Here is a 71,641-nt window from a genome sequence, read left to right as displayed (position 1 = left end):
CGAGAAGGCCCTCTGCCTGATTCCCTGTTGCTCACTTCTCACAGTGAGGGAACCACCAGAAGGCCCTCAGAGCTGGACCTCAGTCGGGGTGGAGACGCTCCTTCAGGTACACTGGGCTGAGGCTGTTTAGGGCAGGGGTCAGCAAACTTTTTCAGCAGGGAGCTGGTCCACTGTCCCTCAGAACTTGTGGGGGGCTGGACTATATTTTGAAGAAAAGAAATGAACAAATTCCTATGCCCCACAAATAACCCAGAGATGCATTTTAAATAAAAGCACACATTCTACTCATGTAAAAACATGGTGATTCCTGGACTGTCCACGGGCCAGACTTAGAAATTGATTGGGCTGGATCCGGCCCCCGGACCTTAGTTTGCCTACCCATGGATTAGGGCTTTAAAGGTCAGCACCAACACTTTGAATTGTGCTCAGAAACATACTGGGAGCCAATGCAGATCTCTCAGGACTGGTGTTAAATGGTCTCGACGGCCACTCCCAGTCACCAGTCTAGCTGCCGTATTCAGGATTAGTTGTAGTTTCAGGTCACCTCCAAAGGTAGCCCTACGTAGAGCTTGTTGTAGTAGTCCAAGCGGGAGATAACCAGAGCATGCACCACTCTGGTGAGACAGTCCACGGGCAGGTAGGGTGGATCTGGTAGACAGCTGCCCTGGATACAGAATTGACCTGCGCCTCCATGGACAGCTATGAGTCCAAATGACTCCCAGGCTACGCACTTCAGGGGCACAGTTACCCCATTCAGCGGCGGAGCAAGCCGATTGGGTGCCTGGGGCAGCACGCGCGCCCTGTGCCCAGGGACAAGGCCAGCTACCCGTGGGGCAGGGCAAGCCAGGGCAAGGCGGGGTAGGACACTCTGTGGGGCCTCCAAGGAGTGTTCCTGTCTCCTCCCACTCAGCCGCCCTACAGCTGAGGGGGAGGTGGCGGGTGGACCGTTTGGGGCAGTGCGGAGCCTGCGCGCATCCAAGCCACCGTGTCTCTCCCAGGAGACATGTGTGGCTTGGGTGCATTGCAGGCCCCACAGTGAGTGCCGCCCTCAGTGGTGACATCCAGCCTCTACTTAGAAACCTCCAAGAAAGGAGAGTCCACAACCTCCCAAGGGAGACCATTCCACTGTCAAACAGCTCTTACTGTCAGAAAGTTTTTCTGTTTGTTTAGTCGGAATCTCCTCTCTTGTCACTTGAAGCCACTGGTTTGAGTCCTACTCTCCATAGTAGGAGAAAACAAGCTTGCTCCCTCTTCCATGTGACAGCCCTTGAGATATGTGAAGATGGCTATCATATCTCTGCTCACTCTCCCCTTTCCCAGGCTACACAGACCCAGCTCCTTCAAGTGTTCCTTATAAGGCTAGGTTTCCAGACCCTTGATCATCCTGGTTGCCCTCCTCTATACACCTTCCAGCTTATCAACATCCTTCTTAAACTGTGGTGCCCATAATTGGACACAGTATTCCAGATGTGTGGGATGTGAAACACAAGAGCAGTCAAGTACAACATTCCTAGAGTGAACATGTTTACACATGGGGAGGAATGTTTGTCCAGCCAGCAGGTAAACTTCCTGTTTCCTTCTGGGCTGGGACAGACTTCCTTTGCATGTGACTAGAGGTGGGTGTGGCCTCACCTGTGCAGGTAATGACAAAAGCACAGGGCAGGGCAGCCATCTCTCTCTTTTTGACTATATGCATCGAAGAAGCAACATCTGCTTATGAGATAGTGTCCAGGTGTATGTTACTTTTCTAAGATAAGTCTGCTTTCTGGGATCTGATTGTGAACAGAATGTGAGTAAACTCTTTTTATTCTTTTATAGAAGACTGTGTCGTGTCTTATATTTTATGAGTGAATAAGGGGAAAATACCAGAACAGTTATTATAGAGGCTTTAGCGAGCCTGACCAAATGCATCCGCTGTCAAGCTTGCAAAAATCTATTATTTGCCGGATAATAAATGCTGGAAATGTAAAGAAACTGAAGGTACATTCTTTCACCTTTGGTGGACGTGCCCAAGGATTAAGGCTTTCTGGGAAATGATATATAATGAACTGAAAAAGGTATTTAATATACTTCTTGAAGAAACCAGAGGCCTTTCTTCTGGGCATTGTCGGCCAATTGGTGCTAAAGAAGGACAGAACTTTTTTTATGTATGCTACAACAGCAGCAAGAATACTCATTGCAAAGTATTGGAAGACACTGTTGGGATACTGCCAGGGAGATAAAGTCCATCATGGCCCCCAAGCCGTCTGCCGGACGATCCATCGATCTCCCGTAGGCACGCAGTATCAGCAATTAGCGACATGAGTTTCTAGAAAATATCTTGCCACATTCCAGAGCTCATGCACACTCTATCAGCAGATAATGCACAGCAAAAGTCGCACTAAGGAGAGCATTATTTACAAGTTTTATTCAGCGTTGATCAGAACACAGAAAAACATGACTGCCTGCTTTAGTGTCTATGACACACAGAGAGAAACGAAAGCAACAGAAAACATAAACATCCTGTGAACAGGAAATACGCAGACTCTGTGACTCACAGCCTGCTCCCTTTTAAGGTGGAACGGAAATATCCTAACATCCTCCCCCTTTCCGTGTAACTTGTAGTACCTGTGGTTCAACCCAATTGCAACCTTTGTACGTAAACCTTAAGTTGTTCTCTGTTAACAACCTTAGACAACAGATCAGCAGGAATTTCATTTCCTGGCATGTAGGACACCTGAATGAGTCCTTTCTGAATACACTCCCTTGCACGATGTAGCTTAATCTGCAAGTACTTGGTTCTTTGCTTGCAACTCTCTGAGTTCAGCAAAGCCAAACACGATCTATTGTCTTGATACACTTGTACAGGACATTTCACAGAAACTCTGATGTCCTTAAACAGTTGCATCAACCATTCACAATCCATGAGTGAAAATGACAGAGCATTGAGTTCTGCTTCACAGGAACTTAGGCTCACTGTCGTCTGCTTTTTGCACAACCAGTCAAACAGGCAGTGGTTGTACATGTAGCATACTCCAGAAGTGCTTGTACCATCCGTGGTGTCACTTCCAAAACTTGCATCTGCAAAGATTTCAAGACCTCCAGTCTTCTGACTGGTGAACCTCAGCCTGTAGTGCAAAGTCCCTTTCAAATAGCGGGCTATGCGCTTCAGAGCTTTCCAATCCTGAACAGTAGGATTGTTGGCATGTCTGCTAAGCAGGTTACAGCTTACAGCTATGTCAGGTCTTGAGCATCTAGCAATGAAATTCAACTTGCCTAGAATGCATCTGTACAGCGTTGTGTCAGAAAACGCTTCAGCAGTACTATCTACCTGGTAACCTGTCACCATCGGTGTGTCTGCTTGGTTTGCATCAACCAAATTCAACCTGGTTAATACATCAGCAATTTTCTGTGTTTGGTGTACCAGAAAATTACCTGCTTGGTCCCTCTCCACCTGCAGAGAAAGATAGTTGGATACCTCACCAAGATCCTTCATGTCAAAGTGCTCCTTCAGCTGAGCTAGGGTGCTTTGGTACAAAGCCTGATTCTTCCAAAACATCAGAAGATCATCAACAAAACATAAACAATACAGTTTGTTTTGCCCCTCCTCCTTGGCAAACACACATGGATCAGCTTTACCCTGGTGAAAACCTAGAGAAAGCAATGTCTCAGTGAGCTTTGTGTTCCAACACCTGGCACTCTGCTTGAGACCATATAAGGATTTCCGCAGTTTACAGAGCATTCCCTTCTGTATCTGCATTCTATCAGGTGGAAGCATAAATAGCTCCTCCCCCAAAATCCCGTACAAAAAAGCTGTATTAATGTCATGAAGGGAAACATGCAGTTTCTCCTCCGCAGCGATCTTGAGCATCAGCCGAATGCTCTCATACTTGACTGTGGGAGAGTAGGTCTCGTGGTAATCCTGTCCTGGTACCTGTGAAAAACCTCTGGCAACCAATCTGGCTTTGTGTCTGACAACCTTGCCATTCTGGTCTGTCTTGGCCTTGAAGACCCATTTGCTGCCAACCAGTCTCATTCCTGGGACAACCGGTACCAACTCCCAAGTTTGGTTCCTATTCAAGGAATCAACTTCAGCCTTCATGGCATTAAGCCAAGGCTCAGCATCTTTAGAGGTTAACTCCTGAACCTCTTTGAAGCTTGAAGGTTCCCATACCTTCTCTGAGCTACTAAGAACAGCAGTTGCTGTCTTAGCAAACTCATCAGCAAATCTCTTTGGAGGTCTGCCCTTCGTCGCCCTTTCAGATCTGCGTACTAGACGCAAATCTTCTGGACTCATCTCCTCCTTCTTAGGAGAGAAGTGACCAATGGTGAACAGTGGTTCTTCCAGTTCATTGTCAGACGCATCAGATGGTCTGACTGAGGCCTTTGCGCTCTTGTAGTCTGCTGTGTCATCACTGTCACTGACATCAGCAGCAGCGCCGCCCACTGAACTGGAATCCGAACTCTGATCATCATCGTCATCATCATCCTCAGCAGCTTCCTCAGCTTTAGCTGCTTCTTTGACATCACCTTCATCCTCCTCTGGGTAACTCTGGAAAATTCCCACATTTCCCCCCCACTTAGGATTGTACTCAACACTCTTTGTGAACTTAATGGACTTAGAGTCAGTCATCCACACCCTGTATGCACCTTTTTCGTACCCCATGAACAAACCATGTGCCCCACGCTTCCCAAGCTTGTTGCTCTGTGGGGTGTGTACCCACATGTCAGAACCAAAGATTCTCATGTGCTTGATGTTGGGTTTCTTACCAAACATCTTCTCATAGGGGGTACAACCAATAGGTGATGACAATCTGCGATTATAAGTGTAAACAAACGAGTTCAAAGACTCCCCCCAAAACTTCTCAGGGAGATTGGCATCATGCAACAAGGTTTTCAGTCCTTGCAGCAACGTTTGATTTGCTCGCTCCGCAAGTCCATTCATCCATGGCGATCTAGGTGTTGACAAGTCATGCTGAATTCCCTTCTCAGTCAGGAAAGCTTCAAACTGCTGAGAAGTGAACTCCCCGCCTCGATCAGTAAAGAGACAGCCAATACGTTTACCGTGAACATTCTCCAACCAAGCACAGAATGCCTTGAACCTAGGAAACGCTTGCGATTTCTGCTCGAGCATAAACACATGAATGTACCTGGAAAAAGAGTCAATTAGAACCATGAAGTACCTTGCTCCACCCAAAGAGGCCGCAAGTGGACCAACCAGGTCTGTGTGCACTAGCTGGTAGGGTTTGGAAGCCTGCCTGCTAGACTCCTTGCCTTTTGGAGCAACCTTCATCTTGTTCTCTGCACAACATACACATTTCATGTGAAACTTACAGGGTTTGATGTTCAAACCCTCAACCATCTCTGGCATCTTGGCCAGTGCCTTCCAAGAGAGGTGACAAAACCTTCTGTGTCCATCGTGAATGCATCCTGCATGAAGAACTTTGTTAGTTTGTGCAACACAACAAGAATCGACATTAGACACAACAGCACCAATGTCATCATAAGTTATACAGAACAAGCCATCCATAAACTTTGCATGCAAAATGTCCTCTTTGCCTTTTCTGATGACACAGACGCTCCTCTTGAAGGAAATCTCAAAGCCACGCCCAGTCAGCTGTGGGACACTGAGCAAATTGTCTGCAGCACCTGGAACAAACAGTACATCTTTGATGGTCGTGTGCAGACTTGCCAGTTTCACAGTCCCTTCTCCTGCAATTCGCAACGTCTTTACGTCAGCCAGGTGGATCTCACCTTCTTGAGGTTTGAAGGAGATAAATAGGTGGCGGTCCTTTGAGACATGGCGGGTACAGCCTGAATCAATAACAAACCTGGCTTTGGCCTTTGGAGCAGCCTTTCTGGCAAGCAAAACCTTGTTTTCCACCGGCGTGGGCTTTTGCAGCTTGCCCCCCTGCTCCTGGCCATCAGACTTGCCTTTAGCCTTTGGTGAAGCTGTGCCAGCAAACAAAACCTTGTTTTCCACTGGCGTGGACTTTTGCAGCTTGCCCCCCTGCTCCTTGCCATCAGACTTGCCTTTAGCCTTTGGTGAAGCTGTGCCAGCAAACAAAGCCTTGTTTTCCACTGGCATGGGCTCTTCACCCTCCCTCTGCTTCTGGCCATCTGCAGGCGTCTGCCTCTGTTTACCTTTGCCCTTCCGGCCTCTGCAAAGGCGATGACCTTGGCTCCCATGAGAAACAGAGCTCTCAGCTGCCGACTCCTTGGCTCCCCCTGGAGGCTGGAATGCTGCCTGGGATGACGTGACAGTCAGCTCCCCCTGCAGCGCACAAGCCGACTCAGCTGCATTCCTTCTATCGTATTCGTTTTGCAAAGTCGCCAAGACCTTTGTAGCAGTGAGGTCTTGCGCAGGGAGGGTCGCCAGCTGACTTGCCACGGCATGGTAGCTTTCATCCAGGGAGTCCAGGATGAGAACTGCAAACAGTGACTCAGGCATATTGAAACCTCTCTGAGTCAATTCCTGTCTGAGATGCTGCAAATGTAAAACGTGGGCTCTAAGGTCTTCCCCTGGCTCCAAACGCTTCCTGTGCAGCTTTCTGAAATAAAGCAACACAGACCCAGCCTCTTGTCGGAGATGACAGGCTCTAAGCCCATCCCACATCTCACGGGCACTGGCCTTGCCAGCCAGGGTGATTAACTCTTCAGGAGCTACTGAGAGCAAAATTATCCCCATGGCTCTTGAGTCCTGTGCCGTCCATTCATCTGTCACAGGTGCTGGGGGGTCCTCAGAAACGGTATTCCTCACTCCAAGCTTTCTCATCTGGCCCTCACAGTACCTTGCCCAGGTCTGATAGTTGTGGCCATTTAGCTTTGGTGGAGACGGAGCAGCTTCTGAGGATTGTAAAAGATCCATCTCAGCCTTTTACTTGAGCCGTGAGTCTTATTCACTTCAGAAACGTCTTATCTCGGCAGCTCATAAATCTTGAGGCCTGCTTGGCTTGACTTCCAGACCAATTAGGCCAGCCGGACATCTGAAGCCCTTGCCGCGGCAAACAGAAAAGCCTCACTTTCGCTTTTCCCACATACCTCAATGCAGTCTGTCACAGTCTTACTCTCCTGTAAGTGCCGTGAATCTGGGCCCATAACCTGTTGTTGGGATACTGCCAGGGAGATAAAGTCCATCATGGCCCCCAAGCCGTCTGCCGGACGATCCATCGATCTCCCGTAGGCACGCAGTATCAGCAATTAGCGACATGAGTTTCTAGAAAATATCTTGCCACATTCCAGAGCTCATGCACACTCTATCAGCAGATAATGCACAGCAAAAGTCGCACTAATGGGAGAGCATTATTTACAAGTTTTATTCAGCGTTGATCAGAACACAGAAAAACATGACTGCCTGCTTTAGTGTCTACGACACACAGAGAGAAACGAAAGCAACAGAAAACATAAACATCCTGTGAACAGGAAATACGGAGACTCTGTGACTCACAGCCTGCTCCCTTTTAAGGTGGAACGGAAATATCCTAACAGACACAAGATCTACCCACTTTGGAAGAATGGCAGATGAAGGTGATGGACTATATGGAATTGGCAGAAATGACTGGCAGAACCCGAGACCAGGGAGAAGAGTCGGTGGAAGAAGATTGGAAGAAATTTAAAGACTACTTACAGAAATATTGTAAAATTAATGAATAATAGAATGATGTTGGATAATAACTAAGTGGTTTCTAGCTGTAATGCTTTAAGAGAATATGAAAAATGGTTATAAATGGGTTAAAATCTAATGGTAAGGATTTGCTGAACCAATAAATTGAAATGGAATACAAAAAAGGGAGCTACGAAGAGGTCCGGGAAACAAGCTAAAGGAAAATAAGTAACTGGAAATATGTGTGTTTTTAATTGTTTTTATTTTGTATTTTTCTCTTTTTTTATTTTTACTGTAATATTTCAAAAAACCTAATAAATATCTTATTAAAAAAAACAAATGCATCCGCTGTGTGTTTAAAAAGGGGAATGTTACTCTGCTAAACTGTGAACTTGTTAACACAAGTTGGAAAGGCTATAACCAAACAATATATCCTCTCCTGCATCCCTGAACATTCCCACAAGATGTGGTCTGACCAAAGCAGAATAGAGTGGGACTATGACTTCCCTTGATCTGGACACTTGACTTCTGTTGATGCAGCCTAGAATAGCATTAGCTTTTTTATTTCTGCTGCTGCATCACACTGTTCACTCATGTTCAGCTTGTGGTTCACCAAGACCCCTAGATCCTTTTCACATGTATTGCTAGTAAGCCAGGTGTCCCCCTATCTTATATTTGTGAAGCTGGTCCTTCCTGCCTAACTGAAGAACCTGACATTTGTCCATATTGAAATTTGTTTTGTTAGTTTGGGCCCAGTTCTCCCATCTGTTATAAGGTCATTTTGAATTCTGGTTCTGCCTTCTGAAGCATTAGCTACCTTTCCCGTTTTGGTGTCATCTGCAAATTTACTTCCTTCACCTAAGTTGTTTATAAAGACATTGAATGACAACAGGCCCAGGACAGAACCTTGCGACACCCCACTTGTCACTTATCTCCAGGATTACAAGGAACCATTAGTTAGCACTCTTTGTGTTCAGTCAGTTAACCAGCTACAAATCCACCAAACAGTTTCTTTGTTCAACCCACATTTTACCAACTTCCTTGCAAGAATATCATGGAGGACTTTGTCAAAATCAAGATACACTTTGCCTAGAGTGTAAGGTCCAACAAATTCACCCATTGCCTTGCTGACAATTTCATTTCCCAGAAGGTGGAAGAAGCAACAAGGGGATCACCCATCTTGGACCTGGTCCTCACCAACAGGCCCATCTATTCCAACATCCATTTCTCACAGTGAATAAACAGTTACCTCTGAGAAACCAGGAAGCAGGACTCAAGCACAAGAGCCCTCTCCGCTCCTGTTGTTTCCAGCAACTGGCATTTGGAAGCATAACAACTTCAAACTATGAAAGCAGAGCACAGCCATCAGGATTGGTAGCTATTGATAGCCCTCTCCTCTTCCATTAATTTCTCTGATCCTCATTTAAAACAATTCCAAGTTAGTGTCTCCTGTGGGAGCGAGTTCCACAGTTTAACAATTTGTTAAAGTGGAAGGGTGCAGCATTCCCTAAAATGGGCCAATCACCAACCAGGGCAGGCAGTGGGAAAGGGGGTTGGTTTTTGGGTGCAGCAACCTGGACACTGAGGAGGCACTTGGGGTGAGGGTGGGGCACACAATTTTTTAATTTTTTTTATTTTCAATGCAGAATCATAACAAACATTACAAACATTGAATCCAAAATAATACTATACAAACAAAAAAAATGGAACATACAAAAAAAAGAAAAAGAAAAAAAGCAGAGGAAACAAAACAAAACAAAAACAAAAAGGCACACATCTACAGAAAAAACCATATCATCATTATAATCTAGTCATTATATACATATACACATATTGACTTCCTTCCTTTGTTCTAAGACCTCAAAAAATTTACTCTTACCGTATTGTTGTGTCTAATTAGATTACTTCCATCTTTGTACTTTTTTTTTTACACCATTTTTCTTTTTCTTTAACCCTGTAAAGCATCATTCATTACATACCGATATACTTACTCCAGAACAATGTTGTTTTATATACTCTTTAGCACATCCCCAGTCTTTTAATAATTTCTGGTCCGATTGTCCCCTTATGAATGCTGTGAGTCTTGCCAGATTTATGTATTCACAAAATTTAATTTGCCATTCTTTCACTGATGGAATTTTTCTCCCTTTCCAGTTTTTTGCTATAAGCATCCTGGCAGCTGTTGTTGCATAAAGGAATACTTTCCTTTGATTGTCAGGAATATCGTTTGTGATTAAACCTAAAAGGAATGCCTCCGGTTTTTTACTGAAAGATATTTTAAACATCTTTTTGAGTTCTTCATAAATTTCATTCCAGAATTGTTTAATAGGTCGGCATTCCCACCACATGTGAAACATTGTTCCTATTTCTTTTTTGCATCTCCAACAGGTATTTGATTTTAATTTGTAAATTTTAGCCAATTTTACCAGAGTTAAGTACGGTGGGGCACACAATTTGTGGGGCACACCAAAGGTTCACCTTCTTCCAACTTGCCTAAGCCTTGGGGGATGGCCTTCTGTGACACCATTTCCTCTCTTTCCTCTGATTTTTCTCCTGCCGTAGAGGTTATTCAGGGGTCAGCAAACTTTTTCAGCAGGGGGCCGGTCCACTGTCCCCCAGACCTTATGGGGGGCCGGACTATATTTTTTTGGGGGGATGAATGAATGCCTGTGCCCCACAAATAACCCAGAGATGCACTTTAAATAAAAGCACACATTCAACTCATGTAAAAACACACTGGTTCCCATACTGTCCACGGGCTGGATTTAGAAGGTGATTGGGCCGGATCCGGCCCCTGGGCCTTAGTTTGCCTACCCATGGGTTATAATCATTTGTAGGAGGAGCACTGCATTCAGCTCCCTCAGGGCCCGTTTTTGTTTTTCAATTGTGTACAAAGGTATTTCAGGAAGAACTCTTGCTTTGCTTGGTCTTTAGCTTTTTCTGCCTTTTGGTTGTGGTGCTGAGGTCCATCTGGTTGTTTTCTATCAGCTGTAACTCACTAAAAAGATGAATACATTTTCTATAGAAGATTAAGCTGTAGCTGTAAAATTTAAAATGAAGTGTATTTTCACTTCGTGTGTGTGTGTGTGTGTGTGTGTTACATAACTACCAAGCAACTCCACGGTCTATCTATTTCATTTATACATAAAAAAGAATTCCAATGTATGTACTACTTGAAAACTGATTGCCTTCTTCAAAATATAAAATAAAAGTAAACTATGACTAGGAATGTATAAGATACAACAAAAACTAATCTGAATAAAACTGCGCCTCTCAGAGTTCTCTACGGGGCCCCCTGACGTCTGCGCCCTAGGCGGCTTTCTAGATGTCCTGATGAGAGCCCCAGCCCTGTGTGCGTGGGGGCGGGGGCTGGGGGAGGCTGCACCGAGCGCCTTCAGGGGGTCCTTCCCGGCCTCTGACAAGGATCTCTTGGCCCTTTCGGCCTGGTGGGACTCTGACTCCCATCAGCCCGAGGAAGCACGGTCAATGCGAGGAAACCTACTGTTTTGTTCGCTTTCGATTCCTTTTGCAAGTGCATTACATTTTGCCTTTTCAACTGTCTGAAGCAAGTTGAACTCGTGTATAAAAAAGTGTTTCAGCTCAGCCTCTCTGAGACAACCCACGAAATAATCCCGTAGTCTATTGAAGCATTCGTCGAGATTTGCTGCAATCCATTCATCATCATCACGGGACCACTTGGTACATGCATGAAAAAGGGCAGTTTTGGCAAGGTAAGAATGGACGCGCAGCAACATCGCGCTCGCTGGCCCTGCCGGAGAGTGGCGCGCACGTTGAGGAAGAGCGCAGGGGAAGAGCGAAGCCAGGCTGGAGCGCTTCTGTCTGTTGGTAGATGTTTCCGGGGATGCTGAAGGCCTGCAGAACCCGAACCAAACCCCTGGGTCCGCCTTGCTCAGGGCCTCAGAGGCTCTCCAAGGATTTCAGGCCAGGAGAGTCTCTCTCAGCCCTGCTTGGAGATGGTGAGCGGGATACACTCGAGGACGTCCTGAGCGCGAGGCGGATGCTCTGCCACTGAACCATGTCGGTCCTTCGCCTCTGCGCCCTGTAGCGCATCAGCAGCACCCAGAGGAGACCTGGTTGGGGGAAATACTCTTGTGCGAAAGGGAGAACCGCTGCAGAAAGAGGGGCTGCGTTGGCCACTCTCTTTTGTCATGTGGATTTCCCCATCACCGCGTTAAAAAAAGACAAAATACTAGGAGCACGTTCTTTTAAATTGCTCATCCCTTCGTTTGAAGGTGGTTCGAAATCCTTTTTCAGGCTTGCTATGGGACATTGGTTTGGCGCGTTCCTCCGTCTTCCGACGCTTCTTTATGTTATGATGATCATGTTTAATGTATCTATTAGCGATATGTGTGTGCTGCGGCTGCTGCCCGAGAGCATAACGCGCTGGTGGCTTACAATATTATTATTACACAATAAAAAAATTAATACATTACAATATTTTATCATAATTACCGTTTATAATATGTTACAAAGTATAAATTTTAATATTATATAAAATGTATAGTGTACAATCATAGTATAACAAAAATAATATTAATGTACCCCCTGAATTAATAATAATATAAATATTTTATAATATTTTATCGTATTAACATTACTATATCTTACAGAGTGTGCTATAAATTATATAACACAATATTGTATAACAACTCTAATATTTATATGTCTTCTGCCCTCAATATATTATTACATAATTATCATACATTCTAATTTATATTAACATGCTATGAATTGTAATATATTATATTTAAAGTATATAAGGTTATGGTATAACAGTAAGATTGATATTTCTCCCCGCCTTCCGAATTACCCAAATCTCTAGTAATTTGGAGCGTGATTTGCTGAGTGGGTGGAAGAAAATAAAAACGGCACATGAGGCTGGGCGCGGGGAAAACAAATAAAAACCGCCACCCCCGTTTTCTTTTCACCGGCGGTAGCGGCATGAAGTTCTCCGGCTGACGCGTGTTCTCTTTCGACACAGGCAAAGAAAAGATGCTTCCGAGTCTTGTTTGGTTTTTTCCTGAAAACAATCCGAAACACATTTTGGAAGGGGGGGGGGTAATTTTCCCTCCTCCCTCCCCCACTCTTTTGCTCGGTCCCGGACTCCCCTGAAATCCAGGAAGTCTCCTGGCCGAGGCGAACCGGCCCGGCTGAATCTCCGCGGCGCCTCAGTCTGCGCGCTTTGGGCTGCTGGCCAGTTCCCCGGGCTGACCGTGAGGAGCGCAGCGCGCCACTGGGGAGGCCCGGTCGACGTCACACACGCGTGCACCCACCCAACCATCCAGGGTGAGAAAAAACAAACCCGGAGGGAGACTTTCCCCCCCAAGAGAAGAAGGCCGCTGAATACCCCCCCATGCCCCCGCCCCATGTTTTCCCGAGGAGCACAGAGTTTCGGTCGCTCCAATCTGGAGTGGGGGTGGGGGGGGTGGGAAACCAGGGAGGGAACCAACAGAAGACCCTCGACGCTGGACCTCAGTGTCCAGGCAGAACGATGGGGGTTGAGACACTCCTTCAGATATACTGGACGGAGGCCGTTTAGGGCTTTAAGGGTCAGCACCAGCACTTTGAATTGTGCTTGGAAAGGTACTGGGAGCCAATGTAGCCCTTTCGCCTCCACTGTTGCTCCTGAGTAGCCAGTGCGCCCCGTCGGGGCCTCAAGTGCATGGAAGCTAGTCTCCAGCTGGGCTGATGAGGATGGGACGTTTCGTCTTCGGGCTGCGCCAGGAGGTGGGGCAAGCGGAGATCTGCTCAAAGGGCCGCGGTGGGGGGGGGGAGCACTGCCCCCATCGGGTGGGTGGGGGTTCTGACTCCCGACGCCCCACCCCATGGGTATAATGGAGCCCTAACTCTCCACTCCCCAGCGCCCTCCTTCCTCGGCTGGGCGCTTCTTACTCCCGCCCACCCCCACCCCCACCCCACCTCAAGAGGCGGTGGAAGAGACTGGGCTAGCGCAGCCTCCCCGCCCAGTTATAAAGGCGGCTGCCCTCCCCTGCCCATCGGTCGGTCGGTGCCGCTGCCAGTCCGCCCTTAGGTCCCGGACCCGCCGCCACCATCACCGCCGATTAAGGCTCAGACGCTGCCCGGCTCTCCTACTTTCAGAGGAGATGATGGATTGCTCCTACGACGATGATCTGGACGAGCTTTGCCCAGTCTGCGAGGACAAGGTATCCGGTTACCATTACGGACTGCTCACCTGCGAGAGTTGCAAGGTAAGGGCCGGCCGTCGAGGGACAGCGACCCGCTCGGGACTGCCTTCCGCAGTCGAGAAAGGGGCTTAGTGGTCTTCTTCTTAGGAAGGAGAGAGGGAAGAGGTTTGAGATCAGGGATCCCCAAATTTGGACCCCCCAAAATGTTTCAGGGCAGCAGCGTGGGCTTGTGGGGTCGGATGCCCTTCTTTAAAAAAAATGCAGGCTCCCCCTTCCCCAATGAACTCCGCTCCACCCGCCGACTGAATAATGACCCCCGGATGGGATTATCATAATAAATGCCGCATTGAAAATTGGCTATCGCCCTGGGCTTCTTAACTGCAGCGCCCTAAAACACCCCAGAGCAAAACCGTCAGTGCAGAAAATTATGGTGGCGTATTTTAATACATGACGCTGGACGTGCGTATTTAAAAGAGGTTCATCTCTCGGCTAGGGATGGGGTTTACAAATATTTGCAGGGCAAAACGGTGAGTACAGGATTGAAAAGGAAATAATTAGGATGCAAACAAAATTTGAATTATTATCGCTATCACTGCTTCATGGTTATATGAAATAGTGATAACTGCTTCAGTATTATTAAAAATAATCATTAAAATTAAGTCATGCTACTAATATTAGCAACATAAATGCAAATCATTATATTGATTAAAATAGCTCCAAAATTATTGTTAAATATATTTTTCTTAAGCACCAAGCCATCCACATCGAACTCTGGATTACCCAGCGTTTCAGAACAGTATTTCATTAACCCCAGAACCTTTCCCATATTCTGTTGAAAATCCCGGTACATATTTCGACCTGTAGAAGCCGTCACTCATCTTAATTTTCTCGGGCCCATCTCTGTAGCGCAGCCCCACAACGCTCGCCCTGTAGAACCCACAATACGGCCTCAGTTCCTTTGGGGTTTTTGTTTTCGATCATTTGTGATATTTTAGAGGCCACAGGAGGACTGCGAATGTTTATCACTTCTCTTCGAACCCCGATTTTACGGATGGCGAGTTTTAAGGAGTCCGTGATCCGGCGCCCAAAATCGCATGTAACGCCGATTTGATGTCACTCCCATTCAGGAGCGATAGGTTCCCTAAGTCTGTTCCGGGGAGGGGGTGGGGGCCGGGGGGCAAATGCTTCCCCTGCGCGGCCTTTTCGTCCCTAAAACTCTTTTCGAAAAATGCACGGTAGGAATTCTTTGGAAATCTTATCTGAGAATGAATAAAATGCTTCCGGAATAAACGAAATCGACTGGTTTGCAGGCGACTCGATCAGGAAATGTGTCCGGGAAAATGCATCCCGGTCTGGAGTTCTCTAAAGGTGATTCAATGAAGGAGATTCGTCTTTTGGGGAACCGCAAGTCTTAGCAGTTAATATTATTAAAAAACTGAACCTAGGGGAGCGTTTGGCGGTTGGGGATCTGGGGACGCTTTCCGGTGAGCAGCATGTGCACGTCGGGGTGTGGATGCGATGGCAATTATTTTCCAAGAAAGTGCCTTGTATATTTTTAGGCGCGGGAAAATATATGGCTGCGCGAAAAACGCCCGAGGACCCTGCGCGCCTCTTTCCCTGGAGTCGAGGGGGTGAACCAAATGGAGCCCCGGAGCGCTGCACTCGGCCCTTCTGTGCAAAAGGCCTAGTGGTGCTCAGGACCAGACCCGGCCGGCCCGCTCCGTCCTTCTCTCCAGGAACGGGTTTGCGCCAAACAGGGTCTCCGGAGGCCGCCAGAGGACGGTGCTCGGCGGGGGCCCCTGCTGGGAAGGGCCGCTTTGCAAGCGGTGGGTGCGAGAAGGGTTAGGGAGAAATTGGGGGGGGGGGGGATGAGGCGAATATTGCCCTCCACCACCCCCCAAATGATGACACCCAGCAAGGGCATCCCTTTAAAGTGAGGTTACAGGGAACCAGGCAGAGGGCCTTCTCGGTAGTGGCGCGCGCCCTGTGGAACGCCCTCCCATCAGATGTCAAGGAAATAAGCAGCTACTGTATCTTATTTTTAAAAGACATCTGAAGGCAGCCCTGTTTAGGGAAGTTTTTAATATTTAATGCTGTATTGTTTTTAACACTCCATTGGGAGCCGCCCAGAGTGGCTGGGGAAACTCAGCCAGATGGGCGGGGTATTATTATTATTAATAATAATAATAAAATAAAAATGTCTGTTCTTGGTCATTTTTCTGCTTTGTGGATTTATTTATTTGCCGGGTGAGGGAAGACATTATTCTGTTTTTCTTCGTTCAGTTCGGTTTAGTTTCTTTCCAGTTCCCCGTCCTCCCTTGCTGTCTCTAAAGGTGTTTTTGCTTGCTTGCTTGTTTTGAGACGGTGCTTTTGAGATTCCCACCTTAATGGTAGGATCAAGGAAGGTGGGGGAGGGAGAGGCCCAAAGACGGAAGCCTCAGTTTACCAGGATGTGTCTCGGGGTATGTCTGTCACATTTGTCGTGAGGCTCCCACAAAGGAAGGGCAAGGTCCATGGAGTCTCTTCAAACTTCCGGAGGTGCCCCCCATCATGTGTGTGTGTGTGGGGGGGGGGGAATTGGCAGCTCCAGCTTGAAGGCCCGGCCGCCACCACCCTCACCACCAGCGAAAGGGAGATGCGCTTTCCCTGGGGGACTGATAATGCCCTAAGCGCCTTGCGGGGGTGGGTGGGTTGCCAGTTAGGTCCTGTGAGAAACTCTAGTCTTAAGAAACATCTGCCACCCTGTCTCAGTCTCTCGCTGGAAAAAGTGTATTCCTTCACTTACACTTCAGAATTAGAATTAGAATTATTAAATGTATTGCTCACTCTTCACCAGTAGGTCCCAGGGCGGCTTACAACAATCTGAAATTCAGAATTAACAATTGTGTGGTAAGCCGGCACTGCCCCCCCCCCCCCGTGGTTCTTGCAGTTTAACATCCTGGCTGAAGGTTAGATTCCAGGAGGCAGAATATGACAGGGCATGGGGTATCTGCAGACAGGTGCCGGGGCTGAAGCGAGGGGGCCTGGGCAGTGGAGCCAACTGAGGAACCGTGCCCATCTTGCATTCTGAGAAGAGGCGTGCTCTTGAGGCTCCCATTCCCCAGGGTGAGGCCACCTCTTCTAGGGATTCATTCCTGGAGCTGAGCCGCCCACCCTGTTCTGAGTTGAAGATCTTTTTATTTAATTGCCTGGGGTTGTGACGTCATCGGAGGCGTGCAGAAGTTCACAAGACAAAATGACTTGCGGAAATGTGCTTTATTTAAAATAATCACAATATAAGGTGGCACTGTGGGTAAAACCTCAGTGCCTAGGGCTTGCCGATCGCATGGTCGGCGGTTCGAATCCCCGCGGCGGGGTGAGCTCCCGTCTTTCGGTCCCAGCTCCTGCCCACCTAGCAGTTCGAAAGCACTACTAAGGGCAAGTAGATAAATAGGTACCGCTTTATAGTGGGAAGGTAAACGGCGTTTCCGTGTGCTGCGCTGGTGCTGGCTTGCCAGAGCAGCTTTGTCACGCTGGCCACGTGACCCGGAAGTGTCTCCGGACAGCGCTGGCCCCCGACCTCTTAAATTTCCCCCTGGATGAATTAAGCCAACGGTTGCATGAAATCAGGCCAAGGGCTGGCAATTGCCCATCTCTTTGCGAAAGGGGCAGTTCTGCCCCTTGGTTGGGAGACAGACATCATTTGGCTTTGGTTGGGAGAGAGCCAGTGTGGTGTAGTGGTTAAGAGCGGTAGATTCGTAATCTGGGGAACCGGGTTCGCGTCTCCGCTCCTCCACATGCAGCTGCTGGGTGACCTTGGGCTAGTCACACTTCTCTGAAGTCTCTCAGCCCCACTCACCTCACAGAGTGTTTGTTGTGGGGGAGGATGGGAAAAGGAGATTGTGATAAAGCGGGATATCAAATCCAAACTCTTCTTCTTCTTCTTCTTCTTCTTCTTCTTCTTCTTCTTCTTCTTCTTCTTCTCCTCCTCCTCCTCCTCCTCAGGGCTTCTTCAAGAGAACGGTGCAGAATAACAAGCACTACACGTGTATGGAGAGCCAGAATTGCAAGATCGACAAGACACAACGCAAGAGCTGTCCCTATTGCCGGTTCCAGAAGTGCCTTGTGGTGGGCATGAAACTCGAAGGTGACTCCAGTTGGCATAGTCTTGGGCGGGCGGGAGGGGGTGAGTCTTTGCAACACAGAAGGTAGGTGCTGACGGGAAAGTGCCTTCTGCCAAGTGGGTGGGGGAGGGATCCTGACATCCAGCCTATGTCCTGGATGCTGCTGCCTCTGAGCTAACCGCGGCCAGGAGGGCTTCTGCTCCAGCCCAAACAAGATGTGGGGACGTGAGACTTGACGTGGGCAGGAGTGGGTGGAAGGACTGGTGACTTGACTCCTACCAGCCATTTTCTTCCTCGTTCCCCCTCTTAACCCCCGTTGCTTTTCTACCTCTGAGGGGGCGGGGAAGCAAAATATATAGGTATACATGCATTTCTTGCCTAGAATGCAAAACCTTCCCTGGCCAGGACATGCGTTTTTGAAAAGAGCGCGCCTCCACACACAGCGTCCACCCAAACAACAGTGCCAGGTGGTTTAAAAGAGACTTTTTGAGATGTTCTAGATCTGCTTCCTTTATATCTTTAGCCTCTTTCCCCTCTACCCACCCCGTCCCCTAGTAATCCCCCCCTTCTCCTTCTGCTGGGTTTCCATGTGTCCCTTGTGGGTCTCTAGAAGAAGGGCAGGGACCTTACCCTGCAAGGACTCTTGGAAGTGAGACCATGTAAAATGTAAAGGAGCTGAGTGCTTTTTCTGTGTATGCTGTCAAGCTTAGTTGCAAGCCACAATATCCTTATTACTATTAATTCAGTGTTCCATTTGAGTGGAGGCCCCCTAAGGCCGTTATCATTGGGAAAGTCAGATAATGATGACAGTATTCTTGTGGTTCCTCAGGAGCCAGTGATGGTAACCAACCTGGTGTTAGGATATTTCCGTTCCACCTTAAAAGGGAGCAGGCTGTGAGTCACAGAGTCTGCGTATTTCCTGTTCACAGGATGTTTATGTTTTCTGTTGCTTTCGTTTCTCTCTCTGTGTCGTAGACACTAAAGCAGGCAGTCATGTTTTTCTGTGTTCTGATCAACGCTGAATAAACTTGTAAATAATGCTCTCCTGAGTGCGACTTTGGCTGTGCATTATCTGCTGATAGAGTGTGCATGAGCTCTGGAATGTGGCAAGATATTTTCTAGAAACTCATGTCGCTAATTGCTGATACTGCGTGCCTACGGGAGGTCGATGGATCGTCCGGCAGACGGCTTGGGGGCCATGATGGACTTTATCTCCCTGGCAGTATCCCAGTACCTGGAAGGCTTTAAAAGAGGATTGGACGAATTCATGCAGGATGATAAGGCTATCAATGGCAGCAATGCTTTCAGACGTGCTCAGATCCTGCTTGCATGTTTCCCATGGGGGTATCTGGGTGGCCACTGTGAGAACAGGATGCGGGGCTGGATGCCCCCCCTCCCCGCTTGGGCTCCTCTTATGTTCTTGAGGCAAAATGCCTGTGCAGCCTCTTCTGACGCTCTTATGTCCAAAGAGCGTTTCGTGCCCGCCGCCCCACCTGCGTCATAATGCTGACTCTTTGAGAAAGGGCTAGCAATAGGGCGATAATTAAATCTGACAGGAGTCCCTCCCCTCGTCTCATTGCCCAGGCCCAATTCCTGATGCTCGGTGCGCTTTGCTGGAGAAGTCCTGAAAAAACCCGCATTTATTTTTATATTGCTTTTAAAACCCGACTTTCCAGCTCTGTTTCCACTGAGTGAGCTGAAGATTGGTATATTTCCCATTTAGAGTCTAGCAATTAAAAAGCCGCAGTACCGATTCAATGCACACTATTTGCTGGTACTCCCAGTTTAAAACCCGACTTTCCAGCTCTGTTTCCGCTGCCGCTGCCGCTGCGGGTTGCTGTCTTGTTCGTGGGGACCTTCCTGCCTTGGAGAGCTGAGGGCTGCCTGTAGCTTGCAGCGGCGTGGCAGCCTGGAGAGCAGGATGGGGCGGCGGCTTTGAACGACATAAAGTGAAAGCAAATTCCTCCATGGGGTGGAAAGGAGGAGGCGAGGCTGGGCGCTGGTCCCGCAGGAGGCTGCTCCACAGCATAGTAGTCTAGGTCTGGAAGGACACGTGTCTCCGGGAACCAATTGGGGTTTCAAATAATAAAAACAAGATAAAAATAAACACACAGAGAGATCATATGAGAGCCATCTTCAAATACATAAAGGGCTGTCGCATGGAAAATGGACCATGCTTGTTTTCTCCTGCTCCGGAGGGTAGGACCCGAACCCATGGTTTCAAGCGACAAGAAAGGAGATTCATTCAGACTCAGCATCAGAAAGAAATTTCTGACAGCCAAAGCTGTTCGACAGTGGAAGGGTCTCCCGCGGGAGGTGATGGTCTCTCCTTCCTCGGAGGCTTTGAAGCAGAGGTTGGAGAGCCACCTGTCAGGGGTTCCGTAGTTGTGATTCCTGCACTGCGGGGGTAGGGCTAGACGACCCTTTGGCTTCCTCCCAACAAAGCCCAAGTAAAGACTACCAATTTTATCAGATCATTAAGGCTAGTTCCATAGTTGCCAGGCTTGCGATGAGGGTTGTCTTGAAAATGATGGTTCTGTTGCCTATGTCATAAAGGAATGCCAAATCATATAAAGTGTCCGGAGGTTCTACTCGTCTTCAAAATCTCAGATATGTGTGCTTCTCTCCATTAAAGCTGTATTCCAGAGTGTGTGGCACAAAGTGTCCAGTGTAAGATTTTGGGCTGTGTTCCACTGAGTTGCAATTATTATTATTTATATTAATTAATTAATTAATTAATTAATTAATTACATTTCTAGACTGCCCTTCATCCGAGGATCACAGGGCAGTGTACAATATAAAATCACAAAAAATACATCCCTTAGTAACAATTAAAAAACAATGTCCCCCCACAGTTTAAAAGGCCACAGATGATGATGATGATAATTATACCCCACCCATCTGGTTTGGTTTCCCCAGCCACTTTGGGTGGCTTAAGGCATATCTAAAAACATAATAAAATTAGCCAAAGGCCTGGCTGAAGAGGAATGTTTTTGCCTGGCACTTAAAGATATGTAGAGATGGCACCAGGCTAGCCCCCCATGGGGAGAGTATCCCACAAGTGGGGAGCCACCACAGGAAAGGCCGCTTCTCATCTTGCCGCCCTCTGGATCTCTCGTGGAGGGGCCACATGAAAAAGGGCCTCAGAGCTTATGGATAGAAGCGGTCCTTGAGGAGTGGTGCTCCTGAGCCACTTAAGGCTTTATAGGTCAAAACCAGCACTGAATTGGGCCTGAAAACTAAGTGGCAGCCAGTTGAGCCACAGTTGGCATTATATGCTCAAACTGTCTTATTCATGCTGCCAAGGTCATATATAAGACCAATTCTTTTGACAATATATTTACATTTGTATCATCAAAAATATTCAGTAACAGTAATTTTGGGCAACGAACAATAGTTTCTTTAGCAATATTTATCATTCATGTCAAGAATAAATTCCAAAAATCTTGCACCAAATTACAGTAAATGATAATATGTACGAAGTTTATTGCAGTCCCTCCAACTAGTAGCTGATAAAGAAGGAAATACTTTTGACATTTGCAAAGGAGTGCAATACCATCTGTGAAATAATTTCAAGGAGTTTTCCCAAAGAAATCTGGAAGCAGATTTTAAGAACTGTGATTCCCAAATTTTATTCCCGTCCTTCCCAAAAAATATCCCCATATTTGTGTGCAAATATATAGTTCCCATATCTTTTTGCGGGGTTCCATAGATCCATTGATAACCTACATTAAGCAATATAGAGTATAATTAAAATCTAATCCTTTCCCTGCTCTACCCATTGTAATTTTCAAATTTTGTTAAGGGTGATTGTCCCTTCACCATCTCCAGTTGCACATACAGACTCAGACATGCTTATGGGTGAGCTGTGTGATAAGCCAGTGGAGATAGGGTTTTCGTGTATGTGTGCGGGAGATACTTTGTACATGCTCAGAAGCACCCTCTACACATATCCCACGGCATGTGGATGAAAGCAGGCAGTGCCAAGAAGGCGTGTCTGTGTGTTTGTTTGGGCACTAGGGGTATACCAATTTCCTGTATCATAATGGGATGCACTTTTGCTTAAAAACACTAAAAAAGGGACTAATTATTCTCAGTTATGGAAAAAGGTTGCCCTGAAATGAAAAGTTGGAAACGCTGTATATGTAAAGTTACTACTCATAACTATCAGCACTTTTAAAAACTTCATGGAACTGTTTATAACTTTTACAGCTGCCTGGAACTTCCTAAAACTGTGGCGAATGTTCAAGAAGAATCCAAATATTGGTCTATAGGGAAAGATTTTTGGGCAAACAACTAAACTTCTTAATTTTTAATATTTCTTTCTGTGGCAATATGCAATTGTGGTTGGAGAAACCCAGCTGGATGGGCAGGGTATAAATATAATCATAATCATAATCATTACAATGTCGCACAAGATCCTCAATTTATTCTCAGCAATAGAAGTGATGAACCATGTATAAAACATTGTACATGTATTAGAAAATTTGCAAGCTCTATTTTTCCTGTATACATGCTATGCATAATACATTATACAGTTACATATACAAAAATTGATGTATTGATTTCAGGGTGACCTTTTTTCAAAAGGTTTGGAAATGACAGTTCATTCCTTTGTTTTTAGGCAAAAGTTCATAGAATCATAGAATCATAGAATCATAGAGTTGGAAGAGACCACAAGGGCCATCGAGTCCAACCCCCTGCCAAGCAGGAAACACCATCAGAGCACTCCTGACATATCAGAGCACTCCTGACATATGTACTAACTAAGCTACAGGAACATGAGGTTGTAAAAAAGTTCTAACCCTAGCGGACACTTCCCTTTCCAAAGATCCCAGGGGAAAGGAATAAAAATAATATTAAGATTTGTTTTTTGTTTAAATCCCAGCAGTCCGGACATTTATTCCGGCAGGTGCTCAGTTTTTTCTACCATTGCAAGGAAATAGCCTCCTATCCTGAGCAGTACCGAGTGTCTCGGCCACGGTCCCGACTCACTGGAGTCCCTTGGGCACGCCCATTGTGCAGAACCTGGCTGGCTGGAACCCCTCTGATAGCAGGCGCCATGGGGGGGGGGGGGAGAGATCTGCTCGGTGGTGAAGTGCCCCCACTTTGCATGCCAAAGGCTCCAGGTTCAATCCCTGGCACCCCCCCCCCCCTTAAAAGGACCCTTGGCCGGAGAGCTGCTGCCAGCACAGCAGACAATACCGGTGGGTTAGATGGACCCTTAGCTAGAACCCCCACCAGTGTCCGCCAGATTCTTCTGTTCTGTGCCTTGGCGGAGCAGGTGTGATGAAACCTTGGGCCTCATCCTGGAGGTTTCTGAGCTACAATTCCCATCAGCCCCAGCTGATGGTGGTTGATGGGAGTTGTAGTCCAAAATATTTATTTGTTTGCATTTATATCCCACCTCGTTCTCCAAGGAGCTTAAGGTGGCAGAGGTACAGGGTTCTCCCTTCCCGATTGAATCCCATCGCAACACTCTCTAGCAATGCCATTGCAGTGCCTTTGAGTGCATGCAGAGTGCCCATACCCTTTGATGCCTTGCGACTGGCCTTCACGTGGCTTTATCCACCAGGGGTCGCCGTGAAGGGGGGAGAAGGGCTATAGTTCAGAAGGTCCCAGGCTTAGTCCCCAGGGACATCTCCAGGAAGCAGGGCTGGGAGAAGACTCGTGAGGAGATGCTGCCAGTCAGTGTAGACAATTCCGAGCTCTATAGACCAGGAGTCTCTGACTTGGCAAAAGGCAACTGCCCCACGTTCTTATGTTCTTCTATTATTCTGCGTGGAGCAAATGGGTGCATGAAAAAGGGAACGAAAGAGAAGGAGGGGCACACATTCCAACACAACTCCCTGGTTGGATGCTATTTTTTCATTCATTACTTGCATTTATATCTCCTCTTTTCCTTGGAGAAGCTCAATGTGACATCCATGTAGCATCCAGAGTGGTGCAATCTAATCCCAACGACAACCCTGTGAGGTAGGCTAGGGTGACAAGCAGTGACTGGTCCAGGGGGCTAACTTGTATGAAATATTGTGGGAGGGCAGGTAAGCCCCTTCCTGCACACACATCACATCACTTGAGTAGCAATGCCCATCAACCGGGGGGGGGGGGGAACTGTCCCCCTCGAAAATTTTGTTAGGGGGTGGGCAAAGGGACCTCGACCCCTAGGAGTTGGTTTCTATGGGCTGGCCTCTAATGGCACACCCAGGGAGCTTCGAGGCCGAGTGGGAGGATTTGAACCCAGGTCTCTCCCAGGTCCTAGTAAACTAATCACTATGCCACTATGACAGCAATTTTGGATGGCTTCGGGGCGTAGTGGTTTTTTAGCTTCTCTTTTATCATGTCCCATGGCGCTGCCTGGACTGCTAGTGGCACGACCAAAACTCGGGCCGTCTCAAACACCTCGGGCTCGCAGAGGCTGAGGAATAGGCCCCACTTACGCTCCTCTGACCCTTCCGTCAGCTCGTTTGCTTGGAGGCAGCAGCCGAACCGAGCAAGATAGGAGTCCCATGATTCAGAGGCTGGGGCAAATGGCAGTAGAGGCACGAGTGAAGCCATGGTTCCGATGCCGACGTGGTGGGCGATGGATGGAACACAGTGCTCTAGCCAGTATGGTCAGCTCTGAATTGGGTTCTGTTCAGTGATTTTGCTCAGTGAGTGTCCAAATGTGGCTGTGCTCTGATGTCCATCTGATCCCATCTCCGTCGCCAGTATTAAATAGTGGGTGGACATAGCAGACAACACAGAGATTTCTCCAAGTAGTTCTTTATAAGTAAGCTGGAACTGAACTGAACAGCAAACAGCTCAGCCGGCCTGCTTTTATAGGCAGCCGGCTGTCAACATTGTAACCACAACAGCCCAGGGTTTCGCGCCTAAATTAACTTACGTGGACCTGAGTGAAAACTATATACACAATACCCCTGTTGGCCAGGGTGAGAACTTCAATACATAACACTGGGCCTTCCTGCCCAGATTTTGTCTGACGCCTTTCCCCCGCTTTCTCTCCCTTTGCCCCTTCTTCTCCTCCCTCCCTCCTCCCTCCAGCCGTGCGTGCCAACCGCATGCGGGGTGGCTGGAACAGGTTCAGGCCCATGTACAAGCAGGACCGAGCCATGAAACAGCAGAAGAAGGCGCTGATCCACGCCAACAGCTTCAAACTGGAGACGGCGGCCCAGCCGCCCAGCGTATCCCCGGTGCAGGCGGTGGAGGAGTCCGGCGGGCTGTCGGCCTCGCTGCACGGCCTGAGCCAACACCACCAGCCTGAGGTGGCAAAGGGGCTACCCCCGCCCAGCAGCAGCAGCTCCAGCAGCGGCAGCGGTGGCAGCGGGATAAGCAGCTCCACCGCCATGACGCCCATCGACTATGAGTGCAGCTCCTACGGGACGCCCGCGCTGGCCATGCTGGTGCCCTCGGGTCACAGGCCGCTCTCGGGTTACCACTACCCGCCCTTCACCAGCTGGGCCATCAAGTCCGAGTTCCTGGACCCATACGTGATGCATCCAAATGAGGCAGCCCCGCCGTACCCCTACCCAGAGGTCTATGCCAGCGGCGGCTCCCCAGCCACTGGGGCCGACATGCCCGACGTGATCCTGAAGTTGCTGGAACAGGAGCCCGACGAGGCGCAAGTCAAGGCCTGCATCCTGTCCTGCCTGCAGGAGGAGCAGAGCAAGGGCCTCCACAACAAGCTCAGCGCCTTTGGCCTCATGTGTAAGATGGCAGATCAGACCCTCTTCGCCATCGTGGAGTGGGCACGCAGCTGCATCTTCTTCAAAGAGCTGGAGGTGAGGGGGGGTTGTTGCTTTTTGCGGGGTGGGGGATGAACCCTGAGAGGAAATGGCTTCCCACGACCTACATCTCCCCGACTTGGACATGTTTCCAGCGGTTGCTTTGTTTGGTCCCGGGGGTGGGGGTGGGTGGTGAGGAGGAAGGTTGAACTGTGGCTGGAGCTGGCTGAAGCGAGGCCTGCTTTGAGCACGTGCAGAGCTCAATGGTTAGAGTGTCAGACTAGGAAAAAGTTAACAGTAGATTGGGAGCAAAATTCTCTTAGCAGTCTGTCCTGAAATGATGACGAACTTAACACCAGTGTGTACCTCACAGCATACCGGTAGTTTTGAGGATAAAATAGAGGGGAGGCCAAGGTAGAATATAAATGTGATATAACAGTAAAAGGAGGGTTAGGCAAATGCGTGGGGTGTAAGGTGAACAGTGGCTACTAGTCATGATGGCACCTCCAGAGTGAATACTAGTTGCCTGGGGCTCAACAGTGGGAGAGAACTGCTAACACCCCCCCCCCCCCCGCAAATGTCCTGCTTGCGTGGCGAGTTCCTGCCCCCCCCCCAGTGGAAATAAAGACACATGACACAATTATTAAGGTTAATGGGCTAAATAAGGCCACAACTTTATTGGTTACAGGTGATGAACGGTATTGGCTTAGGCATTGGTCCTAACCGACTATATCCGGCTTCAGCCCATCCGCTTGAAGTCCGGGAAGGGTTAACCACCAGTAGGGGGAGTCCTGCTGATGCACATCAACTAGGAACTCCCCCCCCCCCCCGGGGTCACTGATAGGGGGCGTGCCTTAGGCCCTCACCTCTGGGCAGGGAGGTGGAATAGATTGCTCCTGGGGTTTTTCCTGGGTTTGGGCTCTTCTGTCCTCTTCCAGTGACAACCTATAATTTAATAAATTATATAGAGATGGATTTCTCCTGGTGATGGGAGGCTTGAGGGTGGCTCCAAGCAATGGGACTCTGACGGGATGGGTGCTGTGGCTTGATCTGGGCTGAGGTCTTGTGATTTGTATTTGAATGGCCAGCAGGGTGTGGATGGAGAAATCTGAGGCTGGCTACAAGGAAGAACCAGTGTGGTGTAGTCATTAAGAGTGTCAGACTAAGACCTGGGAGAGACCAGGGTTCAAATCCCCACCTGGCTGCCATGAAGCTCACTGGGTGTGACCTTGGTCCATTCACTGCCTCTCTCAGCCTAACCCACCTCACAGGGTTGTCATGGGAATTGAATGAGGAAGGGGAGAAAACCATGTACAGCACTTTGAGCTCCTTGGGGGGGAAAGCTGGGATATAAATGCTAATGCTAATGCTAATGATAATAATACAGTCATACCTCGGGTTGCAGACGCTTCAGGTTGCGCACCGCGCCGAACCTGGAAGTACCGGAACAGGTTATTTCTGGGTTTCAGCACTTGTGCAGAAGCCCTAAATTGCGCTTTGCGCATGTGCAGAAGTGCCGAATTGCGACCCGTGCGTGCGCAGACACGGTGCTGCGGGTTGTGGATGCTGCGGGTTGTGAACGTGCTTCCCGCACAGATCACGTTTGCAACCCGAGTGTCCACTGTAATAAAAAAAAAAAGATAAAACATTTGAAGATATTAGTACTGTGCAAGTGATCAGTGCTGTGAATTGATGAGACGACACGGGGGCGGGGAGTGGTGTTGTGTTCAAACTGTGGGAGATGGAAAATGTTTTGCAAAAGTGACTCTGAAATAATTGGAGAGGGCAGGAAAGTGCCTTGGTGGTAGAAGCAAAGACCCCCTCCACCCCACTCCCCGCCTCCTGCCGATAGATTGGACAATTGCAGTGTCTGGGCTCTCCCTCCAGACTGGTGTGTGGGTTCTATTTTGCAGCATTTCACTGACACAATAAGAGCGCGTTCGTGGTGGAGTTGCACCAGACTGTCCAAATATCATTCTGCTTTATTAGTTGTTCTGCAGTGTTATTGTGCTATTACTATCTGAAGGAGCAACTCTTGTGCAACAGATGCTGAATGAAAAGATGCCCCAGCCCACCGCTCCACACAATAGCCCTCACATTTCTGGTATGAAATGTTATAGGATTTCAGCAGGAAGTTATGGGGCCTGCACCAGTTGTGCTCCCTGAAACTTTTGCAGGGGCAAACTGTCTTGAAAGTGGGATAACCTATAACCACCCTGATACCTAGAGATGGGAAGGCCTGGAAAACACCCCAGAAAAATCGGGGGGAAAAACCCAGGTTTTTTTCTGTTTTTCCCCAAAACTCTTTCCCCCCGGAATTTTTTTTAAAAAATAGTTTGATATAGTTTGAATATTCCACACATTTTTTTTCAATTTTTCTTGAAAAAAACGGCTTTGGGAAAAAACAGAAAAAAGCCTGGTCCCGTCCCGTCCCCCCCAATTTTTCAATTCCCCCCCACTGACACCAGGAGGCAGGTGCTCTCACTGTACTCTTTCCGGCAACTGCTCAAAACATTTTCGTTAGGGCTGTTGTAAACAGCCCATCTGAACACATAGAAGCTGCATGCGATTTACTTTCTTTTAACCACTGCTAACTTTAATCATCTTTTGAATACTCTTAAATACCTGCTTTTAACTGTGTTTTATCAATCATTTTAATGTTCTGTTGTATATTTTTGTTAACTGTTTAGAAGCTGTCTTACTATCATGCAGTTTATAATATATAATAACAAATTCAATTTAACCCCCCCACACACACTCCTTTTCCTTTCAAACAGAGTTTGAGCCTTAGTGCAACACTTCTGGGCCTGGCATGCAAAAAAATTGAAAGCTGTTTTTTAGAAGTCCATGAGAAAAATGACAATGAGGAAGAAGAAATGGAAATGATAGCAGTAGTTCAGAAAATGAGACAGAAGAAACTGCATGTATATGTTGTGTCTTCTGTTTCTTTTCTTTTTTAAGCACTACTCAAAGGGTAGACCTTCTATGGAGCTTAAATATTGAGGTGGACCTTAACTTCATTTGCTGTTGGTGCTAAGGGGCAAATCTGATTATTTTTTATGTTGATGGTTTCTTGCTTTTTTTGTTGCTTTTGAGGGAAAGCGGGGTGGTTACCTGTTTCATTGCAAGCATAATACTTTTACATACATTGCATTTCATGCAATTTGTAAAACTACTCCACACTGAACATTTTTTCAATTTCCCCAAAATTTCTATTTTTTCTGGAAAAAAACAGGGGGAGGGGAACATTTTTTTCTCATGGCATCAAAATTTCTGGAATTTTTACATCTCTACTGATACCATCATGAATGTACAATGACCAGTTTTGGAACTTTGTTTGCTTCCAAGATCTGTGGCTAGTTTCCTGATGGAAGCCTTCTTCCCTGGGGCTCTCCTGTGTCTGATAAATACTTTGAAAGCTCATTGGAGAGTCTGTAGTGGGATGGTCTGCAAAGGAGGGCCATGGCTGCTCTTGGACTCAGCTGTAATTATCTTCATAGAATCATAGAATTGTAGAGTTGGAAGGGACCTCCAACCCCCTGCAAAGCAGGAATCTCAGCTAAAGCATCCAGGACAGATGGCCAACCTCTGCTTAAAAACCTTCAAAGAAGGAAAGCCCACCACCACCTTCCCAGGTAGTCTATTCCACTGTTGGACAGTTCTTACTGTTAGAAAGTTCTTCCTAGTGTTTTGTTGGAATCCCATTTTTAAAAAAGTTGAATCCATTGGTTCGGGTCCCACCCATCAGAGCAGCAGAAAAGCAGATTGCTTCATTTGCCAAGTGACAATCCTTCATATATTTGAAGACGGCTATCCCATCACCTCTTAGTCTTTTCTTCTCCAGGCTAAACATCCCCAAATCCTTCAAGCTTTCATCATAAGTCTTGATTGTGAACAGAGCTCCCCCCCCCCCGGAACTCACCAGAACTTAGTTCCTGCACCTCTCAGGTGGGCACCATTGCCATTATAAGAGAACAATAGAGGCGTTCAGGGTGAGTTGCGGCACCTCTTTTTCTGGAAAAATAGCACTGGTTTTGAGACTGTTGATCTTGGTCACCCTCCCCTGCACACATTTCAACTTGTCAACATCCTTCTTAAATTGTGGCACCCAGAACTGGACACAAGACTCCAGGTGGGATCTGTCCAAGGCAGAATAGAGCAATACTATGACTTCCAATGATCGGGACACTAGACTTCTGTTGACGCAACATAGCATTGCATTACAGTCGTACCTTGGTTGTTGAACGGAATCTGTTCCGGGAGTCCATTCAACTTCTGAAAATGTTCGACAACCAAGGTGTGACTTCTGATTGGCTACAAGAGCATCCTGCACTCAATCAGAAGCCGCAGAAGCCGCATCAGACGTTCGGCTTCCAAAGAACATTCGAAAGCCGGAACACACACTTCCGGGTTTGCAGTGTTCGGGAGCCAAAACGGATGAGTACCAAGGCATTCGACAACCAAGGTACGCCTGTCCTCCCCCCCTTTTTTTCTTTTTGCTGCTGCTGCATCACACTGTTGACTCATGACAGGTTTGTGGTCTATTTATTTATTTAATTATTGTGAATATATAGCAAAATACACCAGAAAAATTTTAAAAACCAGTAATAATAATAGCAAAATTTGTTGTTGTTTAGTTGTTTAGTCGTGTCCGACTCTTCGTGACCCCATGGACCAGAGCACGCCAGGCACTCCTGTCTTCCTCTGCCTCCCGCAGTTTGGTCAAACTCATGTTCGTAGCTTCGAGAACACTGTCCAACCATCTCGTCCTCTGTTGTCCCCTTCTCCTTGTGCCCTCCATCTTGCCCAACATCAGGGTCTTTTCCAGGGACTTTTCTCTTCTCATGAGGTGGCCAAAGTCTTGGAGCCTCAGCTTCAGGATCTGTCCTTCCAGTGAGCACTCAGGGCTGATTTCCTTAAGAATGGATAGGTTTTGATCTTCTTGCAGTCCATGGGACTCTCAAGAGTCTCCTCCAGCACCATAATTCAAAAGCATCAATTCTTCGGTGGTCAGTCTTCTTTATGGTCCAGCTCTCACTTCCATACGTCACTACTGGGAAAACCATAGCTTTCCCAGCAAAATAGCAAAATACACCAGAACAATGAAAAAACAGTAATAATAATATACCCCCGCTTCTTATAGCAATGTGTATACAGGAACAACAATGCGATGTTTCAGCAGCAATATTATCTGATAATAAAACTGAAAGTTATGATACATTTACAGCTCCATCTGGATGGGCTCATTTTGTTGATTTGCCTATAGATTTGTGGCAGAGGTTGGCTGGGGCAGGTGGGGACAGCCTTTCCACTGTGGAGTTTGTGCTTAACTTATGTGGATGGTTTTTGAATCTAGTTGAGCTAAACCTAGATGAAACCACCCATTTCCCTTGGAATGCCAAGTAATAGGGGGAATCTCCACTCCAATTAACTATAAGGGAGAGAATAAGTTTTGTCTGCATTTTGATGAAAAAGTACCCAGTTCACACAATTTGAACCAATAACAGTATCCTTCAGAAGGATATTGAGAAGCTGGAACGGGGGCAGAGGAGGGCGACCAATGATAACGGTTCTTGAGACCCAGACTTAAAATGAATGTTTGAGGGATTTGGTGATGTTTAATCTGGAGAAGAGGAGACTGAAGTGGCCATATTCAGATATCTGAAGGGCTGTCACATGGAAGATAGAGCAAGCTGCTCCAGAGGGCAGGGACCAAACTATCAGATTCAAGTTACAAGAAAGGAGATTCTGCCTAAACATTAGGGAAGAATTTTCTGACGGTAAGAGCTATCCAACAGTGGAACAGATTTCCTCAGAAGGTGTGGACTCTCCTTGGAGGTTTTTAAGCAGAAGTTGGATGGGCATCAGTCATGGATTCTTTAGCTGAGATTCCTGCATTGCAGGGGGTTGGACTAGATGACCCTTGGGGTCCCTTCTAACCCTACAAATCTGTGATTCTAAGTGAGTTGAAGCACAATTATCTTTCAAAATTTGTACTTCTCTGAATTAAGTAATGCAGTTCTCCATCCAGTGTGTACAAGAATGCATACATTAGGAGGAAGTGTGCCTAAAAAGGCATGCATTAGTAAAATTAGATATAGAAATGCATTCTGTTTGGGGAAACTGATTGCAGGAATGTTTTAAGTTCATCAAAGGTGCATCTAAAAATAGTGTTTGTTAGGTGAAATTCACAATTAAATGCTGATGAATTTTCATGAGGATTTCTTATTTTTTACTTGTGGAAATGTGGAAAGCTGAATTTAATATTAGAAAAACAAGAAACTGAAATTGACAGATTCCTCTCATTAGCCCCAGCCAACATGGCTAGAGGTCCGCAGCGATGGGAGTTGTAGTCAGATAACATCCATTGGCAAGGCTGTGCAAGGAGCAAAGTTAGTTCTTTGCATTTTTTGCTTTCTTTTAGGTAGGGTTAAATGTCCTGCACACCCAGTTCTTGGGACTGAGAAGGAGAAGGAGAAGGAGAAAGTTGCAAGCCTGTTGTGCTGAACTGACATCTAGGCAGGCAATTAAACAACATCTTGTTTTCCTGATGATCTTGGTGGTGGTTGGGGGAGGGGATAGGTCAGTCACTGTGACATCTGAAGGGTGTTAACCTCTTATTAACCCCTTCAATTTGTGAAAGGTTTTGATTGTCATCTCCTGGCCCAGCTTTGTCCCTTCCCAATTGTCAAGGGGACACATCCAGTCTTCACCAAATAATTGTGCCCTCTGCAACTCTCCCCCCCCCCCCCCCCCGCTGCAGTGGCTGCATCCATAGCAGCCTCTCAGAGAGACTTGTGGACATGTTTCATTTTGAGTGATCATAACAGCACAAGAAGAGGCTGCTGGATCAGGCCAGTGGTCCATTGAGTCCACCATCCTGTTCTCAGAGCAGCCAGTCAGATGCCTAGGATGGGAAACTTTGGAGGCTGAGCAGAGCCATCCTGGCTAGAAGCCATTGACAGCCCTCTCTTCCTCCTCCATGAATTTGCCCGGTCCTCTTTTCAAGCCATCCAAGTGGGTGGCCATCACTGCCTCCCGTGGCAGGGAGTTCCATAGTTTAACTTTTCTTTTCTTTTCTTCCAATATCTTCCAATATTCAACTTCATTGGAATTCCTCCACACCATGTGTAATTTTACAAGCTTCTGTTATGACGCTTCTGACTTGCCTTTTCTCTATAAACTAAAAAGTCTCCAAAGTTACAACCTTTCTTCATAGGCAAGTCACTCCATCCAATCTATCATTTGAGTTGCCCTTTTCTGCACCTTTCCCACCTTGTGGTTGGCATCCATCTGTCTCGAGAAGGCAAGCTGCTTCTTTTTAGCAGCACCAAAGTGACCTCCCTGGGATGCAAACCCAGGCAGTGTGTCTGGAGGTTCTGGGCTGCCCAGATGATACTCTCAGCCTGCTTCCAAAGGAGAGCAGAGCAAGACGTTTGGCACCAGCTTGGCTGCAGGAGTTGCCGGAAGGAGGCGTGCAAGGCGCCACACTCCACATTTGTGTCGGGTTTGCTCCTTAGCCTTTTTTCCTCCCAAAGATATCTTGCAAGGCAGCAGGTGTTTAAGACCAGTTTTCTTTCTTCTAGATGGGCTCCCTTCCCAGGTGGACAAGCCCCACCTACCCCTCACTTTCCTCTGCAGCGCAGGCAGAAACTGCCTTCTTGACCCGCTCTTGGTCTCATCTGTTCAATGCGTGAGAACCTTGTCTTCGCATGCAGGGGAAGTTCCTAACTCACTGAGGGTTTGAAACCCATTAGCTCCCCTCACCTGATTTAGCCAGCCAGTCGAAGCCATTGCTGCTGGGCTTGTGGCTCCTGTCTCATGCTGACAGCTTCTGGGAGCCACAGTTGAGAGCTGAGTGCAGGGTGGGGACCAAAGGGGGATGAACTACCTCAGAAGGAGCATCATGTGTCCCCCCCACCTGAGGTACTGCCCCTCCCCTAACATGCCATACACCCCAACTCTACACTGTCCTTTTTTAAGATGAGGCTGTCGAGCAGATTGATTTATTGCTCAGATAAGCGTCCGGCACGCTTCCCATTCCACAGCTCTGGCCGGCATTCCAAAGTCCACATTCCTGAGCAAAGCAGAGATCGGCAGCGGTAAGAGAAAGACCGCAAAAACTCCAGTGCATTCTTCAGTGTGCTTAAATAAAGTCCACTCAGGATCTTAGCAGCTAAAAGCAGTTTTATTTACAGCAGACTATCCATTATCTATCACAGCGAACAGCATCGCGAAAACACGTCCTCTCTCCTCAAAAGCGAAAGTAGAGAGAAAGAACAAAGGCTTGAGGCTCTCGGAAATGACGCAGAAGTTCCCCCCTCCCAACAGTAGGCAGTGCGTACACTCTGAGCTGTTTAACCCTGTAAGCTCAGGTTCTCCTCACACCCCCTCTCGCCCTGCGCTACTGTGGGGAAAGTAAGTACAGAACTTACCCCCAACTCCAAACCAGCACAAAACTCCCCATGACGCTGGAAGCTTAAAGGTTTGGTAAATCCATCGGCCAGGTTACTGTGACTGGCACAGTACTTCAGCCGTATCAAACCTGACTGAACACTCTGACACACATTTTGGAAACGTATGTCCAGATGCTTGGTTCTGGCCTTAAATTGCGCAGATTCAGCCAATTTCAAACAGGGTTGATTGTCTTCCCAAACCGTGATGGGCAAGCTACAATCCCCATAGATCTCTTGCACCAAGCATCTATAGAACTCTAGTTCCCGGCACAAATCTGACAGCGCACTGAATTCAGCCTCAGTAGAAGACAGCGCAATGAGACTTTGCTTCCGGGACTTCCACCCAACTAGTGACTTCCCAAACTTTACCACCAACCCAGACACAGACTTGCGGTCCTGCAAATTTGCCCAGTCACTGTCCGCATAGCATGTGAGCTTCGCCTCACCTTCAGCTGGCAGCTTAAGACTGAAGTCTTTGGTATGCTGCAGGTAGCGCAGTACCCGCTTGATACCGTGCCAAGCACTCACACTGGGCTTTGACGCTTCCCTACTTAGCAGGTTGGTAGCAAAGGCAATGTCTGGTCTGCTCCATTGGGACAGATACAACAGACTACCTAGAGCTGACTGAAAGAGCTCAGCATTCTCAAACTCAGCACTTTCTGCTTGCTGGCTATCTTTCACGAAGTTCGTCTCCATGGGTGTCCGAACTCCTGCACAATCGGACATTCTGAACTTCTCAAGCAACTGCTCAATCTTGCCTTTCTGACTGAGCAAGAAGCTACCATCCCCAGTTCTCGCTATCTGGATGCCTAGGTAGATCTTTACTGCACCCAGGTTCTTGAGCTGAAACCGTTTCCCAAGCTCTTTGGCAAACTTCTGCACCTGTTTGTCTGCCTTTCCAACATGGATGATGTCATCAACGTAAAATAACACCAGTTCCTGTGAGTCTCCTGATCCTCTAAGGAACAGGCAACTGTCAGCAAGACTCTTCCTGAAACCTAGCTTCTCCAAAGCTTCATTCAGGCACAAGTTCCAATTCCTGGCCGACTGCTTCAGGCCGTAAATTGACTTGTGAAGTTTCCACACAGTACCTTGCTCATTGCCCTCAAACCCTGGAGGAGGAAGCATGTACAGATCCTCCTGGAGGTCTGAGTTCAAGTAAGCAACATCCACATCAAAGTGATGCACCAGCAAACCTCTTTGTGCAGCAATGGCCAAGACCAAGCATAGAGATTCACTCCTACAGGTGGGAGCATAAATTTCCGTATAATGCAACCCCCTGCGCTGAGTGAATCCTCTCGCCACTAATCTGGCCTTATACTGCGGTTCTCCTGTCGCTGTGGGCTTAAGACGGTAAACCCAGCGGCTACCCACTGTCTGTTCACCCACCGGCAACTTCGTGAGGGAGAACACACCTAGAGACTCCATTGAGCTCATCTCCTTCTGCATCGCCTCATGCCATTTCCTGGCTTCTTCCTGAGGCAGTTTCTGAACATCCTCAAAACTCTCGGGTTCACACTGTGCCATTCCGACCCACACGCTAGTGACGGCAAACCTTTCAGGAGGTTTCCCCTTGGTCGTCTGCGTTGAACGGCGCAGCACTACTTCAGGAACCCCCTCTGACCCACTAGGGCCAGCCAGAACGTCCTTGGCATCAGAGAGCTCCTCCTCTGACTTACTGCGCCTTCTGGACTTCTCAGCCGAACCTGTGGGGGAAGATGGAGCACTGTGTTGCTCAATCTTCACAGCCTTGGGAGAAGTTCTCCCCTCTGCCTGCACTGGGTCTGGACTCTGAGCCTCAGTAGCAGGTTCAACCTCTTCCTCTCCTTCATCAGCAGAGTCTAGCAGACTCTCTGACAGGATGTCAGGGTTCCCATGTATTCTTGCCCAGCCACTCTGCTCACAGAATTCAGCACTGTTGCTGAGCAGAATCCTGGACTGATTCCCTGACGGATACGCAAACCTCCACCCCTTGGTCCCTGGCTCATACCCACAAAAAATCATCTTTTGGGACTTGGGTTCACCTTTCTTGCGTTTGGCCTTTGGTATGAGGACCCAAGCCTCACAGCCAAAAACGTGGAAGTAGTGCACCTTCGGTTTCTTTCCATGCAGCAAGAAATACGGTGTGTCACCTACCACTGAATTGAACTACCTGTTCAGAATAAAGTTGGCCGTTCGCCAAGCCTCCCCCCAAAAGCGCTGTGGGAGCCCGGCATCAAACAAAAGAGCTGCGGACATCTCCGCTAGAGTCCTGTTTCTGCGTTCCGCGATCCCATTCTGTTGGGGACTGTGTGGAGAAGTCAACCTGTGTTGAATCCCCTTTTTGCGGAAGAAACTTTGCAGTGCAGACCCGGTGAACTCCCCACCACGATCGCTCTGAAAGTTTTGCACCCATGTGGAAAACTGCAGTTCCACAGCCGCAATCCAGTCTTTGATTAGCGGCGCAGCTTCATCTTTGCGTCGAGGCGTGAAGGACCAGGAGTTCCTCGTATGGTCATCAATCAGAACCAGCGCAAATTTGGCTCCGCCCATACTGGTCACAGAAAACGGACCACACAAATCTGCATGAATTAACTGAAAAGCCCTAGTGGTCACCCTCTCAGACCTTGGGTATGTGCACGTTTTCACCTTTGCGGACTTGCACGCTCTGCAATCTAGAAACTTAGCACATGATTTCATTTTACACCCTTGCGTATACTCTGGGATCTTCTTCACTGACCCCCAGGACACGTGTGCCATGCGTCTGTGCCATAAGTGAGCACACGCATCATGAACTGGAACATTGGCACACTGTGCTTGAGCCTCCTCCGTGTCATCTGGACCTGCAAAAGAAGCATTTATCACAAACAACCTGTCTTTACATTCAACACTGACTAGGTGCTGTCCATTCTTAGAAATAGAACACTTATTGTTCTCAAAACACACTCTGTAGTTCTCAGCAAGAAGTGCACTGACAGACAGCAACGCGCAGGACAGTCCTGGAACAACAAAAGCCTGGATTGAATCCTGCAAGAAAGAACAAAACAGTGAGCCAGTCTGCGTGAGTGGGTGTCGAGTCCCATCTGCTAAACAAACAGTCTTCCCAGAAGTTACAGAGGTGCAGTTCTCCAGGAAACCTGCGGATGGCACTAGGTGATGCGACGCTCCACTGTCTATGACAAAAGCCAGCACAGCATCCTGTTGACAACTCTTGACTACAGCCATAGAGGCTGCCAAGTGTTTACGTTCAGTGTCTCTGCCAGCTGCCTTCGGCTTGCCTTTCCCACGCTTTGAAGAAGAGCCCTTTATCTGGTTGCTACGGGAGACGGCCTTCAGCTGTTCCTGAGCCTCCACTGGACATTCTCTCACCAGATGGGAGGGGGAGCCACAGCGATAACAGCGGCGACGCGTAGCAACAGCTCTCACAGCTCCCTCTCCAGCCATTCCTTTGTTCCCAGCACCCCCACCTTTGGGTGCACAGCCTGGGCCTGCATGCTCCCCAGCACTCTGGTTGTAGGCCTCAACATCACACGGCCCCTCGGAGATAAAGCAGCTACTCCCAGCTGTAACTTCAGGAACATGGCCAGCAGCCCCCTCTGGGCTCTCGGCTTCCTGCCTGCTCTCGGCTTTCTCCCGGCCCTGGGCTCCTGCTGAGCTCTCACACAGACTCCTCAGCACCTGCCAGGCGGCCTGAGCCGACTCAACGCCCTCCAGGTGGGGCAACAGCATAGTGTCCACGCTTGCTCTCAACATGCAGAGCTCTCTTTGCATTCTCTGCTCTCTATCTTCCAGCAAAGCAGCCTCTCAGTTTTCTCAGCCTTTTTAAGCACACAGCACTTCAAAGCAGGCTTCAAAGCAGCTTCCTCTAATTGCAGTAACTGTCTCCCATAACCTGTCGAGCAGATTGATTTATTGCTCAGATAAGCGTCCGGCACGCTTCCGCTGCGCACAGCTCTGGCCGGCATTCCAAAGTCCACATTCCTGAGCAAAGCAGAGATCGGCAGCGGTAAGAGAAAGACCGCAAAAACTCCAGTGCATTCTTCAGTGTGCTTAAATAAAGTCCACTCAGGATCTTAGCAGCTAAAAGCAGTTTTATTTACAGCAGACTATCCATTATCTATCACAGCGAACAGCATCGCAAAAACACGTCCTCTCTCCTCAAAAGTGAAAGTAGAGAGAAAGAACAAAGGCTTGAGGCTCTCGGAAATGACACAGAAGTTCCCCCCTCCCAACAGTAGGCAGTGCGTACACTCTGAGCTGTTTAACCCTGTAAGCTCAGGTTCTCCTCACAGAGGCAACCAGTATTCCAGGTGCATAGGGGCAGTATGGTACTGGCAGTTTTATTTTCACTCTTATTCCTAATGATCCTTGGCATGGAATATAGCTCTCTCTCTCTCTCTCTCCCTCCCTCCCTCTCTCTCTCTCTCTCTCTCACACACACACACACACTGCAAACAGCAGGCTGAGCACCTGCAGACATTTCTGCGGCTTGGAGATCAGGTGCTTGGGAAAGCCTCTGCCTCTCTTCTGCCTTTCCCCCTTTTTGTCGCTGCTCTCAATGGTGCAGAAGCAAGAGCAGTGAAAGCAGTTGGCAGCCCCAAGCTCCACAGGGCTCTCCTTGGTTTGGGAGCAGAGGCAATGGGTGACCTGTGCAACGCCCAAATTCAGCACCCCTCTGCCTCCTCAACATAGTTGCTGTGTCCCCAATGGTGCCCTGCGCCCAGCGCAACTGAACTGGTCCCGCTCCCCTAAACCTGCCTCTGGCGGAGGCTGCACGTCTTCCAACACACACAGACCCCGCCCTCCTTTGGAGGCAAAACTGGTGTGTTCAAAACCCTCCTGGTGACTTGCATGGAAGAATTTGGCTTGAGATTTTCAAATCTTGTGGAGTTCTTGATTCATGGATAGGAGGGCTATTGACATCTACGTGCCACGATGGCTCTGCCCTGCCTCCACAGTTGGAGGCAGGAATGCTTCTGAATGCCAGTTGCTGGAAATCACAGGAGGGGACAAAGGGCTGCTGTAATTGAATCCTGCTTGCTGGTTTACCAATAGATGCACCTGGTTGTCCACTGTGAGAGCTGGATGCCAGACTGCATGGGCCCCTTTGGCCTGAACAAGCAGGGCTCTTCTTGTGTCCTTGGCCTGTTCCACTTGCAGTTCAAGGCACCCATTTCCTCTGTACTCCCTGAACTCTGTAGCACCCTTGTTACACAAGCCAGGCACGTTACCCAGACCTTGAAACAATTTGCACCTCTAAATAGCTACTTGGGACCAGTGCTCTTTGTGTTGGAGTGTTGTGCACCAAAGGTCATCGGTCAGAGTGACATGGGCTTGTAGGTGTCTCTCACCCCCCAGCCTAATTCCTCTTGGAAAGCTTTGATGCCAGAAAAGATACTTTCTGTAACTACCAAGGAGTTAATTGTCAGCTTCAAGCAGTGGAGTTCTAGCCCACATTGCATCCTGCTGTTATGAAGGTTTCCAAAGACAATTAAAAGCCCTTCTCCTTTCCCCACTAGCCCCCCCCCCCACGGATTATACCTCTTTTTGGCTGTGAACCGAGGTTCATTGCCTAACACCATCAAGCAGCGGGCTCCAGTAGCATCATGTTTTGATTGGTGTGAGCTGTCTCTGCTTAGGTCTCCTGGATGAGATCTGTGCCTTGGCCATTAGCATGAAGGTCCTTAAAGCAAACTCTCAGTCTGCATGTGCAAAGAGGTGATCTCATGACAAAAAGAGACTGTGGGAATTGCACTTTGTTCATGTTCATTTCTTCCTTGTTTGCACCATGCACACACTTTGAAGCAGGTATTACTTTGTTTGCACTCTGTGGGCTGGAAGAGATAGTGCTTTGCTTACACCCTTGTAGGACAGGGAGGGAAGAGGAGACTCCTGGCAAGGTTGAAAGAGAAAGTGGTAGTCTCTGAGGTCTGGGTTGGCTGGCTGCAGATTCAACCGCTGTCCTTGGGGCCCATCTGCCTAAACTCGTGCTCAGTTGCTCATCTGCAAAATGGCAACAATGGGGGCCTATTTCCCCTCTAGGTTTGTTAGGTGGGCAGGCGTAATTAACGTCTTTGCAAATAAGGAGCACGAAGAAGAAGAAGAAGAGGAGGAGGAGTTTGGGTTTGATATCCCGCTTTATCACTACCCGAAGGAGTCTCAAAGCGGCTAACATTCTCCTTTCCCTTCCTCCTCCACAACAAACACTCTGTGAGGTGAGTGAGGCTGAGAGACTTCAGAGAAGTGTGAGTAGCCCAAGGTCACCCAGCAGCTGCATGTGGAGGAGCGGAGACACAAACCCCGTTCATCAGATTACCAGTCCACCGCTCTTTTTTTCCCCTTTCTTTCTTTGCATCCTGACTGCATTTTATTAAAGGATGTATTTTATCATTTTGGATCTCTCACCTGCAGGCATTTCTAAAGCATGCCTCAGGAAATGTGAACTTAGAAAGCAAAGGAACCCCCTATATTGAGAATGCCAAAAAACCAAAAAGTTTTGTGAATGAACTTAGAGCCAGTTCTGTATTTCAATATATTTAATCATTTGAAATACACATTATCTTTAGGACCCACATCCAGCCCCCAAACACATACTGCTCTTAACCACTACACCACACTGGCCCTCTGCTAGCAACAGGAACTGCTTGAGTGGGGCAGCTCCTGGGATTATGCATTGGCTGAGGCAGGAATGTTGAGTCTTGGAAGTCTCCTGCAACTCCACCTCCCATTCCCTGAGTAATGTTTCTCCTGGCTCCTGCTTTATTGCCACTCTCTGCTGGGGAATCCCAGTGTCCTCTGCTTCCCTAGTTCCACACCCATCTTTTTTCTATTATAAGTGCCTTGCACAATGGGTGCAGAAGCCAGAGCTCTCGGGAGGAAGCGTAGGGCTGTGTGTGTGTGTGTGTGTGTGTGTGTGTGTGTGTGCATCTTCACAGTCCATGAAATGCTCTGCTCACTTTTGCCAACACTGTTGTTACGGAATTGAAATGGAGGAAACTGGCAAAGGAGTTGATTTTAGATTATTGTTAAAGCTAGGTAACTTCCCTGAGCTGTCAAGTCGAAAGGATATATTTATGCATAATATTTGTAACATTTAACAACTTGAAAGATGTGCCCCCCCCCCCCGTAATTTCCACAACACTGTCTGTTGGAAAAACGCCCCCAGGAAGGGTGCCACTCTCTGGCTGGAAATTGCCCTCAGTCCAGAGAGACGGGTAATAAGCGACCCCTCCATCCTGAGAGTAGCACACTCGTCTTCTGGTATCCCATCACAGAAGAAAGAAACAGTCAGCAGTCTACACACTACTTTATTTACAGACTGTACACACAGCTCTCATCCAACATGTCTGCTCTCCTGAGCAGCAAGCACAGAAGTACGACTCAACACCCGCTTTACTCAGAAGCGAAAGTAACTCTCCAGTTACATGAGAACAAGCAGAGACTTCCTGTCTCACGCTCACAGACATCACATGATGTCAACAACCATTGTGCTGCTCCTCGCAGCTGGTGAGATATAAAAATCCCAACGCTGTCAAGGTGTCTGTTGCAGGAGAGTAGCAACATTTTGAGGAAGCAGGTGGACTGAGGGGAGCTTGAAAGAGGGTCAAGGTAGCAAGTAGCACTCTTTTGTGGGGCAGAGGGAGAAATGAGGGAATGGCATAATGTAACTTTGTCCAAACTGACACTGCCCAGAGCTTTTGGGACTATGACAAGCTTGATTGGGAGTCAGTTTTACTTTCTCTGCTGGATTTTGGATTTTGCTGTGGTATTTTTGACTGTCCTGTGTTTCAGCTGAACCCTTCCCCCCCCCCCAATAAATTTTTATTATTTTCTTTACACATTCTTTCTTTCAATACATTAATCAACATATAAACATTTTTGCTCTGCCGAGCTTGTGACTTCCCTCCCTCCCTTCAGTTGGTATCCCTTATCAAATCCATTCGCGTATTTTATCTTTTCACATCTTCTATCATCTACATTGTAGGAGTTACTTCAGTCCTGCTAGTGTCTTTAGATTTATACAGCTGTCCTTTAAATATACAATAAATTTACTCCAATTTTCCTGGAATCTCTGATCGTCCTGATCCCGAATCATTCCGGTCAGTTTGGCTAACTCCGCATAGTCTGTCATCTTCGCCTGCCACTCCGCAATGGTAGGAACTTCTTGTGATTTCCAATTTTAGGCCAACAAAGTCCTTGCAGCAGCTGTGGCATACATGAATAATCTTTGATCTTTTATCTTACAGGTAATCTCCTTTCCCATCAAGCCAAGTAGAAAAGCCTCTGGCTTTTTGGGGAAGGTATATTTTACTATCTTCTTAAGTTCATTATAAATCGACTCCCAAAATGGCTTCACTTTATCACACGTCCACCACATATGGTAATATCCTCCATCCACTCAGCTGAACCCTTTCGGGGGGTTGGAATAAACTTTTTATTCTGCTTTGCCCAGAGAACTATACAATGGGACAATTCACAGTTATCTAAGTACGTACACTAAACTAATAATAAACTGCCCTGCTTACTGAACTGTTCCTTTTTTGTGGGGGGGGGGGAGGTGCCCCCTGACACTCACCCGTCCATCCTCAGTTTCACTTCTGCCTCCTAGACTGAAGATTGTTCTCTGCGGGTGGTGTCCCTGGAGAAGCTGAACCCCTGGCTTGGCTGTGCTGGCAGCCGCCTTGGGCAGCGGGGATGCCAGGATTTGCTTTGCATTTGAGGGCGTGTTTGTGATGACCTGTCCTCCTCGTGGAGGCATCTGGGTACTTATGGGCAATCTTGCTATACTTGGTGCGTTATGTCCTCACTGAAACGTTTGCAGGTACAAACTGCTTCCTTTCCAATCAGTGCCTGTCCCATAACTTCCTGCTGAAATCCTGCAACATTGCATACCACAAATGTTCCTATTTGCTTATTTGTTTGTTTTGTCCCACTTTTGTTGAGCTATAACACAAGAGATGCCCCTCCAGGTGTCAAAAATATGGGAACTTTGGGAGAACTTTGTCCAGAACAAATCCACCACTAATGAGCTATTACTATTGCAGAAGACATCTGACAGTGTGTGTGTGTGTGTGTGTGTGTGTGTGTGTGTCCCTGGTTTGGAGAGGCCCCAAAGTGTTTTTGGGGGAGTTTCATGTATTCAAAGCACATCTTGCAAGTCTTGACAGAGGAAGGGCCACAGCTCCGGGGGTAGAGCACCTGCTTTGCATGCAGAAGTTCTCTGGTTCAATCCCCAATGGCCTCATCTTGAGGTAGGGCTGGGGTCACCCCCTTCCTGAGACCCTGGAGAGCCACGGCTGCTGGAGGTGCACGTACTGTGTCTTGGAGGGCAAAATGTATCGACAGCAGCCTCCTGAGAGACGCTGGCCTTTTTGTGTGCAAACAACGGGGTGATTTTCCCTCCCTCCCTCAGGGATGTTGGACGGGGGATGTGCCCAGCAAGACACTGTGTTGAGAACTGGGCGAGATGCTTGGCCCAGGAAGGGACTCAGATAAGAGTGCAGATGAGCCAAGCAGCCATTGTTGCTCTCCCGCTGTGGGCTGTGTTTGCTTTGCAGCTGGGTGGTGGGGTCTCCAAAGCCAGCCTTGCTGAGCTACCCCCACAAACTGTCCCTGGAGCTCGAGGAGGAGGTAGGGAGGCCGAAACAATTCATTGCACTTCCCTCCTTCTTTCTTGCCTTCCTTCCAAGGGAACCTTAAAGGCCAAGAAATTTATTGCTGCGACTCCAGCTCACTCTGCCAGATGCCTGAATTGAAATCTTAGTTGGGGGAAATGGTATGGTGGGAGCGGAATGGCAAGGAGATGCAAGAATTAGTCAGTGACACTTCCGCTTGAGGCGCCACGGAAGATGGCTGACAATACCATCGCTCCAGCTCCCACGAGGTAATTAGAGGCTGAGATGGGAGTAATCAGCCCCCCAAATTCTTCCTGGTGTAAGGGAAGATGCAGTCTCATCCGCGGATGCCCAATAAACTACCCCCAAGTTCGTAAAGAAGGAGGGGGTGGGGGCACTGGATGGAAAGCCCCCAAGGGAGTTCGGTGCGAGCGCACCAAGTTCCATTTCTTAAGATGAAAAATTGGATTTAAGTTTTCGGATCTCCTGGACGCTGTCCCCGCGAGCGCACCAAGTTCCATTTCTTAAGATGAAAAATTGGATTTAAATTTTGGACATGCTTCAAGTGAGGAGGGGGAAATTAATCTGCCAATTAAGCCAGCCACTGAGGTGCCAAGAGTGATGGAGAGGAAGAAAGAATAACATCTAAGAATAACATCTAAGTTGGTATGTTGGAACGGAATGGAAAAGGAGGGGGGGTAAAGCCTTTTTTACTATGATTTATTACAATACCTGACAAATCCCCTCCCCCCAAGAACTGTTTACATTATTTACAGCAAGTGAGATTGGAAAATATAAACTGTGTGGAAATAACAATACTATATAATTAAAGCTTTTGTTTGTTGAATTGCTTGGAAGAAGATAAAAGACCCTCCAAATATTGATATTAGAAAGAAGCAGGATCTTGTTAGCCACTGGAGAGACTTAAAAAAACTTTGGACGGATTATGAGAAGGGTGATGAGGTGCATTATTTAAATGAGATCCGCCATTATGGGATAAGACCGAGCTGCAGAGATAAATAGTCATAGGGGGAGGTGAGCTCTTAATTTGTTATTATATCTACACTTTAAGTCCGATTTGGCAAATCTCCCCTGGAAAGGCTAATGTTTGATGCAACCGGTTTGGGAAAATTAATGAGCAAATGCCTAGATTTGATTTCATCGGAACTGAGAGAAGATGGCGTCTGCCAGCAGCGAAATGACTTTTGGATTGATTTGGCATAAACACCAGCGTGTGAGGAGATACTGTAACAATAGGAGAGTCAAGTACACAAAATTCACACAGAAACACATCATTGCTTACTTCATCTCGCCTGTGGAAACAACTCAGAGGCCATGAAAGAAGGAAGGTTAACAACAGGAAGATTTAAAGGAACTATTGGAAACTCAAGGCAGCAGAGATATGAGATGATCAGAGCCCCCCCCCCCAACTTGAAGCATGGGAAGTCCCAATAAAAATTTATAATTTGGCAGAATATTTGGACTATATGATATGTATTTGTATAATTTGGAATCTTTAATGTGATTTGATTGGATTGTTAAAATGGAAAATTTGATAAAAAATTATATAAAAAAAAGAATTAGTCAGTGACAATTAAGGCTTAAATATATGTTCAACTGGCACACCCTTTAACCTTTTACAGTAGCAGGTTGGTGATAATTGACCTAGAAGCCACTGAAGGACACTTTGCATTTGCCCTGTGGAGTTATGGCAGGGCTGGCTCCAGGTTTAAGTGGGGCCCATGTGTTTGCTGGTGGGTGGCCTTCTCCATTGGTGGCCCAGGTGGGCTTACCTGGCTGTGGGGACCAGCCTTCTAAGCACCTCTGGTTCTTAGGTGCTTTTAAAAAGATCCCAGAATGGTGTTAGGTCAGGTGCTGTGCACAATTTTTTAAAAAAGTGGCTGTATGTAGCCACAAGGCACCCCTCAGTGTGTCTGGCTGGGGGCAGGGGGGAATTACAGGGTGCATGGTAGGCAGGCATCCTCAGTAGGTCTTGCTGAAGTCCTGGGGCCCTGCCTATAAAGTGAGAAAAGAGTCCTTACATCAGATGCATAGCCCTGTTGCCTCTCGTTTAACTGATCTGTAACACCTAGCAGGACCTGGACCTGGAAAGGGCCCCAGCTCAGTGGCAGAACATCTGCTCTGCATGCTGAAGGTCATGCCACACTTGTCAAAGCCCTGGAATATCCGAATGACTCAGACCATTGACACCAAATGCCCCGGAGTTCCTTCTCCTGCTTCATGGAGCCCACCTGGCTCCCTGGTATACGCCAGAGCTTAGGAAACAAGCTAGGAAGTGGCTTGAACATGAGTGGAGAACTCCGGTCAGATTCTTGCTCTTGATGGGGTCACAGTCCTTCTGAAGAAGCAGGTATGTAGCTTGGGGCCCTGGATCCATTGCTGTCACTTGAAGCTAAGGTGGCCTTGGTGGTGTGGAGTACCTTCCATCAGCTTTGGCTGGTGGCCAGCTATGTCCTTATCTGGACAGGGAAAGCCTAACTTCTGTCGTCTATGCATAGTTCAGCCTCTGAAGATGGTTTGGAAACTTAAGCTAGTGCAGAGTTTGGTGACCAGGTTGCGCTCACTGGGACAAGACAATTTGAGCGTGTTACACTGAGGGTGACCCAATGGCACTGGCTGCCAGTTAGTCTCTAAGCCTGATTCAAAGTGCTGGTTTCGGCCTCTACAGCCTGAATGGCTCAGGACTGCAGTACCTCAAGGACTGCCTCTCCCCATATGAACTAAACTGGACCCCAAGATCATCCTCTGAGGCCCTTCTCCATGTGCCTCCTCCTTGAGAGGTCCAGAAGGTGGCAACATGAGAAGGGGCCTTTTCTGCAGTGGCTCCCCATTTGTGGGATGCTCTCCCCAGGGAGGCTCACCTGGCACCTGCATTCTATATCTTTAGGGGTCAGCTGAAAATGTGTTTCTTCAGCCAGGCATTCTATGTCCTTTTAAATGTGTTTGTAGGAGGAAGGTTATTGGGGTTTTTTTTGTTTTTTTTTAATGTATTTTGTGTTCTCATTTTGTATTTTTATGTTGTGAATTGCCAAGAGATTTTTGGATGAAGGATGATATACAAATGCTATTATTATTATTATTATTATTATTATTATTATTATCATCACCATCATCATCTCAACTATTAATCCTCTTTGGAGGAAGCTTCTCAGCTATTTTCTTTCCTCCTCCTCCTCCTCCTCGTCCCAGGTGGGTGACCAGATGAAGCTGCTGCAGAACTGCTGGAGCGAGCTGCTGGTCTTTGACCACATTTTCCGCCAAGTGCATTATGGGAAGGAGCACAGCATCCTGCTGGTGACAGGCCAGGAGGTAAAAGCACTAGTGTTTGCAGGTTCCACAATGGCCATTTTCAGAAATACTGCCACAAAATGTTGTAGCATGAAGTGCCACTGCTGCAGCTCAGGATTCTGGCCACTTCCTTTCCTTTCCCCATGCCCACCCCCCTTGTCTCATCTCCCCCACCCCCAAAGGTTGGTCAGCCTTCTTTGCCCACTGGGCTTCTGTTTTTTGGGGGAGTGTGTGTGGGCATTCCCTCTACATTCTTCCGCCCAAAATCCCACCACCACCACCAAGCATGGGTGGGACAGTTTTGGCTACATAAACAACAGCACACATGGAGAGCTGTTATTGCTGTGGGTATATAAGAACGATGATTTGCCAGGAATGTACAAAGTGTAAGAGGACACAGGTCCCCTGCCCCATGGGAGAGGGGAGATAGAGGCCGGAGTAAACATGGGGGTGGGGGAAGAGAATCTGCAAGTACTCCATTGCACATATTTAGACTTTGGGTTGCAGTTCTCTGAACACTTACTTGGGAGGAAGCCCTATGGGATGCTAAGGGACATCACTTGTGAGTCAGCCTGCGTTGGATTCCTGGCTAGTTAGACTTTGGTCGTTATTGCTTATCCTTCTGTGTAAAGCCAGCACCCAGATATAACCATATTTATTGTAAATTTAGGCAACAACTGAGTCCATTAACTGCTTTAAAGCCTTAACAGCTGATTGCTCAAAAGTCTTTCTGATGGAGGTTGTCCCCACCGCCCAGCTCTTGAACCTCCTTGTTCCCCTGACAAGATGGTACTTCTTGGGGGTCCTGAGCCCTGCCCACCTCCCCTTTCTTCCAGGTGGACATGTCAACCGTTGCCATGCAGGCGGGATCCATCCTGAACAACTTGGTGCTGAGAGCGCAGGAACTGGTGCTTCACTTCCATTCTCTTCAGGTGGACAGGCAGGAGTTTGTCTGCTTGAAGTTCCTCATCCTCTTCAGCCTTGGTAAGTGCCAAGGGGTGTGGATGGGGCAGCGAGACACCTGGGAAGAGCAAACAGGGGCTGCCATGGAGAGCTTTGTGCTTCAGCCTCCCCCCCACCCTGAGATCTCAACCACATGAGGTGTTTGGAGGAGACTTGCTTTGCTTATAGGTTCGTCTGCCTGGCGGGTGGGGCTGGAAGCAGAGCCCCCATTGTCTTTGCCTTCTCCCTACTGCCAGAAGGACGTGATAAGAGCCTGGCTGCTGGACCAGGTCCATCTATTCCAGCCTCTTGTTCTCATAGTGGCTAACCAGCTGCCCAGGCAAGCAGGACATAAGCAATGACTCTCCCCCCCCCCCCCCTTGCGGCTTCCAGCAGCTGGTAATCTGGAACATTGCTGGACAGGCCTTTCCAAAACATGGATGTTGGTGGTCTCCTTGAGCATGTTGTTGAGAGCTGAGGGGGTGAGGGGCAGTTCCTGTTCATCTGTGTTTGTGTCCAGAGGAATTCAAGGACAGCCTCGGATGTGGTCAGCCACATTGGAGATTGCAGGAGATTCCAGCCCTGCCTATTGCCCAGAGGAACTGTGCACAACATCTGACCTTGACACAATATATGCAGGGAAATGTGGGAGTGCAGTCTGCAGAGGAGCCAGGTTTGGCTTGTCTGGTACCTGCTTCTGATCCCCGCCCCCAAAGACCCCTTCTTTCTGCTCAGAAGTTGATTTGCACCAGTTCAGGCAGCCTTGCCTCCTCCCCTCCTGCGCATGGCAGTGGAGCAGGGCCGTCTGTGTGGGTATGAGCGACACCTCGCCCCCCACAACCTCTCCTACAAATAGTTGCACCAGCAGTGGTTGAGGGTGGTATTGGCTGCATCTGCTAGGCCTGCAAGGTTGCACACCAGCCCTGGGGCGGCAGGGGTCAAGCAGTGACCTTTTCTGCACTGGGAAGCTGCTTTGTTAGTGCTGAAGTCTCAGGCTCTTGGTCTGTCCGGCCCAGCGTTGCCTACACTGACTGGCAGCAGCTGCTGCTCTTTGGGGTCTCAGGCTTGCGGTTTTATCCCAGCCTCTACCCATAGAATGCCATTTGGCAACTGAACCCAGCAACTGAAATGCAGAGCTTCTGCCTGTTCTGTGGAAGTGCTCAGCGCTGCAGTTCTCTGAGGAAAATGACACCAGCAGCAGTATCCTTCCTGACGTTTGCCAAAACTGTTGTCCAGGCTCCTTTGAGAAAAAAGGTTCAGAAAAGTTTCCTCCTTTTGGCAAATGCTGTGTTTGCCCATTTCATGCCTAAAACCTGCCCAGGATTCTGTACCTGAATTGTGCAACCTGAATGCAAATCAAGCCTCTTTATTTTGCATAAATCGAGCCGTGAGGCTGGATGAGGCCAGTGGCCCACCTAGTCCAGCCTCCTGTTCCCACATTGGCCAGCCAGGTGCCCCTGTGGAAAACCCACAAGCAGGGCTTGAGCACATGAACACTCTTCCGTCCTGCCAGAGCTATAGCTAGGTGATCTTGCGCCCCTGGCAGAACCGTCCAGATTGTGCCCCCTAGCCATGGACAAATTAGCTCTTCTTTCCACCTCTCCCCCCCCCCAATTCAATTCACTCTCTATTCTTATGAGGCAATAATCAATATTTATATTTATGGACATATTTTTAGCCAATTTTGAGGCCCCCCCCATCACCTGCACCCCTGGTGGGGGGCCACCTCACTACCCCCTAGCTATGGACCTGCCTCCCATCAGCCAGTTATGACCCAGCTGCAGAGTGGCACAGCTGTGAAACGGTTTCATGGTACATTCTGTACGGCATCCCTCTAGGGACGCTTCCTGTAGTGGTCAAGAGACTAGGGTATGGAAGTCCGAACCGCTAGCTAAAGGTTGCAACTTGAGCAATAATGGTAATTAAGAACTGGTATAGACACACACAGCTCTTCTAGCTCCTTGATCTTGAACTCAAAGCATGAGCTCCATAAACAGACAAAAGAACGTTGCAGGTTTGGCTGCTTCAGATTTAACACACTCAAAAGATTCTAAATACCACCAATTCCCTGCCTTGTCCCTTAGCCACATGGTGCAAAGCAACAGGAACTGCAGCCGTCCCCATTCCCAAAGAGAGCAAGGGTTCAAGCTTGGGAACTGAGCGAAGGCAGCAAACAGGGTTCTCTCCATACAACTGGAATGCAGAGGCACCTCTGCTTCTGACAGTGGAAACGGAGCATAACCATTGTGACTAATCATCATCATCATCATCATTTCTTATTTATACCCCGCCCATCTGGCTGGGCTTCCCCAGCCACTCTGGGCGGCTTCCAACAAAATATTAAAATACAGTAATGCATCAAACATTAAAAGCTTCCCTAAACAGGGCTGCCTTCAGATGTCTTCTAAAAGTCTGGTAGTTGTTGTTCTCTTTGACACCTGGTGGGAGGGCGTCCCACAGGGTGGGTGCCACTACCGAGAAGGCCCTCTGCCTGGTTCCCTGTAACTTGGCTTCTCACAGTGAGGGAAACGCCAGAAGGCCCTCGGTGCTGGACCTCAGTGTCCGGGCAGAACGATGGGGGTGGAGACGCTCCTTCAGATATACTGAACCGAGGCCGTTTAGGGCTTTCAAGGTCAGCACCAACACTTTGAATTGTGCTCAGAAACGTACTGGGAGCCAATCTAGGTCTTTCAGGACTGGTGTTATGTGGTCTCGGTGGCCGCTCCCAGTCTCCAATCTGGCTGCTGCATTCTGGATTAGTTGTAGTTTCTGGGTCACTTTCAAAGGTAGCCCCACATAGAGCGCATTGCAGTAGTCCAAGCAGGAGATAACCTTTGTAGTAGCTTTTGTACTAGCCTTTGATAGCCCTCTCCTCCTCCTCCACGAATCTGTCAAATCCTCTTCTAAAGCCATCAAAGTTGGTGGCCATCACTGCCTCCTAGGGGAGAGCGTTCCATAGTTTAATCATGCACTGTGTGAAGAAGGGCTTCCTTTCCTCCTGCCGGAAGAATTCTGGGTCAAATGATCTTCTTCAGAGCATATAAGACAAGCTCTGCACTTGGGTCAGGCCAAAGGGGGCCCATCGAGTCCAGAACCCTGGTCTCAAAGATGCCCCAATGGGCAGCCCATAGGCAGGACCTGAGTGCCAGTGCACTCTCTTCTCCTGTGGGTTTTCAGCAACTGGTGTTTCTCTTTGGCTTTGCGGCAAAGGACACACACACCCCCCACCTCCATGATGCCTTCCCTTCCCTTTTTGCGCATTGCGTTAAAACTTCCACCTGCCGGTGTGGAAGCTTTTCTCCTTCACCGAAGAAAATCAGGAACAAAAGGTTGCCCTCTGCCCATGCCCCGTGCCCAACTTCCCTCTCTGAGCGTGGTGCCGATTATGCTGCAAGCCATGTGCCCTCTGCAGGCTCGGCTGTACGGGAGCTGCCACCTCCTCGCTTATATATGCCGGCTGTATTTGCCCTGAAGAAAAGAATGTCTTCTCTCTCTCTCTTTCTCCCTCCAGCTCACAAGCTGCACTTGGCATCTGTGTGTGTGTGTGTGCGCGCGCACACACACACACACACACACACACACACAAGCGTGCGAGAGGGGGAGGAAAGGGCGCCATTTGAGTCTAAATAGATTTTTCTCATGAGCAGGTAAAAGAGGTTTAATTAAAATTAGGGCTCCTCTGAACAGTAATATTTATGAGGGGCGGCACAGGTTAGCTTTGTTCTCCAGAAGGGCTTAATAGCAGCTTAATGGATCAACATCCCCCCTCCACATGTGCTGGCCTGACTTCCATTCTCCAGCCAGCCACTCGAGGGGATGCGAAGTGTTATGTACAGTGGACACTCGGGTTGCGAACGTGATCCGTGCGGGAGGCACGTCCGCAACCCGCAGCAGCACGTCTGCACACGCATGGATTGCGATTCATGTGCAACTGCCGAAAGCCGGAAGTAACCCATTCCGGTGCTTCCAGGTTTCGGTCGCCTGCAACCCAAAAAAACACAACCTGAAGTGTCTGTACCCCGAGATATGACTGTACAGTGGTACCTCTGGTTGCGAACGGGATCCGTTCCGGAGCCCCGTTCGCAACATGAGCAGAACGCAACCTGCGTCTGCCTGTCTGCACACGCGTAGGTCGCAATTCGCCACTTCTGCACATGCACGTGACGTCATTTTGAGCGTCTCTGCATGCATGAGCGGCGAAACCCGGAAGTAACCCGTTCCGGTACTTCCGGGTTTCGGCGGTCCGCAACCCCAAAAAACACAACCTGAAGTGTCTGTAACCCGAGGTATGACTGTATTAAGATCAGCTGCAGTTCTCACTCAGGGCCACCAGTATGCAAATGAAGGACTGAGAACTGTCGCTCACTGACTGGTTAGCTAGTTGGGAGTTGTTACTGTTACAAGTTACTTAGTATTATATAAAGCAGCCAGCTAGGCTGCAGTCAGTCCGACTCCAGGAGCAGTTCTAACTGCTGTAATAAAGAGCTGAGAATCTAACAGAGCTGTGTCCTTCATCCATCTTCCCCACTATTTAACATGGAGCAAGAGCGGCTTTTGTGCGCCTGCATTCCCTTAAGTGATTGCAATTTATCTGACGCCTCCAGCAGACAAAAGCGGCACTGAATGCAAAGAACTCTTAAGGGCAAAGAAATGGTCCCGGCAGCTCTGCCTGTGTGTGAGGCGGCTTTTGTCGCAGGACGGAGTATTTGCGGCCGCTCTCTCTCAGTGGAGTGTGTCAGTGTTATTTGGACAACATTCTTTATGCCTTACAGGAATGAAAAGATTATTCAAATATTCAATTAAATCGTGAATAGGGTTTCTTCTCCAAACCAGGTGAGTTGATCAAGACGAACCCTCTATTTTTGTGCCACCTCAAAGTGTGTGGGGGGGGGATGGTAGGGAAGAGAAGGCTTTAGCAGCGTAACTTCTAGGGTGTGTGAGTGTGAGGACTGCGTGTCCCCCCCTCTTTCTCCTGAAAATGAAAATCACAATACAGTGGTACCTCTGGTTGCAAATGGGATCCGTTCCGGAGCCCCGTTCACAACCTGAGCAGAATACAACCTGTGTCTGCGCGTGCGCAGGTCGCCACGTCTGCGTGTGACGTCATTTTGAGTGCGCATGCGCGAGCGGCAAAACACGGAAGTAACCCATTCCGTTATTTCCTGGTCGCCGCGGTACGTATCCTGAAAGAACGTAACCTGAACCGAATGTAACAAGAGGTATGACTGTAATGTTATGCAGATGAAGAGATTCCATAATTGCGTGCCTGATTATCCCAGCAGTGACTCGGAAATGAAAGGGGGCAGTCAGCACTTCAACTGCTAAGCACAAGGCCCAGGTCAGGGGAATGTCAAAAGAGCCCTGAGGCAGGATGGGACCAGTGGCCCTCCCCGCCCTGCGTTCTGTTCTCGCAGTGGCCAGTGAGATGCCCATTATGGGAAACCCACAAGCAGGGCCCAAGCGCCAGAGAGTGCCCTCTCCCCTCCTGCTCTTTCCAGCCGGTTCTCCACCTGTGGGTCCCCAGATGTCGTTGGACCACAACCTTTTGGGAAGGCCTTGTTGGCCTTTAGTTGGGCTGGATCCAGAACTTGGCACGGCTGAGAGAAGCATGTCCTGAGTGTTTTTATAGGGATGGGAGCCATGCAGTCCTCTAACTGCCATCAGCCGTGGCCAGCCTGGTCAGGGACTATGGGAGCGGTGTGTCCAGCAATGTTTGGAGGGCACCAGGCCTCCCAGAACTGCTTTACAGAGGACACAAGGGCAGGTCCCTGCCCCAAGGACCCTGCAGCCTAAAATTCTACCCAGGTGGGATGCAGCAGGAAGCAATATGTTGTTGTTGTTTTCAGTTACAGGTGGTTAGGCTCGGTTGTATCCCCTGGGAACTGTGTGCAAGCCTTAGGGTGAGGTGCCACTGAAGCCAGGCTGTCCACAGTTGTCTGCAAGACCCCTGGGGGAAGGAGATGTCTCTTGAGACATTGGCGGACACTTGAGGGCCTTTTGACAGCGAATCTGGGCCCTGAAGGAGGGCTGCCCCTCATGGTGCCCCCATCTCCAACATTGCTGCTGGATGCCTTGAGAGTCTACAAAATGAGAGCTTGCCACTGTCAGGAGTTCAGCCTACACTCGAGTAGGACCCTGGCAGAGACACATGCCTGACTGGCATGTTCTCCCCCTCCTGGTCTTTTGTTCGGGAGCTTCATAAGCTTTCTTCAGCCCGAACATCACAGCGACCGATGCCAGCCGACATCGGCACACTTAGGGATCCGCAGAGTCTTTGCAGCATTGCGTAACAGACCTCAGGAACTCAGCATTTTGGCTAATCTACACTGGTACCTCGGGTTAAGTACTTAATTTGTTCTGGAGGTTTGTTCTTAACCTGGAACTGTTCTTTTTTTTTTTTTTAAATAATATTTATTATAGTTTCACAAGGAAAGAATCACATTAATAAAAAAGAAAAATTTAAGAATAAAAAGAAAAATACACAATACAAAATACAAAAGGAAAAAAGAAAAAACAAAGAAAAAAGAAAAAACAGTTAAAAAGAATTCTGTCTTTTCATAACTTCTTTTACATTTACTTGTTTCCCGGACCTCCTCATACCTCCCTCTTTTGTATTCCCATTCAGTTTGTTAATCCAGCAATTTCTTTCCCTCTTTTTTAATCCCAATCCTTAATCTTAATATATTAAGACATTAAGTTTTAACCTATTAAAAACCAATTTTTCCATTCTTTTAACCTTTTTAATCCTAATCCTTAATCTTGATATATTTATAACTTTAAAGCCTGTACAGCTAGAAGCCACTTAACTTCAATCCAACATCACTCTAACATTCATTAATTTTGCAATATTTCTGTAAATAATCTTTAAATTTCTTCCAATCTTCTTCCACCGACTCTTCTCCCTGGTCACGGATTCTGCCAGTCATTTCTGCCAATTCCATGTAGTCCATCATTTTCATCTGCCATTCCTCCAGTGTGGGTAGCTCTTGTGTCTAACCTGGAACTGTTCTTAACCTGAAGCACCACTTTAGCTAATGGGGCCTCCTGCTGCCGCCGCGCTGCCAGAGCACGATTTCTGTTCTCATCCTGAAGCAAAGTTCTTAACCCGAGGTACTATTTCTGGGTTAGCGGAGTATGCAACCTGAAGCGTATGTAACCCGAGGTACCACTGTACTTTATTTACATACAGTATAAACACACACGGAGCACTGCAACATGGCTCCCTCCCTCTCTAGCATCAGACAGCAAAGAGAAAAAGAACAAAGGACAATAGTCCCACTTCATGGAACACAGTGACACAAACATCCTGCCACCGTCACTTCCCACTCTGTGGAGTCAAAACATATACCGTCATGTGATAAACAATCCCATGACTGCAATCATAGATCAGGAATTCTAACAGCCACTTCTCCAGAGAAGGTTCTAGGAAGGGATCTCGAGGAAAAGCAGATTTGCAAAAAGGCTCCCGGGGGAGGGCAATAGCTCAGTGGAAGAGCTTCCGCTTTGCGTGCAGGAGGGCCTGGGTTCAATCCTCAGCAGCATCTCCAGGTAGGTAGGCCTGGGAGGGGGCTAAATATCTCCTGCTGTGGAGAGCCATGGCTGCCAGTACGTGTAGACAGTACTGATCCTTTTTTTAAGAATCCCCCCCAATGCTTTATTAATTTTAAAAACATAACATTACAAAACAAATACAAAACAAAACAAGATGCATCAAGCCACAAAGGGCAATCCAGTAATTAATACTCCCTACACCATACGTACATACCGAAAAAGAAAAGATTAAGTTCATCCATCGCTAATTCTAACGTAACTTCCGGTCCCCCCACTGTGGTTCCTGAATTTCATTACGCTGCCCACTTAACTTTTCTCTCCTAAGTTCTTCTGTTATTTTAATTCTGTAATGATTTCTTAATTCATGCAGAAATCAATCCAAGCCTGCCAAAGAATTTATGTTATTACAATGTTTGTTTAAATATTCTCTGTAGATATTCCACTCTTTACTAAATACTTGATCTGTATTGTCTCAGAATCTTGCTAGTTCTGCATATTCTAGCATTTTATTTTGCCAGTCTAATTTTGAGGGAATAGAATCTCCTTTCCATACCTTAGCAATTAGAATCCTAGCTGCTGTTACCGCATAAAGATTTTCCTTACCTGTTTAGGGATTTCATTGCTCATTATGTCTAGCAAGAAGGCTTCGGGACTCTTTGGGAAGGAACATTTAAACAACTTTTTTAAGTTCATTGTAGATTGTTTCCCAAAATTCCCTGATTTTTTTACCGTTCCACCACACGTGGATCATGGTGCCTTCCGCCTCCTTGCATCTCCAACAGATGTTTGATCTAGATTTATACATTTTGGCCAGTTTTACAGGTGTTAAGTACCATCTGTAGAGCATCTTCATTAAATTCTCTTTCAAATCGTAGCACACTGTGAATTTTAGGTCCTCCTTCCACAACCTCTCCCATGATTCCATCTGGATGTTGTGCCCAAAATCTCTGGCCCATTGTACCATGACAGATTTTACTTCTTCCTCCCTGACCTGCCAGTCAAGGAGGCACCTGTACATGTTAGAGAGCGTTTGTGTGTGTGTGTTTATTAAACAGTAATAATAAAAATTAAAAAAAAAATTATTTGTACCCCACCCTCCCTGGCCAGAGTCGGGCTCAGGGCAGCTAACACCAGTAAAATTACAATAAAAACATAATGGGGGGGGACCGACCAATTTAAAATGCAGGTTAAAATGCAATTTAAAATGCAGCCTCATTTTAAAAGTAGCCCATAGATCAAAATCGTAAGGGGAGGGAAACGTAAGGGTCAGACTGAGACCAAACCAAAGGCCAGGCAAAACAACTCTGTCTTGCAGACCCTACGGAAAGATGTCAAGTCCCGCAGGGCCCTAGTTTCTTGTGACAGACCGTTCCACCAAGTCGGGGCCAGTACTGAAAAGGCCCTGGCCCTAGTTGAGACCAATCTAACCACCTTGCGACTTGGGACCTCCAAAATGTTGTCATTTGTGGACCTTAAGGTCCTCCATGGTGCATACCAGGAGAGGCGGTCCCGTAGGTACGTGGAAATCTTGAAATTTCTGTGGAAAAGCCTTTCTGTTTGTCCTTTTGGAATGTTTCATTTAACTGAAAATACTGCAACCAATCAGTCAAATGTGTCCGAATTGCTTCAAATTTCTTTAATTTTAGCTTATTTTCTTTTTCTTCCAATAAGTCTTTATAAGTTGCCCAATTACTTCTCTCATGCTGTTGTTTTAAACTGAGAACGCTTCTGCCAGGGACAGCCACCATGGCATTTTTGGTTCTAGTAAGTCCTTATATTTGGCCCGCAACATGTAAAGCAATTTCCTGATCACGTGGTTCAAAAACCCTTTGTGGACCTTCTCATATCCCAGATGGGCATGCCAGCCGTATCAGTTATTGAATCCTTCTAGATCCAGCAAGTCGGTGTTTTTTAACGTGAGCCATTCCCAAATCCAGGCGAGACAAACTGCATCGTGATACAATTTCAGATCTGAAATAGACAGTACTGATCTAGGTGGGTGAGTGAAGCAGCTTCCTCCATCCCTATTTAAACCAGCCCTTTCTTCAGAACCCTGAGGACTGAAATCTCACTGTTGTTTTTAAGGGAAATGCTGTAGTTTTGCAGGAGAGCACCTGCTTCACCTGCAGGAGGTCCCAGGTTCAATCCCAGGTTCAGTGAGTGGCATCTCCATGCAGTGCTTGGAATGTGCTTTGCCTGAGGCTCTGGAGTGCTGCTGTCCTTCAGTGCCAGCAAACTCCAGCTTCATTGGAGTTCTCTTGTTTTGAGAGAGGGAGAAAAACTTTCTCTTTCCTCTGTGCCTTCCATCATTTTATACACTTCTGCCACGCTGCCTCCTACTCACCTTTTCTCCAAATCAAAAAGTCCCCAGTGCTGCAGCCTCCATCCGTTGCTCCATCCTCCCCTTGGTCATTCTGACGGCCCTTTTCTGAACCTTTTCTAATGTGTGGGAATGCTCAGGGATGCAGGAGAGGATATATTGTCTGATAATAGCCTTTCCAACATGTGTTAACAAGTTCACAATTTAGCAGAGTAATATTCTCCCTTTTAAACTTGCAGCGGATGCATTTGCTCAGGCTTGCTAAAACCTCTATAATAACTGTTCTGGTATTTTCCCCTTATTCCCTCATAAAAGATAAGACACGACACAGTCTTCTATAAAAGTATAAAGAGAGTTTACTCACATATCATTCTGTTCACAATAGGTTTCCAGAAGGAATACTTAGCTTAGAAAAGTAACATATACCTGGAAACTATCTCATAAGAAGACAGTCCCTTTGTCATCTCTTGGCTGGAAGCCAAGAGGGCATCTTTGGCTAAGCAGATGTTGCTTCTTCGATGCATGTAGTCAAAAGGAGAGAGATGGCTGCCCTGCCCTGTGCTTTTGTCATTACCTGCTCAGGTGAGGCCACACCCACCTCTAGTCACATGCAAAGGAAGTCTGTCCCAGCCCAGAAGGAAACAGGAAGTTTACCTGCTGGCTGAACAAACATTCCTCCCCATGTGTAAACATGTTCACTCTAGGAATGTTGTACTTGACTGCTTTTGTGTTTCACATCCCACACAATGCCCTCCCCCCCCCCTTAATGGGAAAAGTGCTTATAAACACATACATACAAAAAAACCCCAAACAGATTTATTTCTTTAAAAAGATCAGCGGCCACAAGAGCAACTAAAATGGTTATAACCACTGATCTGACACATAAAGACATCTGCACTTAAGTTATTTCGGGGGGGGGGGAGACCCTTATATCAACTTATATGCCAAATGATCTTACGCCTTCACAACAAATCAGGTTTGGATGGTCTTTCAGAATTAAGGGCAGAATCTTAATGTTTAAGGGTATCAGAAGACAGTGTCCAGAGGTCCAACATTTTTGAAACAATGACCATTTTCTTCATGGTTTCAGCCAACCCACAGTGGAGGAGCTACAAGTACAACTCCATCTCCTCGGACAAACAGCATCGGAATACAGTGGTACCTCGGGTTACATACGCTTCAGGTTACAGACTCCGCTAACCCAGAAATAGTACCTCGGGTTAAGAACTTTGCTTCAGGATGAGAACAGAAATCGTGCTCTGACGGCGCGGCGACAGCAGGAGGCCCCATTAGCTAAAGTGGTGCTTCAGGTTAAGAACAGTTTCAGGTTAAGAGCGGACCTCCGGAACGAATTAAGTACTTAACCCGAGGTACCACTGTATTCCTTTTGGTAGATTTATAAATCTCTTCATAGGTTTCTTCATCCATTTCTATTGTTGTCACAGTCTCCTCAACATCACCCAAAATCGTAATTAAATGGTTGTTAACAAGCAAATAATCTGCCTCGAAGTTTTCAGTCATTTCTCATTTTTACATCAATTCGTTCATCAAGACTAAGCTTGATGAGATCCAAGGGCTCTTCTACAGTATTTGTGGTTTGTTGCTGCTCCACCTCGTCCGCCATTTTTTCAAAGCCCCTCCAATGCTCTTTTGGAGGTGAGGCCAGAATTCTGTGGTTCTAGGCTGAGTGTTGGAAGTGAGAGGGAGGGAGGAGAGATTTTGGGGACACCCCCAGAGGGCCCGCTGTGTCTCCCCAGTTAGCCTTGAAAAGGCCCTGTCTCATCTCCCCCTTGTGAGCGTGGCAAGAATAGGAGGAACAGGTGGCCGCCCACCATTGAGCTAAAGCCCCCTCCCACTGCTGTTGCTTGGCCCCTGCCCTCCCCCAGTGGCCCCCCTCCACGCCCCACAGATGAAGTCAGGCCCAAGGAAGGAAGTTTGCATTGGCAGCTTTTGCCGAGTTTTCAAGAGCAGTGTGCATAGAGCAGGCACATTTTCAGGCAGGTGGGCGACAGCTTAAGAGGGATGTGCTTATCACTGCACCTTCACACCCGTCTCTCTCATCCTCCTACCCCTTGTTCTTTGGCTGAGCTGCTTGAGGCACCTTGGATCATGGTTTCCATGTCAGCTGAGCCCTATTTTCACCTGGGAAGGCCAAACAGATTAAGCCCCAATCCCTCCAGCTGGTGTTTAGAGAGGAACACAACAGAGTGGCTTTGAAGTGAAGGTTTGTTTAGGGAACATCGGAAAGTAAGAAGAAGATCGCTTGTCAGATATGGTTTATTTATCTTGCATAGCCTTTACCAGCCTGATGCTCATCTGCAAAGCATAAGGCTGGCAAGGTCAGACCCTGTTCATCCAGGCAGATGGCCAGATGAAGCTTATGAAGGTAGGAAGAGCCATTAGCTGGATCAGGCCAATGTGCTATCTAGTCCTGTTCTCACAGTGGCTGACTAGATGCTTGTGGGAAACCAGCAAGCAGGATCCTTACACAAGAGCAGATCTCCCCTCCTGTGGTTTCCTGCATCTGGTATTCAGAAGCGTCGCTGCCTCTGACCATGGAGGCAGAGCGCAGTAATTGTGGCTCGTCTCCTCCTCCTCCATGGATTTGTCCAAACCTCCATCAAGGCTCTCCAAATTGGTGGCCACCATTGCCTGCTGTGGGAGGGAGTTCCATAGTTTAATGTTGCGCTGCTTGAAGAACTACTTCCTTTTCTCTGTCCTGAATCTTCCAACATTCAGCCTCATTCGATGCCCACGAGTTCTGGTGTCATCATGCGAGAGGGAGGGGGAAAACTCCGCTTTCTCCACACCACATGCAATTGTTTATGCTTCCGTCAGGTCGCCTCCAGTCCCCTTTTCTCTACACTAAAAAGCCCCGACCGCTGCAGGCTCTCCTCACAGGGGAGCCTCTTCATCAACCTCAGCCGTTTTGCAGGTATCAGCCGATGGCTTGTGCGAGCTTTGCAAGCGACACCTTCCATGTTTGCGACCTGTGTGCCCAGGAGGAAGTCCCTCCATTCAAGAGAGGTTACCCCATTCAATGCATCCCCCCCCTTATTTCCCCTCCCCTCCCCCCTGCTGCAGATGTGAAATTCGTGGAGAATTCAAGTGTGGTGAAGGAAGCCCAGGAAAAGGCCAACGCAGCCCTGATGGAGTACACCCTCTGCAACTACCCACACGCCACAGACAAGTTCCGCCAGCTTCTGATACAGCTGGCTGACGTCCGGTCCCTGAGCATGCAAGCGGAGGAGTACCTGTACCACAAGCACCTGAGTGGGGACGTGCCCTGCAACAGCCTTCTGATTCAAATGCTCCACGCCAAGCGGACTTGAGAGCGCAAAGCAAGGCTCTCTGTCCCCCCTTCGTCTGGGGAAGAGACTCACGGCAGCAGAGGTGCAAGGGTGGTGGCAGATAGGTCAGGCCCCGGGATTGGGAGGGGGGTGTAGGGTGACAGGAAAGGGTGAATGTCTTGTCATCCCCTCCCCACAGGCGACCTCTCCCAGTTCTGACTTTCATACATGCCATTGAGAAGCTCCAGGTCGCCTGGTTTCCCCACCAGGCAGCTGCGGGTGCAAACCCCAACCCTTGCCTGCATTTTGGTGTGATTCCTCCTGAGTTCCAGGCTCTCGCTCTCTAAAAGCCATGGGGCTAAGCTGTGTGGGGACTGCCCTTGGAGGCTGCTTAGGGGATGCTTTGGGTGGAGGTTGGCTTTCCTAACTGGGCGGGAGAGGAGTCTTCTCCCAGGGTATGTGAGAGAGGAGGCATCTGCCCGAGCTCCCGACCTGCTCTCCAGGCATGGTCCTCTAGCTAGATGGCTGGGAAAAGATGGAGAGAAAAAGGCCCAGTACAGCTACCCATTGGAAGGCCCCCGCACCCCGTCTGTCCCTCTGCAGGTAGTGGCCAGGTTGGCCACAAGGATGATTTCTGTGGCCCATGGGCCACCATGAGAGCGAGTTTGTTGTGCCTCAGATACACTGAAACCACTCTCCCCCTTGGGGCTTCATTTTGGGAGACCTTTCTCCGAGGCCTTGCAGCTATGAGTTGAGCAAGTCCGGTGCTCCTTTTATAGTTTGTGTTGGTTATCTGTTAGTTGCATTCTCATATATATTTCCCTGTGGGATTTGATTACACTTTGCAGCATTTTCTGCTCCACATATAATGTTTGGACTACTTTTGTGTGTCTCTTCTGGTTTGAAAGAGTTGGAGAAGACAGTTTGGAAGTGCCAGGCTCTGCCTGTATGTGTTTTTTTCCTTCTGAAATAAAAAGTGCTCTTACGTGTCTCCCTTCTCAACATTTTACTCAGAAGGTCCTTCTGAGCATTGGTTAGTGGTGAACTATCTTACCAAATAAGACATTCCAATAAAGTTTTCAATTCAGTTATAGCTCTGTCTGTGCGTGTTTTCTTTTCCTCCCCTCCTCAAAAAAGTCTGCATCTTTGGTTGGGTACTATTCAGGGCGGTAGGCAGAAAGGCACTCTGCACCTGATCAGAGACTCTGCTCAATTTATCACTACATTACAGGTTCAGGGCTGAGTCCTGCCATGAGAGCATGATATGGGTGGTCAACACCTTGGGTGCAAGAAGTTTCCAGCAGCAGGGCCACATCCCTGTCTCTGCACATTTCTCTCCCTCTCTGAAGGACATCTTTTAGCAGCAGATGGTAGGCAGGCTATTTACAGACCTCTCATGGCTGAAGCTGTTTGAATAGTGTCCTCCCAAGTGAGCCTGGGAATAGCAGCAGTTTGGGGGAGTTTGCAATTCTTATGCATGGACAGTTGGCCGGCTCTGTACGGAAAGGCAGGGGCACACACGCACGGACACGCATGCACACACACACCACCCTCCTCATAATCCTCAGCTAAAGACTCGTTAGTCTCCTGCACTAATTGGCTTCAGTGGGCAAATGCTGGCCTTCTGCAATGGCATTTGTCTGGGCACCAGAATTAAAATACGAGCCACCATTTTTCCTTTTTCCCTTTTTTTTCAAATAATCTTTATTAGTTTTTCAATTAGATACTCCACATACACATATTGTATTACATTTTACATTTATACTTGCTCTTCAGAGCCCAGGTTTGAGCTAAAGAAGATATATGTTTAGATATACGTTTTTGAAAAAGCCAGAGGCATTCTTGTTAGGAATGGTAGGAGAAGATATAGTTAAGAACGATCAGAAACTGTTTTTATATGCAACAACAGCTAGGAGGCTACTGCTAGCCCAGGTTTGGAAACAGCAGCAATTACCAACAGTAGAAGAATGGCGACAGAAGGTAATGGAATATGCAGAAATAGCCAAACTAACAGGGGAAATTCGACAACAGGGCGAGGAAACATTTCAAAAAGAATGGGGAAAATTTATGTTGTGTACAGGAAACATAAGATGAAATAGTAAAACCAGTAGAATTGGAAACAGACCTCATAACAGGAAAGATTAAGAACAGTGATGGATAATGAAAATAAGAAGAAGGGAAATGTATAAGGAAACTACGTAATATAACTAACAGGAGTGGTAAATGAATACAGACAGACAACAAGAATGGTATAAACACAAGGATTTAATCTGTAAGTATTTGGTTCTTTGCTTGCAACTCTCTGAGTTCAGCAAAGCCAAACAGGATCTATTGTCTTGATACACCTGTATAGGACATTTCACAGAAGCTCTGATGTCCTGAAGCAGTTGCACCAACCATTCACAATCCATGAGTGAAAATGACAGGGCATTGAGTTCTGCTTCACAGGAACTTAGGTTTACTGTTGTCTGCTTTTTGCACAACCAGTCAAACAGACAATGGTTGTACATGTAGCATACTCCAGAAGTGCTTGTACCATCTGTGGTATCACTTCCAAAGCAAACATCTGCAAAGATTTCAAGACCTCCAGTCTTCTGACTAGTGAACCTCAGTCTGTAGTGCAAAGTCCCCTTCAAATAGCGGGCTATGCGCTTCAGAGCTTTCCAATCCTGAACAGTAGGATTGTTGGCATGTCTGCTAAGCAGGTTAGTGCTTACAGCTATGTCAGGTCTTGAACATCTAGCAATGAAATTCAGCTTGCCTAGAATGCATCTGTACAGTGTGGTGTCAGAAAATGCTTCAGCAGTACTATCTACCTGGTAACCTGTCACCATCGGTGTCTCTGCTGGGTTTGCATCAACCAAATTCAGCCTGGTCAATACATCAGCAATTTTCTGTGTCTGGTGTACCAGAAAATTACCTGTTTGGTCCTTCTTCACCTGCAAAGAAAGAGAGTTGGATACCTCACCAAGATCCTTCATGTCAAAGTGCTCCTTCAGCTGAGCTAGGGTGCTTTCGTACAAAGCCTGATTCTTCCAAAACAAAAGAAGATTATCAATAAAACATAAACAATACAGTTTGTTTTGCCCCTCCTCCTTGACAAACACACATGGATCAGCTTTGCCTTGGTGAAAACCAAGAGAAAGCAATGTCTCGGTGAGTTTTGTGTTCCAACACCTGGCATTCTGCTTGAGACCATATAGGGATTTCCGTAGTTTACAGACCATTCCCTTCTGTACCTGCACTCCATCAGGTGGAAGCATATACAGTTCCTCCCCAAAACCCCGTACAAAAAAGCTGTGTTCACATCGTGATGAGAAACGTGCAGTTTCTCTTCTGCAGCAATCTTGAGCATTAGCCTAATGCTCTCATACTTGACGGTGGGTGAGTAGGTCTCGTGGTAATCCTGTCCTGGTACCTGAGAAAAACCTCTGGCGACCAATCTGGCTTTGTGTCTGACAACCTTGCCAGTCTGGTCTGTCTTGGCCTTTTGCTGCCAACCAGCCTCATTCCTGGGACTACTGGCACTAGGTTTGGTTCCTATCCAAGGAATCAACTTCAGCCTTCATGGCATTAAGCCATGGTTCAGCATCTTTAGAGGTTAACACCTGAACCTCTTTGAAGCTTGCAGGTTCCCACACCTTCTCTGAGCTACCAAGAACCGCAGTTGCTGTCTTAGCAAACTCATCAGCAAATCTGTTTGGAGGTTTGCCTTTTGTGGCCCTTTCAGATCTGCGTACTAGACGCAAGTCTTCTGCACTCATCTCCTCTTTCTTAGGAGAAAAGTGGCCAATGGTGAACAGTGGTTCTTCCAGTTCAGTGTCAGATGTATCAGATGGTCTGACTGAGGCCTTTGCGCTCTTGTAGTCTGCTGTGTCATCACTGTCGCTGACATCAGCAGCAGCGCTGCCCACTGAGCTGGAATCTGAACTCTGATCATCATCCTCAGTTTCCGCTTCTTCCTCAGCCTCTTCATCCTCTTGTGAGTGACTCTGGAAAATTCCCATATTTTCAGGGGGCTCCGCTAGGGGCGCCACAGAAGATGGCCGACAATACCATTTCTCCAGCTCCCACGAGGTAATTTAGAGGCTGAGATGGGAGTAATCAGCGTCCCAAATTCTTCCCGGTGGAAGGGAAGATGCAGTCTCATCCGCGGTGCCCAACAAAGCACCCCCAAGTTCGTAGAGAAGGAGGGGGTGGGGGCACTGGATGGAAAGCCCCCGAGGGAGTTCGGATCTCCTGGACGCTGTCTCCACGAGCGCACCTAGTTCCATTTCTTAAGATAAAAATTTCGATTTAAGTTTTGGACATACCTCAAGCGAAGAAGGGGTAATTAATCTGCCAATTAAGCCAGGCACTGAGGTGCCAAGAGTGACAGAGAGGAAGAAAGATAACATCTAAGAATAACATCTAAGCCGGTATGTTGGAACGGAATAGAAAGGAGGGGGGATAAAACTTTTTCTTTTTCTACTACGATAATACCTAACAACCCCCCCCCCCCCCGAAGAACCGTTTACATTATTTACTCTTGGCCTGCAGTTGTGTTTCTGAAGGTTCATCAACTGAGACTTCTGAGGTGGCTTCCTCTCTCCGAATGCAAGAGAAAGAAATGGACCAAAGGAAGTGTCATTTCACACAACACACAGTTAATTCATTTGTATTGTGTTTGTTTGAGACATCACTGAACCTCTCTTTGTTGCAAGTGCCAGCTCTAGAGCAGAAAACGCCAAATGTGCTGAGAGGAGGAAGAGGAAGGTTAGACTTCTGCATGCAGTGCCACTTTTATTTTGAAAAATGCCCAAACGCCCTTCATTATGACCAGACAAAATGTCACAAAATAGTGAGGTAAGCTTCTGAATCCACCAGAGCTCTTCTTCTTCAGGATGTGGGCAGGGGTGGGGGGACTGAGGGAAACAAAAATTTGGCTAGGTATTGAGGCCATATTGGTCAAAAGTTAGTTTTTGCTGTACGCTGCCTTAAAAGGGGGCTGGTTTGGGGGCTCACATACACACACACTGGCCTGTGTTCTACCTCCAAAGTCGGAGGCAGTTTGTCTGAGTTACTAAGAATAAAAAATGGACGGGGCCCTTTCTCTCACTTTGTCTACCAATTCCCACACTTTCTCTTTTCTGCGCCCCCCCCCCCATTTTGTCCTCCTTTCCCCCTGGATGAATTAAGCCAACGGTTGCATGAAATCAGGCCAAGGGCTGGCAATTGCCCATCTCTTTGCGAAAGGGGCAGTTCTGCCCCTTGGTTGGGAGAGAGCCATCATTTGGCCTTGGTTGGGAGAGAGCCAGTGTGGTGTAGTGGTTAAGAGCGGTAGATTCGTAATCTGGGGAACCGGGTTCACGTCTCCGCTCCTCCACATGCAGCTGCTGGGTGACCTTGGGCTAGTCACACTTCTTTGAAGTCTCTCAGCCCCACTCACCTCACAGAGTGTTTGTTGTGGGGGAGGAAGGGAAAGGAGAATGTTAGCCGCTTTGAGACTCCTTCGGGTAGTGATAAAGCGGGATATCAAATCCAAACTCCTCCTCCTCCCCCTCCTCCTCCTCCTCCTCCTCTTCTTCTTCTTCTTCTTCTTCCCTATATGTCTGTTTGGGGGGGCTAACAAAGCAAGGATGCTGGCCCAGCGGCTGTTTCCAGGTCATTCTTTCCTCTGTCTTCCTACAGGGTCTCTACATATTCCTGGTCTATGCAATCTACAACAGCCAGGTGAGAGACAGCCACACTACGCAAGGGGGGGATTTGGCACCCTGTTTTCTCTGCAACAACTCTTCAGACTTTGAAAATGGGCTTGGAAGGATGTGATCAATGGCTTGTGAAACCAGCTAGGAAAAGGGCATCTACCCTCATGGTCACGGCCTTCGGGGTCCCTGAAATCTGCTGGATCCTCCTGTGTGTGTGTTTGTGTGTGTATGTGTGTGGTGGCATTCTGACTACTTGCCATTCTGCTGGCGAGATCTCCTAGGGCAGGCTTGGCCAAACTTGGCACACCAGCTGTTTTGGGACTACAATTCCCATCATCCCTGACCACTGGTCCTGTTAGCTTGGGATGATAGGAGTTGTAGTCCCAAAACATCTGGAGAGCCAAGTTTGGCCATGCCTGTCCTAGGGTCATCCAAGTTCCCACTAGATCTTGTGCAAGCAATGCTAGTTTTCCGCATATACGTGGAACCCTAGGAGTCAAATCCCCGTGCAAGACGCAGCCACACCACAGAGCAGGAGTGCGGAAACCTCCAGCCTGTGGGACAATCTCAGTCCTCCAGGCAGCCTGCAAAGCTAGCTGCAAAGTCTGTTGCATGTCAGACAACTTTGCTCCCCAACTGACTCCTCTGTGGACAGATGGCACCCAACGGAGGGTGGCAGTTGCTGCTGTTTCCCCCGCCTTTTCCTCTTCAGCTGAAGAAATAGCTACATACGACTAGCAGATGCATTTTAAAAAATATAAAAATTTATAATTTGGCAGATTGTTTGAACTATATGATATGTATTTGTATAATTTGGAATACTTAATGTGATTTGATTGGATTGTTAAAATGGAAAATTTAATATTTTTTTGTTTTTAAAAAGGAAAATTCCCACATAACCCCCCCCCCCACTTAGGATTGTACTCAACACTCTTTGTGATCCTAACGGACTGAGACATGTGCCCCACGCTTCCCAAGCTTGCTGCTCTGTGGGGTGTGGACCCACATGTCAGAACCAAAGATTCTCATGTGCTTGACACAAGGTTTCTTACCAAACATATTCTCATAGGGAGTACAACCAATAGGTGATGACAGTCTCCTGTTGTATGAATAAACGAAAGTATTCAAAGACTCTGCCCAATATTTCTCAGGGAGATTGGCATCATGCAACAAGGTTTTTAGGCCTTGCAGCAAATTTTGGCCTGTCCACTTGCAAAGTCCATTCTCCCATGGAGATCTGGGACTTGAGAGGTCGTGCTGGATTCCCTTCTCAGTCAGGAAAGCTTCAAACTGCTGAGAAGTGAATTCACCGCCTCGATCAGAAAATAAACAGCCAATGCGTTTATTGTGAGCATTCTCCAGCCAAGCACAGAACGCCTTGAACCTAGGAAACGCTTCTGACTTCTGCTGGAGCATAAACACATGAATGTACCTGGAAAAAGAATCACTTAAAACCATGAAGTACCTTGTTCCACCCAAAGAGGGCGCAAGTGGACCAACCAGGTCTGCGTGGACTAGCTGATAGGGTTTGGAAGCCTGTCTGCTAGAGACCTTGCCTTTGGGAGCAACCTTCACTTTGTTTTCTGCACAAGAGACACATTTCATGTGATACTTACAGGGCTTTGTGGTTAAACCCTGAACCATCCCAGGCATCTTGGCCAGTGCCTGCCATGACATGTGACCAAATCTCCTGTGCTGTTTGTGAATACAGCCTGAATGAAGAACTTTGTTAGTTTGTGCAACACAACAAGATTCAACATTAGACACATCAACAGTTTTGTCATCATAATTTAGTACGAACAAGCCATCTACAAACTTAGCATGCAAAATGTCCTCTTTGCCCTTCTTAATAACGCAGATGCGCTTCTTGAAGAAAAATCTCAAAGTCTTGCTCAGTCAGCTGTGGGACACTGAGCAAATTGTCTGCAGAATGTGGAACAAAAAGTACTTTGCTGATGGTGGTGTGCAGACTTGCCAGTTTCACTGTCCCGACTCCTGCAATTCTCAAAGTCTTACCATCAGCCTGTTGGATTCCCCAACCTGAGGCGTAAAGGAAATAAACAGGTGTCAACTTCCACAGATGTGCCTCGTGGCTCCAGAATTGACAATAAAATGGCCTTTGGCCTTTGGAGCAGCAGTGCTAGCAAACAAAGTCTTGTTTTGCACAGGCCTGGGTTTCTCACCCCCTCCCTGCTTCCAACCATCTGCAGGCTTTTTCTTTTGTTTCCCTTTAGCCTTTGGACAAAGACGCTGCAAGTGGCCTTCATTTCCACAGTGCCAGCACTTCACAGCTGCCAACACCTTGGCTCCCCCTGGAGGCTGGAATGCTGTCCCACACTGCTCCCCCCTGAAACACACAAGCTGGTTCCGCTGCGTTCCTCCTATCATATTCATTTTGGAGGGTCTCCAAATCTTTTGAAGCAGTGAGCTCCTGCGCAGGTAAAGTTGCCAGATGGCTTGCCACAGCATGGTAACTATCGTCTAGGGAATCCAGGATAAGGATTGCAAACAGAGACTCAGGCATATTAAAACCTCTCTGAGTCAATTCCTGTCTGAGATGCTGCAAATGCAAAACGTGGGCTCTAAGGTCTTTCTCTGGCCCCAAACGCTTCTTGTGAAGGAATGGGTTTCCCAAATCTAAAATCTGACTGTGCAGTCAGTCTGAAATGGGCCCCAAAATCCCCATTTTTCCTTCTCCATTAGCTAAAATGCATTAACTTGAGCACTTGAGCACTTGAGCCAAGAACCCAGCTGTATAAACAAAGCTCTCTCCTTTATCAGTACATGATGCTTAATGAATGGCCTTGTCAGTTCCAAAGTGGAGACAGGATGGCAGAGCTGGGGCTTATCTTATCTTGTGTGTTGTAAATATCCTGACACACTGACGCACAGACCTTGCAAGACAGCCCCGTGCTCGGGAATGACGCCAGGAGTGCTCTTAGAGTTGGTGAACTTCTTACCCCAAGATAAGGAATACAGGAACAGGAACATCCTTTCATGGTCAAGAGTACAGGAACAGGAACATCTCTTTATGGTCATGGATGTCAACTTACGTGTATAAGCTGACGTGTCTGGATTCCTGGGGAAGGGGGGAGAGGGTGCCTGGAGGATATATATACTGTATGCAATTTCTCTTGCTTTTGTGCTTGCTGTGAACCGATTCACGCAGAACTTTCTGCTATCCGGAGAGCAGAATAAACTCTTTCTCTGAACCAAACCTCGGTGTCATTTAACTCCTTCCTCCCTGTTCTGGGAGCAACGCTCACCCTACCAATCGGTAAAGTCTAAAAAGGCTACACTTGTGCAGCTTTCTGAAGTAAAGCAACACAGACCCAGCTTCCTGTCGGAGATGAGAGGCCTCCAGCCCCTGCCACATCTCACGCGACCTGGTTTTCCCAGCCAGGGTAATCAACTCTTCTGGAGCTACCGAGAGCAGAATTATTCCCATGCCTTTCGAATCTGCTGCAACCCATGCATCTGTTATAGGAGCTGGGGGATCCTCAGAAACAGTGTGCCACACACCAAGCTTTCTCACCTGACCCTCGCAATACCTTGCTGCCATTAAGCTTTGGACACGGAACCCCATCTGAGGCTTGTAAAAGAGAGGTGACAGGCCTGAAGCCCTTCCCACATCTCACGCGAGCTGGCCTTGCCAGCCAGGGTGATTAACTCTTCAGGGTTGACTGAGAGCAAAATTACTCCCATGGCTTTTGAATACTGTGCCACCCATGCATCCGTCAGAGGCGCTGGGGGGTCCTCATAAACCATGTGCCACACACCAAGCCTTCTCATCTGGCCCAGGTCTGATAATTGTGGCCATTAAGCTTTGGGCACAGAACCCCATCTGAGGCTTTTAAAAGCTCCATTTCAGCTCTTTACTTCCACCATGAGCCTTATTGCCTTCAAAGGCTCCTTATCTCTGGCAAGTCGTAAATCAAGAGACCTGCCTCTCACTCTGGCCTAATTACTTGGCTCGGACTTCAAAGACTCTCTGCCGCGGCACAGAAAAGCCTCGCTTTTCCACATAACTCTGTTGCTGCCAGGATCTCGCAGTCTTCAGCAGTCTTACTCTCCTGTAAGCGCCGTGAATCTGGGCCCAAAACCCTGTTGTTGGGATACTGCCAGGGAGACGGGGGCTTCAGGCAGGCCCCCAGCTGGCTCCGGACGATCACCAGTCTCTTGTGGAACAGCATCAGTCAATTAGCGACACGAGCCTCAGATACGTTCCAAGACCTGTGCACACCCTGTCAGCAGAGTGTTTTGAATCATGCACAATGGAAGATGCAGACAGAAAAAGATGTACAAGCATATTTACAGTTTTATTCAGCGTACTCAGGAATAAAAGAAAAATATGACTGCATCCCTTCGTCTTCAGCGAAAACAGCAGTAACAAAAGCTATATACAAAACAGATGTTCCCAGCAGAAGCTGGAAGTAAACAGGCATGTGACACACAACAGCCTGTTCCATCTTAAGGTGGAACAGAACTATATCCTAACAGTATCTGGGGGGTGGTCTTAGGTTACACCCCTTCTGTGATGTATGTATGATGTTCCTGGGGGTGGTCTTGATCTACAGGGTGGCAATTTCAAAAGTCTAGATAAGGCCTTGCACGCCATTGTTCTGGGTTCCTCCTCCCTCCTGTGATGTGGTGAGTGAGGACCCTGTTGCAACAGATCAATAGAGATCAGGCTTACTAGGTGCTTTGCCTCTCAATATTCTCTGGTTGGCCTCTGTTATTTTCTCCTACCAATAGGGAACCTATGTAAGGACTCTATACAGGCTCTTGGATACCCCATAAGGGAAAAGGGCAGATTTTGTTTACAACAATCCCACCCACTCTAAAAGGCTATAGAGATAGTTAAAAGCCAAAGGCCTGGTTTTCGCCTAGTGCCTAAAGATGTGCAATGAAGGTGGC

At 47.8% G+C, this 71,641-nt stretch overlaps 2 protein-coding genes across 2 annotated transcripts; one reads left to right on the top strand and one right to left on the bottom strand.

Annotated features, from left to right (window-relative positions):
- Window positions 1-13,619: 13,619 nt before the first annotated feature.
- Window positions 13,620-61,079, top strand: NR5A1 (nuclear receptor subfamily 5 group A member 1; the record flags this gene model as incomplete). Its single annotated transcript, XM_080989449.1, has 6 exons — window positions 13,620-13,812; window positions 17,734-17,875; window positions 24,897-25,633; window positions 46,836-46,955; window positions 47,771-47,918; window positions 60,832-61,079. The coding sequence occupies exons 1-6, from the start codon at window positions 13,708-13,710 to the stop codon at window positions 61,077-61,079; spliced, it is 1,500 nt and encodes a 499-aa protein (XP_080845575.1). The 5' UTR covers window positions 13,620-13,707.
- On the bottom strand, window positions 58,693-59,377 carry LOC308467791 (U6 snRNA-associated Sm-like protein LSm3). The gene is given in 4 exon segments (XM_080989495.1): window positions 58,693-58,896; window positions 59,125-59,235; window positions 59,237-59,260; window positions 59,264-59,377. Coding segments are annotated over 4 exon segments (306 nt in total). The 5' UTR covers window positions 59,372-59,377; the 3' UTR covers window positions 58,693-58,833.
- Window positions 61,080-71,641: the final 10,562 nt, after the last annotated feature.

Source organism: Podarcis pityusensis (genome assembly GCF_964106645.2).
Source record: "Podarcis pityusensis genome assembly, chromosome: W".
Taxonomy (NCBI): domain Eukaryota; kingdom Metazoa; phylum Chordata; class Lepidosauria; order Squamata; family Lacertidae; genus Podarcis; species Podarcis pityusensis.
The sequence above is the reverse complement of the archived record's forward strand: the minus strand, read 5'-3'. Positions and strand labels throughout refer to the sequence as shown.